The sequence below is a fragment of the Rhipicephalus microplus genome, chromosome 7, assembly GCF_043290135.1.
Source record: "Rhipicephalus microplus isolate Deutch F79 chromosome 7, USDA_Rmic, whole genome shotgun sequence".
Lineage (NCBI taxonomy): Eukaryota > Metazoa > Arthropoda > Arachnida > Ixodida > Ixodidae > Rhipicephalus > Rhipicephalus microplus.
In genome coordinates this window covers 123555062-123627150 of record NC_134706.1, presented here as the reverse complement: position 1 = coordinate 123627150, position 72089 = coordinate 123555062, and the positions used below count along the sequence as shown (strand labels likewise).

Sequence of the window (72089 nt, the reverse complement as noted above, 5' to 3'; positions counted from 1 at the left end):
TCTTCACTGCCGTAAATGCTCACGAACACGAAGCGTGACAACGTTGTCGTCACGTCCACGCCATGTGCACTTCTATGGCATCCGATTCATGCCTCATCCCCGCCCGACGTTATCGCACCATACAATCGCAGACGATAAAGACGGATTTCGGTCTTCAGGCCACTATAACATAAGCGAAAACACGTAGGGTGCGTTCACACTTTATAAGTAAAGAGAAAACGAAAACGCCACGAGCGAACGCACCAGCAGCGGCAGCGGCGCATTCAGCTAGCTGTACACAAACGCGAGGCACGTTGGGGCATGCCGACTCGCTGCTTCTGCCCCGTCTACTTATAGAGTTCTCGGCGATCATAATCCAAACCAGGCTTTCGATGAATACGTCCTCGTTAAGGCTGTGAAGCTTCATCGTGCTGCAGGGGTAGTTTGCGATTGGAACCGATGCAAGCAAGGTTCTGTTTGGCGTCTCATACCCCATTCGTCAGACATTGGGGTGGTTGTAAGTAAGCAGTAAGTGATGCAGTGCCATCTTACGGCTGGGGTGAAGTTGCGTAGCTCAGCTGCTTTTTGGCCCGAGGGACCACTCTTGTCATTTTTATGTTACTCTATGGTAGTGGGGGTAGGCGTACGCGCCAGCCCCTGCCACACTCAAGTCTAAAGAAAGGTACAGCTGGCACTGTACATATGGATGATCACCATTGTCTATTTTAGATGCGGAGCATCTTATACTCGCGCCTTGTAGTGCGCCGTCCGCGCCGTCCGCACCGCTTCTCGAACATTCGACAGCTGACGCGCGCGCATGCGCCGTCGCGCCGTCGCCCACTCTTCCACCATCTGTGCATCCCTTCCTCCTCTACACACCGCGCGCGCTTCACTCCTCCACCATCTGTGCACCCTTCCTCCTCTACACACCGCGTTCGACATCTACAATTCTCCTGATTCTCCAGTGGACGCGCATGTGGCGTCGCGCTTCGAGAACATTCAACAGCTGACAGTGCATGCGCCGTCGTGCTGTATATATACTCAAGGTCGGCGCTCGCTCGCTCAGTTGCCGCTCGTCGGTTGGTTTGTACGGCGCGTCGACGTCCAAGGTCGCGGTGAAATGAATTCCAACGAATCCACAAACACAATGATCGACGTCCCTTCGACCAGCGCCGCCCTTTCGCATACGTGTGTACGTGTTCACTCATTTAACACCCCCTCCTACAACCACGTTAACCAATTTAGCCATCGACCCAAGTAAGTCGCAATTTAACACCCCATTTCACAACCACGTTAACCAATTTAGCCATCGACCCAAGTAAGTCGCACTTTAACACCCCGTTAACCAATTATATGGTCCGCATCCTCCTCAGTGTTCCCCCGAGGGAAGCTGCGGGCAATTTTTTTTCTGTGTGCATATAAGCTATGTAAAATATATCTGGAAATAAAATTCTTCTAAACCAGGCAGGTTTACCGTACCGAGGCCTTCCCATGGGTGGGCTGCAGCACGCCACTACCCCAAACCAGGGTAGGTGGGGCATGCAATTTTTAGCAGTGGGGCTAGGCGTACGCCCGCCCCTGCCACACTCAAGTCTATAGAAAGGTGGAAGTGAACTATGCAGCGTGACTGATGCACGGACGCACGCATGGACGGGCTGGAGTGTACTCGAACCAAGCTAAAACGGGCAGATGGTCCCACGGATGGGCAGACACTTCACCCCCCTCATCGAAATTCACTCCGAGGATATGCTGTGATTTCTTTAAATGCGGACCATTTCTTGGTCGCACCATGTCATTAATCGTCGGCGTCCACATCCCCACTGCACATGCTTGTATTGTCTTCCCACCTTCTCTCACCCTCTTTCGTTTGACCTCACGCCTTGTTTGACTCGAGTAGATGCGATGGAAGCGACATATCGCAAACAGTACATTCAACCAGTACTGGGGCACTACCCAGCATCATCGTGCCACCACAAGTTCAAGGCAACGTTACCCCATCCTCACCATTTTCAGCGTCAACAACAGCAAGCAACACAGAAGACAAGGTTGCGAAGAGACGAGCATACGACGCTGACCGCAAGCGTTTGAAACGACTTGCGAATCCTTCACTCAGGGATCGAGAAGCAGCTGCGAAACGGCAACGCCGAGCCACGGATTCCGAACTTCGTGCACGAGAAGCAGCTGTGAAACGGCAACGCTGAGCAGTGGTTTCCGAACTTCGTGCACGAGAAGCAGCTGCGAAACGGCAACGCCAAGCTGCGTATTCCGACCTTCGTGCACGAGAAGCAGCAGCGAAATGGCAACGCCAAGCAATGGTTTCCGAACTTCGTGCACGAGAAGCAGCTGTGAAACAGCAACGCCGAGCAGTGGTTTCCGAACTTCGTGCATGAGAAGCAGCTGTGAAACAGCAACGCCGAGCAGTGGTTTCTGAATTTCGTGCACGAAAAGCAGCTGTGAAACGGCAACGCTGAGCAGTGGTTTCCGAACTTCGTGCACGAGAAGCAGCTGCGAAACGGCAACGCCGAGCTGCGTATTCCGACCTTCGTGCACGAGAAGCAGCAGCGAAATGGTAACGCCAAGCAATGGTTTCCGAACTTCGTGCACGAGAAGCAGCTGTGAAACAGCAACGCCGAGCAGTGGTTTCCGAACTTCGTGCACGAGAAGCAGCTGTGAAACAGCAACGCCGAGCAGTGGTTTCCGAACTTCGTGCATGAGAAGCAGCTGTGAAACAGCAACGCCGAGCAGTGGTTTCTGAACTTCGTGCACGAGAAGCAGCTGTGAAACGGCAACGCTGAGCAGCGGTTTCCGAACTTCGTGCACGAGAAGCAGCAGCGAAATGGCAACGCCAAGCAATGGTTTCCGAACTTCGTGCACGAGAAGGAGCTGTGAAACAGCAACGCCGAGCAGTGGTTTCCGAACTTCGTGCATGAGAAGCAGCTGTGAAACAGCAACGCCGAGCAGTGGTTTCTGAATTTTGTGCACGAGAAGCAGCTGTGAAACGACAACGCTGAGCAGTGGTTTCCGAACTTCGTGCACGAGAAGCAGCTGCGAAACGGCAACGCCGAGCTACGTATTCCGACCTTCGTGCACGAGAAGCAGCAGCGAAATGGCAACGCCAAGCAATGGTTTCCGAACTTCGTGCACGAGAAGCAGCTGTGAAACAGCAACGCCGAGCAGTGGTTTCCGAACTTCGTGCACGAGAAGCAGCTGTGAAACAGCAACGCCGAGCAGTGGTTTCCGAACTTCGTGCATGAGAAGCAGCTGTGAAACAGCAACGCCGAGCAGTGGTTCCCGAACTTCGTGCCCGAGAAGCAGCTGCGAAACGGCCATGCCGAGCTGCGGATTCAGATTGATTGATATGTGGGGTTTAACGTCCCAAAACCACCATATGATTATGAGAGACGCCGTAGTGGAGGGCTCCAGAAATTTCGACCACCTGGGGTTCTTTAAGGTGCGGATTCCGAACTTCGTGCACGAAAAGCAGCTGCGAAACGGCAACGCCGAGCTGCGGTTTCCGAACTTCGTGCACGAGAAGCAGCTGCGAAACGGCAACGCCAAGCTGCGTATTCCGACCTTCGTGCACGAGAAGCAGCAGCGAAATGGCAACGCCAAACAATGGTTTCCGAACTTCGTGCACGATAAGCAGCTGTGAAACAGCAACGCCGAGCAGTGGTTTCTGAACTTCGTGCACGAGAAGCAGCTGTGAAACGGCAACGCTGAGCAGTTGTTTCCGAACTTCGTGCACGAGAAGCAGCTGCGAAACGGCAACGCCGAGCTGCGGATTCCGAACTTCGTCCACGAAAAGCAGCTGCGAAACGGCAACGCCAAGCTGCGGATTCCGAACTTCGTGCACGAGAAGCAGCTGTTAAACAGCAACGCCGAGCAGTGGTTCCCGAACTTCGTGCCCGAGAAGCAGCTGCGAAACGGCCATGCCGAGCTGCGGATTCGGATTGATTGATATGTGGGGTTTAACGTCCCAAAACCACCATATGATTATGAGAGACGCCGTAGTGGAGGGCTCCAGAAATTTCGACCACCTGGGGTTCTTTAAGGTGCGGATTCTGAACTTCGTGCACGAAAAGCAGCTGCGAAACGGCAACGCCGAGCTGCGGATTCTGAACTTCATGCACGAGAAGCAGCTGCGAAACGGCAACGCCAAGCGGCGGTTTCCGAACTTCGTGCACAAGAAGCAGCTGTGAAACAGCAACGCCGAGCAGTGGTTTCCGAACTTCGTGCACGAGAAGCAGTTGCGAAACGGCAACGCCGAGCTGCGGATTCCGAACTTCATGCACGAGAAGCAGCTGCGGAACAGCAACGACGAGCTGTGCCCGAACTTTGTGCACGAGAAGCAGCTGCGAAACAGCAACGCCGAGCTGTTGATTGTGAACTACGTGCACTAGAAGCAGCGGCGAAACGTGAGCAGCGAGGTTTAAGACCAGCGGTACGTGAGTGAGCAGCGGCGTGCAAACGTCGTCAACGAAAGGCGGCTCTGGAAGCTGCTCGTGAACGCAAGCGCGCTGTGAAAGGGGCGGGGCGAGCGAAGCAGTTTGCACAGACACCCACTCGTTTCAGACGCGACTTCCAAGACCACAGCTTCGGATACAGCTGTAAGGTGTGTGACCAACTGCGCTTCGACAACGACCTTACGCTGATCGGAAGCATCAAGAACAAAGCGAAGCAGACCAACCCGCTACGGGTTCTTTGGAGCACGTTTGGCAACGTCGACTTGAAGGGCGGTGGCATCAATGACCACGTTAACAGCGACAACAATGACGACGAGAGACTGCTGGAGCCGTTCAAGTCGTACTTAAAGTGCGCATCGTGTAAGCACTTGTCGGAGCTATCACGGAAAAGATCCAGCCCTGACAGCGTTCAGTTTTCGAACTGATTTTTTTATTATCGCGCTGCACCCGCCGCGCGGCCCAAGTGCCAACTTCTTCTTCCTTGACGAGCGGCGCATTGAGGCGCTACAGGGCTCCCCCCCCGTAGAGCGAGAGCCGTAGGAATCACCAGAGGAGTCGCCCAGTGGACATGCTTGGATGTTGGCATCCAGACTTTAGATTGAAACCCCGTGGCCCCGAGAGCGGCTATATACGCAGGTTTCAGTCGATCAGCAGCCACGACGTCTTCACAGCCATTGATGTCCAGCGTGTACGTCTTAGGTGTACGATGGAGTACGCGGAATGGGCGATCATAGGCTGGTGTTAGTGGTGGCCGTATCTGGTCCCGCCGAACGAAGACGTGACTGCAGTCATGCAGATCCTGACTGACGAAGACAGACTGGGGGTGTCGGTCGGCAGGAATCACAGGAGCAAGGTCCCGAAACGTAGTGCGCAGCTCTCGAATGTACGTGGAGGCATCGTGAGTGGAGGGTGCCGATGATGGCTCGAAGAATTCTCCTGGAAGACGCAGGGAAACGCCATAGACTAGTTCGGCTGATGAGCAGCCGAGATCCACTTTCAATGCTGATCGGATGCCCAGAAGTACGAAGGGGAGGCGGTCGAGCCAACGTTCCCTTGGCTGGTGAGCAGTGAGGGCAGCTTTCAGTTGTCGATGAAGCCGTTCGACCATGCCATTGGCGGAAGGATGGTAGGCAGTTGTGCGGATTTGTCGAATGCCCAGGATATTGGCAAGTGTGGTGAAAAGGGCCGATTGAAACTGACGACCGCGATCAGTGGTGACGACAGAAGGGCATCCAAAGCGCGACACCCAGCCGTTTGTGAAAGCCTTGGCAACTGTTGGGGCTGTAATGTCGGAAATGGCAAACGCTTCCGGCCATCTGGTGAAGCGATCCACACATGTCAGCAGGTAACAGGCTCCTTGCGATGACGGAAGAGGACCGACGATGTCGAGATGGACGTGAGAAACCCTTGCGTCTGGAGGCCGAAACGGGGATGTTGCCGTGACAGTGTGACGGTGAACTTAAACGCACTGGCACTCAAGGCAGGTTCGCGCCCAGCGTCGAAAATCAGCATTGATGCTTGGCCAAAGGAAACGAGATGTGACTAGCTTCTGGGTCGCACGAATACCAGGATGGCTCATGTTGTGCAATTGATCAAAAATTGCACGATGAAAAGCTGAAGGCACGAAGGGCCGAGGGACACCAGTAGACGTGTCGCACGTTATTAGTGAGGTAGAAAATGAAAGCGGGCACTCCGTGAACGATAGAGACGTAGATGAAGAGCGAAGACGATGCAGCTCAGGATCGTTGCTTTGGGCAGCTGCTAGCTCTTCCATGTCTAGTGGTGACTGGGTCGACAAGGCATCGATGCGGGATAGTGCATCAGCAGCCGCATTTTCCGGCCCATGTACGTGTCTGAGATCCACAGTGAACTCGGAAATAAAGCATAGTTGACGGATCTCCCGTGCAGTATAATTGTTGTGATTGCGATGGAAGGCAGACGTCAGGGGCTTGTGGTCTGTAACGACGTAAAAGTCCAGGCCCTCCAATAAATGACGAAAATGTTTGATGGCCAGGTATACCGCGAAGAGTTCTCGGGCAAATGTACTGTATTTTGTCTCTGGTGGCTTCAGTTTTTGCGAGAAAAACCAATGGGGGTGCCAACCGGATACGTGCTGCTCGAGAACAGCGCCAACTGCCACGCTTGATGCATCGGTGATGAGACGAATCAGGGCATAAGGGACGGGATGTATGAGCATGGTAGCGTCTGCCAGAGCCTTCTTGGCAGTGTCGAAGGCAGATGCAGCGTCCTTGGGCCACTCCAGTGGCGCAGCCGGGTCTTTCTTTTTAGCCAATAGGTCGGTCAAGGGCTTTAGGAATGTGGCGCACTTTGGAATAAAGCGGCGATGGAAGTTTAGTAGGCCCAGAAATTCTTGGAGTCTCTTCAGTGAAGTCGGAGGTGGAAAGTCTTGAATAGCCTTCACTTTGCTGGCGAGTGGTTGGATACCCTTGGGAGTGACAAGGTGGCCTAGGAACTCTATTGTAGTGACGCCGAAGAGGCACTTATTGGAATTAATTACGAAGCCGTAATCATCCAGGCGGTGGAACAGGGTGCGCAGGTGGGCTTCATGCTCAGGGCCGGATGAGCTTGCTACAAGGAGGTGATCAAGGTAGGCAAATACGAAATCGAGACCTCGCATGACCTCGTTGATAGTGCGCTGAAAGGTCTGCGCAGAGTTGCGCAATCCAAAAGGCATCCTCACATATTCAAACAGACCGAATGGGGTGGTGATGGACGTCTTCAGAATGTCGGCGGGTTCTACAGGAATCTGATGGTAATTAAGCCTTCATTAAGCCAATCTTAGACAAGATTGTACACTCAGCCAAATTTGATGTGAAATCCTGTATGTGAGGAAGTAGGTAGCGGTCTGGTAAGGTGTGGGCATTGAGAGCGCGGTAATCCCACATGGTCTCCAGTCGCCAGGATCTTTCTTCGGCACCATGTGGAGTGGCAACGCCCAGTTGCTGGAGGAAGGCCGCACAATGCCGAGTTCAAGCATGTGTCAAACTCATGACGGGCGATGGCGAAGCGTTCTCCAGATAGTCGACGGGGTCGTGTAAAAACGGGAGGTCCAGTGGTCACAATGTGGTGAGTGATGGAATGCTTCACCTGTGACTCTCTGGTGTGCGGCTTCGTGATGCTGGGAAAGTCATCGAGTATTTTTGCATACGGCGAAGCAGGTGTAAGAGCTCGCAGTCCCGTTGGCGAGGAAGTACAGAGTACACTGTTGATGGAGAGGCGGGTGTTGAGATCAATGAGGCGATGAGCATGCATGTCCACAGCAAGGTTGAAAAAACTGAGGAAGTCAGCTCCAAGAACAGCTTGCGAGATGTCAGCGAGGATGAAAATCCAGCGGAACGTACGGCGTAGTCCAAGGTCAAGTGTAAGAGAGCATTGGCCGTATGTGCGAATGGTGGAATTGTTGATTGCTTGGAGTGGGCAGGTCTGCACACGAGGCCGGGATGACGCTAACCTGGGCTCCTGTGTCAACTAGGAAGCAAGCGCCAGTGATCTTATCAGAAACATAGAAAAGGCGGCATGACTTTCGACCAGTACCACTTGCCGCCGTCAGTGGCCGGTCGTCGCATTTCCCGACCAGGAGCACGGGCGAGTGCACTTGCGAGTAGAGGCACCGAATCGGCGGTGGTACCAGCACACGGTTGAGGATGAAGCATCCCGCGGCGCGTCGGGTGGCCGAAGTTCCGGAGAACGTGGGGGCGTCGAGGAGCGACGGTCTATCTGGAACCTGGATGACGGTGGACGATGCGCAGGTACAAAGTGATCGAGGCGCCTGATAAGGGCGTCCAAACGATTCTCGATGCTCGCGAGCGCCGGGTCTGCAGCGGTGTGGTAACGGCGTTGAGGCTATGTGCCCGCGAGTAGTCCGCCACTCGGTCAGCCATTCCAGCGAGTGTGTCTACTGGGACATCTCCTGCAGCTACGAGGACCGGGACCATGCTCTGGGGTAAGCGCTGAAGGAACAACTCACGTAACAGCTTCTCCTCTTGAGGGACGGAGGGGCCGCCAAGGAGCTGGCGCATGCGTCGCAGGAGCTGTGATGGGCGACGGTCACCGAGCTCTGTAGCCGTGATGAGCTGTTGGAGTCTGCTGTGTTCGGACTCAGACTTGCGGGAAATGATAGCGGCCTCAACATGTCGTAGGGATGGCTCGGGTGCGGCGACGCTAAAATATCAGCTAAGTCGTCGGCTACGTCCGGAGGTAAGCAGGATACCAGATATCAGTGCCTGGTCTGTTGGCTGGTGATTTGCCGAAGACGGAAGTGCGCCTCGACCTGCAGGAACCATGTGCTGGGGCTGTTGGGCCAAAATGGTGCCAGGTTGACATGTTGAATCGCAGCGACTGCAGCACCGCTAGGTCTGGCGTCTTCTTGGGCTTCAGGACCGGTAGGATTGGTGGCAGAGCCGGCGGGATCCATGCGGGATGATCGGGGCTGTGTGTTCTTTATCGGGTCACCATTAACTGTCGGAGCTAACACGGAAAAGATCCAGCCCTGACAGCGTTCACTTTCCGAACTGATTTTTCTTATTATCGCGCTGCACCCGCCGCGTGGCCCAAATGCCAACTTCTTCTTCCTTGACGAGCGGCGCATTGAGGCGCTACACACTCATTGGTACGGGCACGTACCGTCGATGAGCGTGATCTACGGTTACCGTTACCCGCCTCGGCCCGCACACCTACCCGCGATGAATTCTACCCGGTGAGTCTCAAAGCATAACCCACTACGCAACATTCATGAGATACCCCCATGGGTAGATACGGGCTGCTTTTACAGCGAAAGCTGTTATGAGATCACAACTTGGGTCACGCGTAGTTGTCCGCTGCTGCCGCTGCCTCCGCCGGTGCCGGTGTCAGTAAGCACATCACGCGAAATTAAAGAAAAAAAAACCTTGCACAAAATACACAGTGGGGCTCGGAACCCGGGTTTGTTGGGTGTGAGCCCAGTATTCAACCACTAAACTACGCCGGTGCTTGTAACTTGTTGGCAAACCTAGCACTTAAAGACACAGTGGGGCGCGAACCCGGGTCGGCTGGGTGCCAGCCCAGTATTCTGCCACTGAGCTACGCTGGTGCTTGTGACTTTTGGCCAACTTGACTTAGACAGGCTTGATGTCGCGAAAGCAATTGCATTATTACAACTTATAAAGCGTTTGAAAACAGTGCGAAAGAACAACCAGTCGTCGCAGAATGCGAATAGCGTAACGAGTGGGCCGTCCAATGCTCCAACACGCTACAAAAGCTTGTTCTTGTTCCCGTATAAAATATGGTGCATAGCCACTTCAGCCATTATTCCTCATCGTCGCCAGCCACTGCATGAACAATCGGCACGAAATTCTTTGCAAGTAATTAGTGGATAGCGCTTTTGTTAGAATGAAGAATGACGAAAAATAGCATAGCGAATGCTGGCCTACTACCCAGAAGTTTATTATCAATTTCCTAGTGGTTATCAAGCAAGTGTGCTTGTAGTGGTTAACCAATCAGTGTTCTGAAAATGCTTTGAAAAACCGCTCTTCTGGCTTTCGCTGCGACTGTGCGGCGCCTTCCGTGCAGGCCTGGCGTTTTTTTCACTCTTTCTTTCTCTAGATGGACATTGGATTCCTCCGACTCTGTGGCTGTGATTATCATTTGCTGGGAGCGTGGCGCTCCCCACCCTTGGCACAGTTCCAGCTATCACAGGATTGGTTGAACTGGATAAATTTTTATTAGGTACACCAAAACAGAAATCACTGTGTCGCGGGCCGTTCCAGCCTGGGGACTGAGATGCCGAGCTCCTAAGCAGCCTCACGGCCTTGGTGGACAGCCCAGAAATCATCTGCCAAGAACGACCCGCGCATCGCCTCCCATCTGGCAGAGGTGTCTTTCGGTAAATGAGCGAATTTGGTACACTGCCAGAGCATACGGTCTAATGAAGCTATTACCCCGCAATGTGGGTAATACTTATTTGGGTATAGCTCAGGGTACACGTCTAACATTTCCAAAATAGGGTACATTCGCGTTTGCAAAAGCTTTAATGGAAGTGCTCGGGGCTGAACTGGACTTTTGTGAGGTCGAGGGAAAATCCTTCTGGACAGGTAGAAATTGTTATAGAGCTTGTTATATATCACGGTATAGAGCTATATTACGAGCTATATAACGAGCGTTATAGAGCTATATAAATCGTTATAGAGCGCGTTATAATCGTCATAGAGTGCTTTATATGTAATGGGAATTTCCCAGCTATCCCCTTTCATTGGTAGAACGCATGCCCGAAGAGGTGCGGTTGGAGAGGTTTGTCTCGCACAGCCTCGTGTGATGCTTCATTGAGGTTGGAAGGGCAGTCTTTGATTTGTCCAAAACCAACTGCGAAGGTGATGCGTAATGTCTTCGCCATGTAGTACTCTCAGCGTGTGTCTGAGACTACTTCTTTTGCGAAGGCCCATAGTGCTGTCGTAGAATCACTGTAGATCACTTCAATGCTATTCATCTTTATTGCCAAGGTGATGGCCACCTGTTTCGCAGGCATTGAATGTTTCTTTCACAAAAGTAACGGGTGTAAGTGGAAGATACATCCGACTGAGCTCATCTACTGTGGTGTGAAAGCTGTGCTGAGTGCCCAGAGAAAGAACACCAGTGCTATAAAAATAATAAAAAATACACATATGGATTGTTTCATTGTAGCTGAACTCACGTATGGTAATTAAATCAGCTCCTTCGTTGGAACTTTTGCAAGTAAACAGCTTGTTAATGCTAAGCGTCGGTATAGCCCGTAATCAGCAGCCTTCACTTCAACAGTCCGTGCGAGTACTCATCAAATCACGCCAACGAGTCAGTCCACGAGGCTACTGGGTGCTATATCGAACACATTACCCCCGGAACGGGCGACTTTCCCCCTATATACCTGGGCGTTCCGACCAAGCAACGAGACGAATCGTCAACACCACCAGCCCTCTTTGATGGCTCTTCGCACGCCCACTGGGCTCGACCGAAGAGAAGCCACCCTTCTTCATCGCTTATGGCCAGGAGTGGCATTTACAAAATCGTATTTCTTTGTCATAGGAATGGCCGACAACACTCTCTGCGATGCCTGTCATTTGCGAAGAGACGCTACACTACATCCTGTGCGACTGTCCGTTGTATGGCATCCAGAGACAGTCACTGGCGTCCATTCTTGCGCGCATCGACAACAGCCAAATGTATGTGGACGCTATCCTGTAGAGTGCCCGAGAGAAGACATTGCAACAGAAGGCGACAAAAGCTCTGTTGAAATTCCTACGCGACACGGACTTGAACAAGAGGCTGTAACAGCAGTGTAACACTCCGCGAAAGACAAGACTTGACCCTGACTGAGTGTGTGCGCGTGTGCTGCCAAATGTGCTGTGTTTATATCTCTTCCCTCTCAGCTCTCTATCTGTCATCTGCCCCATCCCCCTCACATGCGCAGGGTAGCCAACCGGCTGCCTCTAGGCTGGTTAACCTCCCTGCCGATCCTTTCCTCCTATTTTCCTTCCTTCCGACCAGGCGCAACACTTACCCACATAACCGTTCCTCCCTGTCTTTCCTTCTTCTTTACTCCTGCTCACATAACCATTGAGGACCATGACGCGATTGCTCAACGATCAACGGAACCTTGTTGAGACCTACGACAAGCAGCAATTTTCGAGCCACGCCCACTTCACAATAAAAGTGCGGTGAAAAATCTGCTCACTGTTCTGGTTCTGCACGGAAATTTCCACGTTCGTGGGTTCACTGTGCCCCGTCATTTGCAGCTACTTTTCGCATCACGCTTTTTCGTTATTGGCACTTTGCAATTTGAGAGCGACGGCCTTGTCGCAGCTGACCGTATCACAAACACACAGTCAAAGTTACATCTTCTATGATTGTAAAAACACTTTTTTTCTTGCACTGGTAAAACATCCTGATTGATTGATTGATATGTGGGGTTTAACGTCCGAAAATCACCTTATGATTATGAGAGACACCGTAGTGGAAGACTCCGGAAATTTCGACGACCTGGGGTTCTTTTAGGTGCTACCAAATATAAGCGCACAGGCCCACAGCATTTGAGCCGCCGCAGCCAGGGTTCGATCCCACGTGCGGGTCAGCAGATGAGTACCTTAGCCACCAGACCGCCACGGCGAGGCGGTAAAACTTCCCGAAGTGGCGCAAACAATTCTAGTTCCTTGGTCGGCTTACGGGGATGCACAGTGTGTCGGCTGTTGAATTCTATCGCAAGCGGTTTCCACATTTTTTGTTTTCCCTGAAGGACTGTATTTCAACTTTTCAAGGCGCACTGCCCATCTTGGTACTTGATGGCAATATCGGCAAGGACGTATTCACTTCGTCGGGGAAGTTCGTTTCAGCGTATCGTTCCGCAATAAATGCAACATCGTGAAAATGCTGTAACGATGCTCGAACTATTAAATAAATGTAGTGAAATTTTAAATCAGAAAACACAAAACGGCAAACGCTGAAGGGAGCACGATAACAACACCGAACAAAGCCAAAACATACAAGACGTCGAAATAAGAAAAGTGATATGACGACGCCTCTGCGTCCAACAAAACGTTGCTGCGTTAACTGGAGCTGCAGAAAAGTGACCAGAGGAAAAAACATGTAATAAAGGCGAAGCTCCTTAAGCAGTGGGTCACGCGTCTGTGATGTACGTAGTAGTAGCAGCAGTAGTAGTAGTAGTAGTAGTGCTCATAGTAGTAGTAGGTAGCGAAGCTCCTTAAGCCGTAGGCTGTGCGTCTGCGATGTATGTATGTATGTTGTAGTAGTACTCGTAGTAGTAGTAGGTAGCCACCTCTCGTTTAGTCCTTGGAATGTCTGCTGAATGGCAGTGCTTGTATATAATTAATATATGAGGAAAAATGCGAGATGGTGGTACTCGGAATGTTCACTAGATTGATGGACGGACGCATGAATGCACTGATGGATATACAGACAAGTAGATGAACGGATGGTGGACGAACGCACAGACGGATGGACGCACGGACGTAAAGAAGGATGGACACAGCGAAGCCGGGCTTGACGAACGCACGGACGGATGAACGAATGGATGCAAGGACGGGCGGATGGATGGACGCACGCACGGATGGACGCAAGGATGAACAGATGGTCACATGGACGGACGCGCCGACGGACGGAAGCAAAAACGAATGGACGAACGGAAGCGCGGGCGGACTGACAGCTGCTTCGCCCCACTCATCATCATTCACTCCGTGGATATGCTGTGATTTTTTTTGGTGAACTTCGCGTCCATCCATTTCTATGCTTGTCTGTCTGTACGTCCATTCCTGCGTCTGTTGTCCATCTAGTGAACACTCCAAGCACCGCAATCTCGCAACTTTTCGCATATATTCATCATATTATAGGAGTACCGCCATCCAGCGGAGCTTCCAAGGACTAAACGAGAAGTGTGAGGCGTTGCGCGGCGTGAGGCGTTGCGCCCTCCGCCACATGCCCGCAATGCGGTCGCGTTGAAACGCTGAACTGTCTTCCATGATTGTATAGTAGCGCGCACCTTTTGGTGCATGGTTACCAGAGTGTTCCAAACAAGTATGCAGTGGAAGTCTAGCCACAGGGATAACTTCGGCGTACTCTTAATGGCTATCGGCGCCTTCGTCTTATGAAAACGAAGGGGACTGGCCTGCCTGAGGGGACGCTCCCAGAGAGCCATGTTTCCCCTACTACATCGGCTAAGAAACATAATGCTTTTGCATCTTAACACAGAACTAGTCATGCTGGGAGAGGAGGCTTTCCTCCGACGCTGGTCTATGTGATTTATTATTGTTAAAAACAACAGCATGTCCATGCTTTTCCTCCCCTATTGAGGAGGTAGGCTAGAGCCTGTACCACTGTGAAATTACAGTGAGTGTTTTCCTTTTTTTCCTTGGAAACATGTCCTTTTTGTTGTGGGGAGCGCCCCACGTTGAGATGTGGGGAGCAGGTGCGCCCAGCCTCCCTTTCCCTTTTAGGGCAGCGCACGCGCCTGGTTGCGGGGACCCCTTCCCCCACGGCCGGCGCGTGCGATTCCCCCCCCCTTTCCCGGCGCCAGGAACAGGTTCCCCTCTCCCTCAGCGAGGAAAGGTGCCATTCTCGTCAGGGAGAGGGAAATCGGGTCGGGGAACAAAACGAGCGGGCAAACGGGCGCTCGCCCTCTGACACCAGCGACCATCCCAGGAGGACGAGCCCGCAACCCCTCCTGCGAGCCGAGGACGTCCACGACCGAGGTGTAAGCGTCAACACCTTTGTTTTCTGTAGTATCTCCCCGCGACAGTGACGCGCGATTGCTAACGCTTAGCAATAAAGTGTTTGTTGTTGATCTGGCCAGTTGCCTTATTCGCCCGAACCCGTAGTAGTAGCTGCAATGAGGCAAGCTACGGTTGGGGGACGTTAACCGTGCACGGAACGACTGTGTGCGGCTGAAACATTAGCTATAGGCTTCTGCGTCAGCCGTACATAGGACGGTCCCCCAACATCTGGCGCCCAACGTGGGGCGCCAGATGTTGGGGGACCGTCCTATGTACGGCTGACGCAGAAGCCTATAGCTAATGTTTCAGCCGCACACAGTCGTTCCGTGCACGGTTAACGTCCCCCAACCGTAGCTTGCCTCATTGCAGCTACTACTACGGGTTCGGGCGAATAAGGCAACTGGCCAGATCAACAACAAACACTTTATTGCTAAGCGTTAGCAATCGCGCGTCACTGTCGCGGGGAGATACTACAGAAAACAAAGGTGTTGACGCTTACACCTCGGTCGTGGACGTCCTCGGCTCGCAGGAGGGGTTGCGGGCTCGTCCTCCTGGGATGGTCGCTGGTGTCAGAGGGCGAGCGCCCGTTTGCCCGCTCGTTTTGTTCCCCGACCCGATTTCCCTCTCCCTGACGAGAATGGCACCTTTCCTCGCTGAGGGAGAGGGGAACCTGTTCCTGGCGCCGGGAAAGGGGGGGGGAATCGCACGCGCCGGCCGTGGGGGAAGGGGTCCCCGCAACCAGGCGCGTGCGCTGCCCTAAAAGGGAAAGGGAGGCTGGGCGCACCTGCTCCCCACATTGTGAAATATTGTTCTTGAGCGTGAGAGCAAACTGTCCCCACAGGAGAATGCTAAACATCAGCCTACACTGTGAATGACCCCCCCCCCCTTGGTTATTCATATAGCCCTACTATTTAAGTTTAATCATCTTGATGTCATGGGTGTCCTGTCTTTGTTGTACAATTTTGCATTGTACGTCACTGCGTATGCAATAAGTTCTCTTCGCTGGATACAACAGCTTGCATTGTACATACGCATTGTTCACCATTGTCTATTTTTATGTGTGCACATAAGCTGTGTATGACATATCCGGAAATAAAATTCTCTTAAACGAGGCCTATTCATTGCACTGCGGTGGGCTGAAGCACACCATTACCCCGAACCGGGGCAGATGCGACATGTTTTTTGGGCTAGGCGTACGCGCGGGCCCTTGCCATACTTACACGAATAAAAAATCATACCAGAACATATATTATTGGGCGAGAATCCCAAGGTCTATTCTAATAGGTAGCTCAGGTTCGGGCGAAAAGCGGTTCAGAAGCCAGCGACATCAGCATGGGAAGTTATGGGAGCTGCGATTGAAGCGCGACTATGTGTGGAGGGAGCAAACGCTAAGAGTGAAAAGCAAAGTTTGACCCCAAGTTGAAGCAATCACTATGTTTTACAAATGACACACACACAACGCTGAATTTCCACTGGAAACGTGGTTTCAACGCTGTTCCTCAGATAACGATGACGACGATTGGGGCTTGTTACCTGAGAGTGGCAAGTGCAAGATCATGTAAGGCAGGTGGGCGCTGCAACAAACTACTACCTTCTTAGTCTAATGCTGTAGCCCCACTGATGGCCCCTAGAGTGAACACCGGTGTCGCTGTGGTTGCGGTGATGTGATGTCACGGCAAGGACACTATCTTCGCCGCTGCTTGTCTGTGATACGCCTGTGATTACTCCTCAATTGCTCCTCAAAGACGACACCATGGTGGCACCTACCCGTCGCCTTGCCTTCTACACCTTATCACATACGAGACGCATGCGCACAATGCCGCGCTTCATTTTCCAAAATAACTGCCAGATAGCGCTCATGTCTCACGTGCGACGTGACAAGATGCACTCGTTCGCTTTCGCTGTATGCTCGAGCCACTCTAACGCAGCGCTTCCATAATACCCCCAGAATACCATTCACCGATTTTCTTGCACGGAACATCAAATAAACGTTTTTTTTTCACTCTCTCCGGACGCAAGATTATCGTCTTTTTTTATAGGCCACCCTTTTGAAGAAACGTCTAGTTAAAAACTGGCATGCATTACTTTCTGTATTCGCCTAGGACGAGTTGAAGGCGAAAACCATAGGGTGCGGCTATTACGTGAATGCGCACGTTGTTTTTGATATGGTCGTAAAAATTTGTTTACTCATGCTCACGCAGCAAGGACGATGTGGACGCGCGCATTTGATAGTTCTTACCTCAATAGACAACACTGAAACACGCAGACGTGCGGTATTCACCTTAATACGGTCAGGCACAATATAGGTGTGCATTCAAGTTGCTATTTTACTCAAAAAATGTGAACTACAAGCATAAAAATAAATGAATAAACCCCTACAATCTTCCTTTACGGGACTAAGTTTGAACCCGCGTCCTTACGCTTCGAAGGCGAAGGAATTCGCTACGGGGTACTCGCTTCCTTTAACCACGAAGCTCTGTAGGCTAGCCTTAATTTGTGTGGTCTATTTCAAAACTATGTCTGCGGTTTTGTAGCGCAGAAATAGAGCTTATTCGAAGAACTTGTCGCTGGACCACAAAAAGCGAGGATTGCAACATTTAGACCAACAATAAATGGCTGCGAAGCGACGGTAAATCTCTGCAGCGAAGGCTTTCTGTACCGATCATGCCTTTCCACGGACTCTTTGATCGGTCCACTTTTGACCAAGCAATGACATTATGCGATGACGTTATGGGACGTCACAGTAACGTGGTGTTGACGGCCAAAAAACATTGCCGATCTGGCACGCCACGATGACGTCATATGTTGAGGCCTCACATTTTATTTCGCATCACTCGCGTTGACGACGACCCCACCGCCACCGCCAACGGTTGATTTTCGCGTTTGATCAGACACCTAGGGCTTTTGCCTTAATATCAATACGAAGCACGCCGCAGGGGCTGGCCCATGAAATTTCGAACACCCTGGGTTCTTCCACGTGCGCTGACATATGCATAGCGAATTGCATTGAGAGAACAAGAGTATAGGGTCAGGGCAGTGAGAAGTGGATGCAAAATACGGCGAGCAGGGCCACTCAACCTGCCACTGGAATGCGCCGTGCTCCCGGAGGGCAGGTGAGAAGGTAACAAGTAGGCAGACCATGCAACTAAAATATTCCAAGCCCTGGCATATTCTTTGTTGGCCAGCAGCAAAATACGCGGGAAATCGGTCAGCCACCAAGCCTTCAATATCCTAATACCAAGTATGCTTGTTCGATGACTCATTTGGCAAACGTCCAGTTCTCATCGTAGCCAACCGTACAAAACAGTGGTGTCTAACGACACGTGGTTGCTACCATTGCCGCCGCGCTCGCCGGCTTAAGAAAATTTTGAAGGCTGTGACGTTCAAGGACCACGTGACTCGTCGTACTACACTTATTCCACTTTTCAGGCGAGAGCACTGCAAACTGCTCCTGGCTGCTCTCGGTGCAGCAAAAGCATTCTCGCTCTACTAATGGATGACAGTGCTCCTACACATGTTCGGCCTTAATACGCCGGCTCCGAAGAGAGCTCTTCAAGCGTGCTTTTGAGTGCTTCTGCTCTCCCAATGAAATTCGCCGATAGACTAACACTCCGGCTTCATGAAAATGCGACACCCATGAATGGGATTGAACCCACGTGCTACGAAGGAATGGCCGAGCACTACAAGCACTGTACCAGCGAGGTCCACTAAAACGCAGCTGAAGTGTACAAACAGGGGAGGAGGCATGCTCTGGTTATGGCCAGGTGGCCACAAGTCTTTAGAACCTGGCGGCTGCCTCCAGCCGTTGCTTGAATCAGACGTGCCCACATGTACGGAAAGCGCAGCTGCTGAGGAGGGGTGATAGCGATTTCGGCACGTCCGAGAGCGAAGCAGCAAAAAAAGCACAGAGCGCTTCTATGGCGCAATAGTCACCAGAATGTTTTTCGCGTCTTGCTTTTTAAGCGCTAATCTCGGAGAACCTGCGCGAACTAGGATTACAAGTTTGTGTATTCAAACGGCTTCTGTGTTGCTTTAAGTTCTTCTGCAGTATTTCCTAGCTTAGCAGCGTTTTCCGTGGCACTTAAATTGATATTCATCACTCATGCCACATGGTGCGTCTCTCAGAGTGACCCGTTCTCTCGACGCACCTAAATGCATACTTACCTGGTGTCGGATTCCCGGTGGTCAATGGGGCCGGGAACCCGTGCGGAGGCCCATCCATTGCACTGAGGTGGGCTGAAGCACGCCACTACCCCAAAGCGGGGTAGGTGGGGCATGTAATTTTTGGTAGTGGGGCTAGGCGTACGCGCCAGCCCCTACCATATGTAAATCCAAGATGAGACTCGATCAGATGACATTTGGCAGTTCATCCAGACGACTATGGTAAATTGTGTACGACCATAATTTTTTCTGCAATACCGGTTCAATGACAGATAAAGAGATATTAAATTTAACTAGGTACTGCCAAGGAGTAATATAGTAAACGTTTACGATGTTACTCTATGGAAGGCTGTAGTCGCATCTGTCAAAGTATCGTACCACTTTTAACTGCTTGGGTGTTAGTTTGCGTAGCGAGTGACCACGTGTGTTTTATCTCGTTCACTTGGTGAGTGACCGCATCTATACAGCGTAATCATGACAACTCACCAGACAAACTTTCGTCGAACTCTCGACTACGGGAAACGCTTTCAATGAGTGCCGCACTAAAATGAAACTGAGAAATACTAGTATGTATGAGGCCCCTTGTGCCGAAGCCACAATATGATTATTTACTTATTTATCAGAATAACAGTACTCACAGGGCCTCTTCTGCATTCGCCCACTGGAGAAAACCGTATTATTCTTGCTTTTCTTCTCAGTCGATGCACTGATCCTTCTCTTATATCTGTAGCGAATGTTTTTGTGCCCTCCGTGATTGGTTCACCGATGAACAATTAATGACGTCATGTGAAGACGTGTGACGTCACAGTAACATCGTGATGATGGCACAAACATTGGCGATTTGAGACACGACGACGACGTGATATTATGTGGCCTCACATTATATTTCGCGTCACTCGTGTTGACGATGACGCTGACGACGACTACGGTGGATTTTCGCGTTGGATGAGGCACTGAAGGTTTCCCTTCCAATATTATTACGAAGCCCGCTGCAGTGGCTGGCCCATGAAATTTCGAACCTCCTAGGTTATTTAACATGCAGTCGTATCGAATAATACGCTGGCCACTGAAAATTCCAATCCATGAAATTGCAAACCCGCGACCTACGGGTGAGTTGTCGAGTACAATAACCACTGTACCAGCGAGATGCACTGAAACGCAACGGAAGTGCGCGAACAGCGGATGAGGCGTGCTCCGGTTATGGCCAGGCGGCCAGAACTCGTAGAACCTGGCGGCTGCCTCCAGCCGTTGCGTGACACAGACTTGCACACATAGACACCTGCTGGAAAACGCAGCAGCTGAGGAGGGATGATAGCGATTTTGTGTCGTACAAGAGCGAAACAGCAAAGAAACACGGGGCGCTTCACTGGCAGAATAGTCACCAGAATGTTTTTCACAGTTTTCATTTTTAAACACTTATATCAAAGAATCTCTGGGAACTAGGATTACAAGTTTGTGCAGTCAAAAGACTTCTGTGTTGTCCGTTCTTCTGCAAGATTTTCCAGCTTAGCAGCCTATTCCGTGGCACGTAAATTGATAATCGCCACTCGTGCCACATGGTGCGTCTTTCAGAGTGGCCCGTTGTCTTGACGCACACATGTGCATACTTACGTGGTGTCAGGTTCCCGGTGGTCACTGGGGCCGGGAACCCGTGCGGAGGCCCGTCCATTGCACTGCGGCGGGCGGAAGCACGCCACTACCCCAAAGCGGGGTAGGTGGGAGCATGTAAGTTCTGGTAGTGGGGCTAGGCGTACGCGCCAGCCCTTTCCATACTGGATTCTGAAGATTGGTGGAACCGAACCGTTAGAGCTGCGCTAAAAGGAGAGAAAACATGGTACGTAAAAACTGGCGACTGGAAAAAGTGACCCGTTGTCTCGATGCAGTCATGAGCGTGCTTACCTGGTGTCGGATTCATGGTGGTCACTTCGTGCCGAGACCTGTCCATTGCATTGTGGTGGGCTGAAGCAGGCCAATCAAAAATTAAGAATGACGGTTACTATTACTAGGTAATTTTCACAAGGTCTAAGGACATATGTAGCTCAAGTTCGGGCGAAAAGCGGTTCAGAAGCCAGTGACGTCTGCATGGAGAGTTATAGGAGCTATGATTGAAGCGCGACTATGTGTTGTTGAAACAAACGCTCAGAGTGAAAAACGGTTTGACCACAAGCTGAAGCAATCGCTGTTTTACAAATGACACACACACAACGCTGACTTTCCACTGAAAACGCTATTGCAACGCGGTTCCGCAGATGATGATAACAATCAATTTTATTTTTCGTCAGATGAAAAAAAATTGCCCGCAGCTTCCCTCGGGGGAACACTGAGGAGGATGCGGAGCATATAATTGTTTAACGGGGTGTTAAAGTGCGACTTACTTGGGTCGATGGCTAAATTGGTTAACGTGGTTGTGAAATGGGGTGTTAAATTGCGACTTACTTGGGTCGCTGGCTAAATTGGTTAACGTGGTTGAAGGAGGGGTGTTAAATGAGTGAACGCGTACGACACGTATGCGAAAGGGCGGTGTTTATTTATTGCGACGAACTTTGAGCACGATGGCTTTTAGATGCCACTTTGGCCGGTGCTGGTCGAAGGGACGTCGATCATTTGCGACCTCGGACGTCGACGCGCCGTACAAACCAACCGACGAGCGGCAACTGAGCGAGCGAGCACCGACCTTGAGTATATATACAGCGCGACGGCGCATGCACTGTCAGCTGTCGAATGTTCGAGAAAAGGGAGAAGCGCAACGGCGCATGCGCGCGTCAGCTGCCGATGTTCTCGAAGCGCGACGGCGCATGCGCGCGCGTCAGCTGCTGATGTTCTCGAAGCGTGACGGCGCATGCGCGCTACATTATACAGCTAGCGAATGTCCGTGAAGAGGAGAAGCGCACGCGGTGTGTAGAGGAGGAAGGGATGCACAGATGGTAGAAGAAGGAGGAGGAAGCTTGCGGATGGCGCCGCACTACAAGCCTCGAGTATTAGATGCTCTGCATCTAAAAAAAAAAAACGCCGGGCCTGCGCGGTAGGCGCAGCACATTCACAGCGAAAGCTAGAAGAGTGGCCTTTCAGAGCGTTTTCAAAACGCTAATTGAATAACCTTCAAGCGCACTTGCTTGGCACTCATTAGGGCATTATTATTAAACTTGTGGGTAGTAGGCCGGCATTGGCTATGCTATTTTTTGTCAGTTTTCTCAGAAGCGTGGTATCGAAAAAACACTTGCAAGGAATTTTGTGCCAATCGTCCATGTAGTGGCTGACGACAAGGAGGAATAATGGATGAAGAGTGTATGCCCCACAGTTAATAGGGGAACAAGAAGTAGCTTTTGTGATGTTTTGGAGAATTGGATGGCCCACTGGTTACGCTATTCACGTTGTGCGATGACTGGTTATTCCTTCGCTGTTGTAAAACATCAAGCTTGCCTAAGGCAAGTTTGACAACAATTCGAAATACCCGGTGTAGCTCAGTGGTAGAATAATGGACTGGCACCCTGTGGATCCGAGTTCAAGCGGCATGCACTGTGCTATTGGCGCTAGGTTTTTCTATCTGATTCGCGCGATGTGGTTACGGACACCAACGGTGGCCGCGGTAGTTTACAACAATTGGCGTGACCCGAAAAGTTATCGCGTAGCAGCTTACGCTCTAAAAGAGCCCTTAGTGGATCCCCCTCTGACTAGATGGCGTGGTGACTGATGGGGCCTACGGCCACAGCGAAACGTCGAGAATAAGGCCAAGGTGGCTCTCGCCGCAAAACGAAACCAAGGTATATGTAAACGGGTAACGTAAGATCCATATAAGCCTATGTATCCGGTTATTGGCGGCTTGTTGCAACCGTCGCCATCTACGTATAGAGCGGACAACAAACAAAGAATGAAATATGACATCACAGCTGGAAGTGGTAGCGACGTCGTGCATTCACGCTACATGGTGCCAAATTGAAATACTTTATTGAATGCTGACCTTTTACTGGATTTCATATATACGTCATTGCATTGCGCCTTATGGCTCACTAATTGTGTGCGCGAGAAAAAGGGAAGACCAAGGAAAAAGATTGAGGAAGCAAGGTCGTTTTATTCGCCAAATAGTGTTCATGCTATATACATTGAAAACTTTGCATCTGAAATTGTTACACAGCTCTTCAGGAGCACGATAGCATAATGGTTCCAAAACTCACGTGTTCCTATCATGGGAAATTGTTCTTCCAGCACCCGCTTAAAATCGTGGTTCCGCATTGACGCCCATTTCAATAAGGTTGAGGCCGCGCGCACCGCTACTGCTTCACATCCCATCAGGGTTACCTTCGGGAAGATGGTCCATAATTTCGTCCACTCTTGTTTCTTCACATTTACATTACAATTGCTTCTAAGAGCGCCCTCTATACTTTCGCTGGCTTTATTGTCTGTTAGTACTAATTATTATTGTCTCTTCAAAGAGGCACGTCAAGTCTTTTCGTGGTTAATTTGTACTCTCTCCAGAGAGTCGTGTTACTCAAAAGGTAGTTATCGTGCCTATAGACGTGGCTAGTCAGCGCTGTCCAGAAATAGTCGCACATACTTGTTTTTTATTATAGTGCAGACCCTGGACTAGTCATGTAATACTTGTGCTTCACTTGGATATGTTTTCCGTGTTGTTGCCTGCGAATATTTAATAACTGGCTATCAATGAGACGCTGTTACAGAGATGCAGTTATAATAGCGTACACTCTCGGCACTGTTTATGGGAGCTCAGTTGCGTTTCAATGCGCCGCAACCGCCTTCTTGTTCATCCTTTTTTTCTGGAGCTGTATTCAGTCAATTCTTTACAGCCTCCTTTTTTCATCACTTTGTGGCTTTGTTTTCTTCACTACAGCATGGTGCCACTTGACGCCTCTATGCTCTCAGCGTTGGACAAGCTTTTTCACAGCAGCTATTAAAGGCTGTGACATCGCATATACTTTAAAAAGCCTGCTGTTATTTTTCTTTCAAACCTGACCCTCTTTAATTACCGTGCTTGTTGTCTACTATATATGCATATCTGAGACTGACATCAAGTGAGCGCAACACATTTCCTCATGAGGAAGGAAGGAAGAAAGGATGGAAGGAAGGAAGGAAGGAAGGAAGGAAGGAAAGAAAATAACTTGATTTTGGTCCTGGGGAATGCGACCGAGTCACGCACCCGGCTCAGTCCCACGTAGGGACCGGCAAGCTGAGCCTGCCGGCCACCTCGCGGTCCTGCTGAACAGCCGTGAGGTGATCAGTGAGAGCGGGGCTGTGTAGAAGCATCTCCCACTCCTCCAGTGTGAAACTTGAATCTCAGCACGTGCTGAGTGTATGCTCTGATGTGGCTGTCTCACCACATGGCGAGCACAGGTCGTTCGGGAATACCTCAGGGTGTAAGTCGTGGAGAACCCAGGACTCTGAGTCCCGCGAAGTTGCGTATTTAAAAGCAAAGACACTGTTTCGAACGTATAGCTCCCTTTAACATTTCTATCATAACAAAAAAAGAAACATTGAATCGTGTTTACTTCCATATCAAGACATTCCAACGGTTTAAGAGAGTTAAACGCATAGTCATCGAGGAAAGGGAACCGAGCAGGCAAACTGTCAAAAAGCACACACACACACACCCACGTACGCACACGCTCGCAGACGCACACACACGTACACACGCACAAAAAACGAAGCATTGAAGAAATGATAAATTGGGAAAGACGGCCGTGCCCCGTAAATTGGGTTCATGGGTCAAAGTTGCTCTGACACTTTGGCGCATGTTTCCCGTCCAAGCGAATAATTGATCATCGCTAGCTCATACATCGCTCTAACTCGGCCTGTACAGCAAAGCGGATTATTGCATTATATGCTTCTGTACAAGCTTACGTTACACCGGGATGTCGAACACGTAGAACTTCTAACAAGTGTAGTCTCCCTCGATAACGCTTTTTAAAATGTGCATTATTGTGTGTTTAAAATACCGCATTTACCTAATTCCACTTGCCCTCCCCCCCTTTTGGGGGGGGGAGAAGAAGTGACCTTGAAATCGCATGCGCGTTAGATTCAAGTAGAAGCGTCTAAACTGCCCCACAGCTGTAATTTTAGTTTTGGAAAGTCAGATGTGCATAGGAAGCGAAGGTGCCTTGTAATTTGGTAAACACAGTATATTGTCCCGTTGTCTTGACGTTGAAGAAAATAGCAGTCAGCAGATTCAAGACAAAACTTGCTATCGGGGTGAACTCGTACCTGAGCAAAGAAGTCGAACAGCAGCAATTAACCCTGCATGTATGCACTGATAGCGGCGAGCACAGCATTGGCCGCCGATAAGGGGATCTCCGGTTAGGTGTGCCGGAATTCATATTTGCAGCATGGAACAATCAATCCCTATCGCTCACGTAGGCTCTAGAATGTAGCTAGCCGTTCGCGACCTGCATGTAATGTTGCCAGAACCAGCTCGAACAATCTTGAACTAAGGAAAATTAACCGGAGGAAAAGGATAGGTAGGGGCGTTGCCCAGTCTAGAAGGGCCTGTGTGCTACGTCAGCTGCGCTACATCGTGGAAAGGAATGATGGAGTTTTAGTGACTGAGAGAAAGAGGAGAGAGCAAGCACACACGAAGTCACACTCTGCAATCATCATAACACCATATTTCATTAACTTCAAGAAGTTGAGCACTGGGATTGCACTGCCATGTTTGGGTATCTTCAAGACTGCTCAAAGCGAACAGTCGTGAAGCTTCCCCGGCATGGCGGCGTGGTCAACGCCGAGCATCAATGAGAGATTTTGTGGGTGAAACACGAATACGTCGAAGTCAGATAATAAACGCGCTTTTCATTATGTTCCTGACCAAGCCGTGTAGTCAGTGACCACGTATAATGTGGGGAACATGAACAGGTTTCATTACTTTTAGTTGACAATGCTTATGCCTGTGCTCACGTGTGAACTCAACCGTATAACCTTCCCTGAGATTGATACCGACCACAATGCCACGTGGGGCGTGGCGCCCTCCGCCACAAGTCCGCTGTGCGGCCGCGTCGAGACGCTGAACCATGTCTTTTATGAGTGTATGTTAGCACGCACCTTTTTCGCATGGTTACCAATATGTTCCAAATTAGTATGCAGTGGAAATATCGCCACAGGAATAACTTTGTCGAACTCTTAATGGCTATCGGAGCCTTCACCTTATGAAAGCGGAGGGGACTGGCCCACCTGTGGGGATACCCTCAAAGAGCCATGTTTCCCCTGCTACATCGTTCAAGAAACGTAATGCTTATGCATCTATATGAAGAACTATTTACGCTGGAAGAGGAGCCTTTCCTCCAACGCTGGTCTACGCGATTCATTATTGTAAAGAATAACAAAGTGTCCATGCCTTTCCTCCCCTACTGAGGAGGTGGGCCAGAGCTTGTACCACTGGGAAATTACAGTGTGTAATTTTCTTCATTAAAACACGTCTTTTTTGTGCAATATTGTTCGTTACCAATAGAGCAAACTGTCCTCACAGGTGGATGCGAAAACATCACCTTACACTGTGAATGACCCCATTGTTTGGGCATATATAAGTTTAATTATCTCGATGATCATGAATGTCATGTCCTTGTTGTACAATTTTTGCATTTAGATCACTGCATACGCGAATGTTATTTTCGCTGTATAACAGGTTGCACTGTACATACACATGATCATCATTGTCCATTTTTCTGCGTGCACATAAGCTATGTAAGATATATCTGGAAAGAAAATTCTCCTAAAGGGACGGCTTTATGCTCTGCCATAGTAGAGTTGTGGCGTACTGAAGATCGAGGACCACTTTTTCTAAAAGCACACACACCTAGTGTATGGCACTGTAGGCTGGACTGTTTGTTATTAATGCGGTATAGTATAACATGCGAGTATAGTATGGTATCGCATGGTGTATTGAATATGGCAGGCTACACTGTGGTAGGCGGCACATTGCTCAAGCCTCCTCTTGCAGTATGTGTCGCGAAATACCAGCTTGTCATGCATATCACTCCGTTGGGTGGCATTGCGCGTGTGCTACAGCCGCGTTATGCCAACAGCGTGACATCTTGAGCAGTGTTATACCGTAGGACGGGGATCTCAGACACGTGGCCCTGGAGGCACTTGGTTACGTCCCACGTCCGTGACATCACTGTCTTGTCCCTACTCCTTTGTTATTGTGTTATTAAGTTCCTTCGTGAGGAAACCCTCACTCGCTTAAGGCATTGCTCTTTGAAGCATCCCATGTGCTCACTTTGTTTGGAAACGTGATCGTGTAACAAAAATTATAGTTCACAATGGGCACGCAGGTTTAAGCCATTAAAAATGCCAATGCATTTTACAGTCGGGCTATGTCAGGTGTCCGTCGGGATACGTCCACCACTCTCTCCCATAGATACAGCCACGGGCGCGCGCTTCCTTGCCAATGGAGCCCCCGCCATGCCAAGCTTCGGCGTCAGCAGCTGTCAGCAAGAGCTGCGGGTGCGCGCATATCCTCGCCACTAGCAACTGGAGCCCCCACCTCCTTGACACGAACGTCACTTGCCACCGCTGGAATGCCGTGCGTTTGAAACGCGTTTGAGGTCTTTGTGCCGCCAACGTTGGTGTAGCAATTGTGTTGATAAGACACTGACAATATGGCCGTCGGGTACAATGAAAGGTGCAGTGCTTCACCGTTCCTTCTCTCACCGTTCGCTCACTCTCCTCTTTGCGCCGCACTCTTCCATCTGATGGAGTGAAGCGTGCGCATTACTCTCAACCGTTCGCTGGATCGGCGCCTCTCAAGGCGATGGCAGTAGTCGGTGAAGGTGAACGTCTGACGGCAATGGTGTCTCTATCAAGTAGTGTAACACAATCCAACCCGAGCATTACAGCTCTCGCTGGACAACATGTCACTACAGTAGCTTCAAAGCCGTCACCAACCGGAGGCGAAATAAATCACAGCATATCCATGGAGTGCATGATGATGAGTGGGGCGAAGCGTCCGTCCGTCCATACGTTCTTGCTTCCATTCATCCGTGTGTTTGTTCGTGCATAAGTCTGTCGGTTTGTTCGCCCACCCTTCCACCCATCTTGTCAACACTTCCCACCATCTTGCATCTTTTCCTCACATTGTAATAAATAATAGCGTGTCTGCAGTGTCCAACTGCAGAAGTCACGTGGATGGAAGGATGGATGGATAAGGCTGTACCCTTTAAATTGGGCAGCGGCTAGCGCCACCAAGCCGTAATACTTAATGAACCCAAAACTATATATATATTTTTTTCCTTATGTGAGTTTGAGGATTCGTGCTTTGCAGTAAAGAGTTTATTTTCACTCGTGCCTTGACTTTAGCCACCAATCAGATAACCTCCTTCTAGTTAAGTCTACTTGCTTAAAGTCTATTTTGCCCTCCCGGCCCCTGAACCCCAGTGCTTTGAAAAACCCTGCGCCATCATCCTGAACTATAGGGTGAAGCCCTTTACAGAACATTATCAAGTGTTCGGCAGCTTCTTCTTCCTCTCCACACGCACGGCATACTGTGTCTACCCCTTCGTATTTGGCCCGATATGTCTTGGTTCGCAGTACTCCCGTCCTTGCCTCAAACAGTAGAGAACTACCCAGAGTATTATCATAGATCATTTCCTTGGCGATTTCCTGCTTAAAAGCTTGATAGATCTCTAGTGCGGACTTCTTAATCATGCCCATTTTCCACATGTCAGTCTCCGTTTCCTTCACTTTCTTCTTAACCGATAGTTCTTTTTGGTTTGGCCACCTGCTGTTTTCTAATATTTTCCAGTCAACTTCCTGGTTCGTTTCCTCCATTTTGTATCCAAATTCTTCATGTACAAGTAGCTGAAAACCTTCCTAGCCCAACGCTCCTCCTTAATTTCTTTCAATCGCTTCTCAAATTTTATCTTGCTGCTAGCTTCCTTGCCCTCAAATGATGTCCATCCCATATAACCTTGTACTCCCAGATTTGGTGTATTCCCGTGAGCTCCTAAAGCAAGTATACCCATTCCACGTTGCTTAATTTCTAATCTTGCTTGAACTTCTGATCTCATGCACAAGACCGCATTGCCGAACGTCAGCCCAGGAACCATGACCCCTTTCTATATTCCTCTCACAACATCATAGCTATTGTAATTCCACAGTGCCCTATTTTTCATCACTGCTGCATTCCTGTTACCTTTAGTCGTCACGTATATTTCGTGTTCCCTCAGGTACTCGGTCCCATTGCTTATCCATACGCCCAGATATTTGTATTTATCTGTTATCTCTAGCGTGACCTCCTGTATCCTAAGCTCACTACCTTCGTTGTCATTGAAAATCATGACTGCTGATTTTTTCTCACTGAATCTAATATCCAACCTATCTCCCTCATTACCGCAGATGTCCATCATTCTCTGCAAATATTCCTTGTTGTTGGCCATTAGCACTATATCATCTGCGTATATTATGCTGGTACTGCCTGATCAATAAGTTTTCCTTGTTTGACTAAAGAGAGGTTGAAGCCCAGCCCACTTCCCTCTAAGTTTGCCTCTAATCTTTGTAGGTACATCATGAAAAATAAGGGTGACAGGGGGCACCCCTGCCTAAGCCCCCGTTTTACCTCTGCAGGCTTGGATACCTGTTTTTCCTACTTTATAACTACTTTGTTACCTTTATAAATACCCTTTAAAAGATTAGTGACTACATGTTCCACGCCTAGTGTGTCCAGTATTCCCCACAATTCCTCTTGAATCACGCTATCGTACGCTCCCTTGATATCCAAGAATGCTAGCCACAGGGGCCTGTGTTCCTTTTCTGCTATTTCGATGCACTGCGTCAGTAAGAACAGATTGTCTTCCAACCTCCTGTGTTTCCGAAACCCATTCTGCAGTTCCCCCAGCACCCCCTCATCTCCTATCCATGCCTGCAGTCTTTCCTTTATAATCTGCATCGCTAGCCTGTAGACCACTGATGTCACTGTTATAGGACGGTAGTTGTTTATGTCAGCTTTGTCCCCCTTTCCTTTATAGATCATGCTCATCCTGCGAAGTTTACATCCATCGGGAACTTCACCATCGATTAATATATTGCTCACTGCCTCTCTCAAAGCCTGCTTAGACTTCGGACCTTATGTCTTCATCAGCCTAATTGGAATGCCATCTGGGCCTGTTGATGTACTACTAGGAGCCCTTTTCTCAGCCCTTTCCCACTCTCGTTGTGAAAATGGAGCCATTGCACCACTTGATTCGTTCTTGTCTATTGTAGTGCATAAAGTACTTCTTTGTTGAAATTTTTCTGTCACCCTTGTTCTTATATATTCAAAAGCTTCGTCCCCTTCTAGCCTGGCACCTCGGGCTGTAGGTATAAAACTCTGCTCTAGGCTCGTCTTATTTCTTAGGGAGTTTAGATGGTTCCAAAGTTTCGCAGCTACCTTTCCATCTTTTTTATGTACTTCTGCCAGCCACTGAGCTCCCTTTCTTCTAATCTTTTCATTGATCAGAAGGGATGCAGCCCTTCTACGGCTTAGAAAGGTTTCCCATTTTCTTTCAACATCATCTGTCGGTTCACCCAGCTGCTTAGCATGTCTGTGTTGCCTGGAGGCTTCCTGACGTTTTGCTATGGCTCTCTTAACTTCCTCATGCCACCAACTTTTGGGTTTGTGTCTTCTTTTCCGGGGTGACTTGTTACGCGTCTTAGCAACCTCTAGCTCAAAGAGTCTAATTAGATTCGTGTATGTCCACACTGTCTTATTATCCTCCGTGATTACTTTCTCAATTTGTTTAGTGGCTATTTCAATTTGCCTTTCTGAATAAAAATTTTTCTGTAGTTGCTGATCTTGTCTCCTTCCCACTTTCACTGCTCTTCCAAAACTTCGCTTGATACGTTTGTGATCACTACCCAGACTTCTGGAGCCACCTTCATTTATGTGCATTTCCTGAGCTTATCATACTTCCCATGTGACATCAGTGCATAATCTATCGTCGACTGCAGCCTTCCTACCTCCCATGTTATTTGCCCTTCACACTTCTCGGTACTGTTGCAAATGATCAAATCAAGCCTTTCACACATATCCATGATAATTCTGCCTGTCGGGTCGGTATACCCATCTATATCTTCTATGTGCGCATTCATGTCTCCTAGTATAATTATCTCGCACTCTCTTCCTAACTCCTGAATGTTATTTAATATACACTCTACCACTGCCTGGTTTTCCTTTCTGGCCTTTCCTCCCGTCCACAAGTACACGAAACCAAGGAGTGTCATTTGACCTGCCACTTTCTCTTTTAGCCATTAATGTTCCTTGCACTCCTGCTTGACCCTTTGCCGGTCTTTACTTTCATGAATGAATGCCCCAATACCACCCCCCTTTCTGCTGCCTTCTGTTCTATTACAATATTCCCACGCGTAGTGCGGATTGTTCGGAGGTTGTTCCATGTCCCTGAAATGTGTTTCTACAAAACCGTATACCATCGGCCTCTCTTCCCTTAGCTGTTCTTCTATTTCTTCCCACTTCAGCCTGTTCCTACCACCCTGCATGTTAATATATCCTATGTCTGAATGGGCTCGGCGCTCGTGGCTACGTCTATTTATGTCCCGGACTCTACCTATCTTAGACATTGGTGCCACTTTGGAATCGTATCTGCCCATAACACCTGTCGAAGAGTCTCCCTGATTGTTTTCCTCGTTACTAGCTATCCTGCACCCCGAAGGGCTCGCTTGCCCCCCAAAAAAGCTACTGCGCATCTTGCAAGTCACCAACCCACCTCATGACCTAGCCGCACATCGAAGTGAATTCTGTCTCGTCGAAAACTGCCCCACCTATATATGCACCTCTCTGTTCATTTCTACCACCTCAAAGCCTTTCTCTCGACTCATCTGCCATATCTCTTGGTTGGCGATGACAACCGCTCTTTGCAGGTTGCTATCACGCACCGGTACCTCCGGTATCGTGCATATCACTACCTGTACCTTAGGAGAAGTGGTGCGCATGTCATCGACGCCTTTCGCCAGTGTGGCTGCTAGTCCTGCTGTATCTTCATTTAAGACATCGTTTAAACCGCCTGAAATTAACACAAGGTTTCGTCTAGCAGCTGTAGTTTTTAGTTTTGCGCTCGCTTGCCTCATGACTGCTTCAAGCTTGCGTCCTGGGAACGCCCCTACTGCAACCCTCTTGTCACCTCTTACCCTCTCTTTTATGGCTTCTGTGCATCGATTTAAATTCGAGTCCCCGGCGATTATCACATGCTGTGACTTTTCAGCTGGAGCGTTCTGCACCTGGGGCTACTTGCACCTGTGACGCCGGCTGTTGTCCCCTCCCAGCCCCACCACTACCTCGCTGAAGCTGGGCCTTGCGACAGTTAAACTGGCTAAACGTGTTGTTTCCATACTTGCTTGCTCTTCCTTCTCCACCGTTCTGGTTGCCGGTTCTCTACTGTTCTCTCCGTAGGCCGCTTCTTTGTTCAGCTTCGCTAGTGCTTCCTCGGTGGACTTCAGTCTTTCTCCCATTGCCCTCGTTTTTTCTTGCTCTGTCGCCAACGCAGTCTCGAGCTCATCGATTCTCACCAGCAGTTCACTTTGGGCAACCATCATTTTCTCAATTTTTTCCTCGAGCTCACATTGCCTACACTTCGTGTCAGCCTCTTCTTCATCCGCTTCTACACTCTGGTCCACTTTTAAACCCACTTCGCATCCTGAACACTTTACAGTCTCTTTAACCATGTTTTTCTGACACCAATTGTCCCTATACTCGATAATTACTAAACTTGAGCCGTGAACTACGAAAAAAAAAAGGAAAGTCTAGGCTCTACTACAAAAATTTGCGTGTTCAATGTTCGCGGACCTCCCCCACGGGGTGGCGAAAGAAAAAAACAACAACAACAAAAAATTTCAAACACACACACTCGCACTAACTAATAAATACCTGGTGACTGGCCCCCGAAAAAGCCGTACCATAAAATAAGTGCTACGAAGATTTCAACCGCTGCCTTATAATTATAAAGACAAGCTCAAAACATGCAAAAACACTTATCTGCGCAGTCGATCCGGAGCGCTCGAAAAACACGTCCATCCACCGTGACAGCCCGCCGTGATATGAACCCGCTGGTACTTTCATACGTAGCGTATGAAAGTACCGCCATCTAGTGGACATTCCAAGGACTAAACGAGAGCTGGCACTCATGCACTTTCTTACGGTTTGTGCTTTGTGTCAAATTCCCACCTTTCATGGCCACTAGTTCATGGCTACATACTAGTTCACTATGTTCATGGCACTGCGGCCCAATACTCGCTAAACCTTGCTCAAATCAAGGTGGTTACGCCAAGCGAATTTAACATGGAAACCCCTTCTGGTCAAATGGTGCTCAAAGTGCGTCCCTCTGATACAAGTTTTTTTAGTAAGCATCAATTTTAAGGCAAACTTTATTGGAGATTTAGTCACCAATACAAGTCTCTGTAAGTTATTTCATCACAAACAACTATCTTTTAGTTATGATTAACGGGCGTGGGCTTTCTCCTCAACTGAAAGAGGTGTGCGCATGCCGCTCCTTTAGTTCGGCCGGGGAGGTGGCTACATACTACTACTACTACTACTACTACTACTACTACTACTACTACTACTACTACTACTACTACTACTACTACTACTACTACTACATTCAGGACGCGCGACCCACGGCTTAGGGAGCTTCGCCCACAAAAGCGGAAGACAAGGCCGCGAAGCGAAGAACGCGTGATGCTGAACGCAAGCGAAGCGAGCTGCCGATACCGAACTCCGTCTCAGCACGGCTATTACTACGCCGTGCACTCTCGGCGCAAGAAAATCCTTCGCATTTCCTCACTATTCTCTTCGGAGAGATAGGGCATCTTTTTAGAATTGTATGGAGATGATATTAAAATCCTGGCACCAAATCTCCTTCAAAAATGACATGTGTACGCTATGCAGGAGAGCTTTCTTTCAAAAGGCCTGCAGCTCGCACCCCTGGTCTACCTTCCTCGCTGCCCAGCATTTCCCGAAATAAAGTGCGTGTCTTCAGCCCACTGGCTGAGGTGAGTTTGAGAGCCCTACCGTCGGATGTATACTTTTTTGGTAGCAATGGAAGCACTTCCTTGGTAGCGATTCCTTAGCGGTAAGCGTTTCACGTCGGAAATATACATGTTAGCATTGCACTAGGGGTGCCAAGCATAGTCATGCACGTGAGGGGGGCATAAGAGCGACCACCCCCTATATCCACCTGGAAAGGGGACACAAGATGTGCGTCAGTTATAGCCCCACAAGAGGCCTCGACAGCTGGTGTGGCGGTGCGGCAGCGCTTGGACGATGTCGCGAAAGATTCAAGCGCACGACCACTACTGGTGGTGCTGATCGAGCATAAATTCGCAATAGGAGTAATTTAATTAGATAAAATTTTATTTGGTCCCCCAAAACAAAGATCACTGGGATGCGGTCCGCTCCCACGTGGAGACTGATTGCCTGCTAACATTTTCATTCTCACGCAAGAACATAATTAAGGGATTCCTTTTGTGACGGATAACGACGCCTCACTTTTTCGTTCCCCAGCGTGCAGCCAAGAGTGACCTATGTCGAAAATGGGGGGCTCCCGACCCCCTTGGCGCCCCCGGTTGATGCGCGTATGTGCTTAAGTCTACCCGAAACGGCCGAAGACCTTCAACCACCCCTGACAACCACAGCCACGACGGGGAGCGTGCTATCGTGAAGCTCTCCAATAAGATGGTCGCCATGGCCCTCTACCTGTAGCGCCAAACCCCTCCCTGGGGGACGTCACCACTTACATTGCGAAGACAATGCGTTGGTGCAGAACTGATGTCAAACACGGTCCATTCGTGCGCATTGGGCACCTCAACGTGGACATCATGGCGGTTGGCGACTGCTGGCTAGTCTCGCACATGATGTTCCTCTGGTGCAGCTCGCCCAACTACAAGCGTCCTACCAACACAAGAGAAACCTCGATGGGCATTACCTTCTCCAACGTTCAACTACAACCTCTCATCCAAGAATTTCTAGCCGCGTACTTCACCGACCGCGAAATTGTGTTCTTCAAAGAAAAACGTGTCCCGCTGCTTTCTTATGAGTAATATTGTTTTTGTATAGAATTTCACTGATATGTGAATAATTATTCTTGTGAGTAATAAGTCGATATATTTCCATCAATATGCACATAATAAACATTGTCTAAGTGTATAAACATCACACCTGTCACAGCGTGCCGAGTCTTTAATTGATGCGTCGGAGAATGTGTCAGATATTTAGGAATAACCATTGTAGATTTGCCCCACTCCTCAATATTCACTTCGTGGTGATGGCGGAATGAATGAAGAGAGAAAAGTGACTTAAGTTTGCTCCTGTGAGTTTTTTTGCACTCTTGCAAAAAAAAACACCTGTTAAAAACTCACATGAATTAATTTCGGCATTCGCCGAAAACAAATTGAAAGCTAAAGGCATAATGTGCGGCTATTGTACCACGCGAATGCGCCTGTTCTTACCCGCTGTGTGTGTAAAGAATTTGTTTACTCACGCACACGCTGCAAAGACAATGTGGACGCGCGTATTTGATATTTTTTACCCCACACGACCACCCTGCAGAGCAAACAGACGTGCGGTTTTCGCCTTAATATGGTAAGCCGCAATATAGTTCTGCATTCACAATACTATAATGCTCAGCAATATCTACTATAACTATAAGAAATAAACTAATAAACCAGTAGAAGTTTCCTTGACGGGACTATGTTTTTACCAGCGACCGTACGCTTCGAAGTTGAGGTATTTCACTACGGTCTACACGTTTCCTCTAACTTCGAACCTCTGTGAGCTAGCACTAATTTGTGCGGTCTATCGCAAAACCTTCATAAGCGGTTATGTGCCACTGACATCGGGCAAATCGCATAACCTCCCGACGGATTACTAAAAGCAAAGAATGCAACAGTTAGACGAAAAACAAATTGCTGCGAAGCGACGGTGGACATATGCAACGAAGGGTTTCTGTTCCGACCTTGCGTTTCCATGGACTCTGGGATCGGTCCACTTTTGACGAAGCAATCACATCATGCAATGATGTTAAGGGACGTCATAGTAACGTTGTTATGACGTCACAAATATTGCCTATGTGGGACGCCACGATAACGTCATATCTTACAATACCTTCAGCGTCACTCGTGTTGACAAAGATGACGCCAGCGCCGCCAACGGATGATTTTCGCGTTTGATGAGGCACTCCGCCATGGCCGGCCCATGAAATGTCGAACATACGGGGTTCTTTAACGTGGGCTTAGAATAGCACGCGGACTCCACGAAAATCCGACCCCCGGCGCCGGGATCGAACCCACGACCTGTGGCGTAGCCTAGCACTACAACCACTGTGCCAGCGAGGTGCACTAAAACGCAACTGAAGTCTGCGAAAAGAGAATGAGGTATGCTCTGGTTATGGCCACATGCCCAGAAGCCCTTAAAACCTGGCGACTGCCTCCGAGAGCCGTTGCGTCACTCAGATGCACACACATGTACACATGCTCGAAAGCGTAGCCGCTGAGGAGTGGTGATCTGCTAACACTGGTGACGGCGATTTTGGGACGTCCGAGAGTGAAGCAGCAAAAAGGTAGGATGTGCTCCACTGGCACAGTAGTCTCATGAATGTTTCTCGCAGTTTTGCTGTTTAATCAATAATATAAACTAATCTGCGCAAACTAGGATTACAAGTTTGTGTAGCAAAAGGCTTCTGTGTTGTTATAGGCTCTTCTGCACAATGACTTTGCGATAACCACTTTGCATTCCCTAAATAAATTGCCCTGTACGAGCAATAACTCGGAAGCGAATGGTTTCAATAGGCACTCGAGCTTTAGCATAAGTAGCCGATAACAGCTCAAAGCTCGGGATTGGCTGCAGTTTCTTTTGCTAGACGATCCATGGTCTTCTTGCTAATCTGGGGCATGCAAACTGATATTCACCACTCGTGCCATATGGTGCGTCCTTCGAAGTGGCCCGTTGTCTCGAAGCACTGATTTGCAAAATTACGTGGTGTCGGATGCTCGGTGGTCACTGGGGCAGGGGTCCAGTGCCGAGGCTTATTCATTGCACTACGGTGGGCTGAAGCACGCCACTACCCCAAAGCGCGGTCGCTGGGGCATGCAATTTTCGGTAGTGGGGCTAGGCGTACGCGCCGACCCCTGCCATACATGAATCAAAAGTAAGACCAGAACATGTATTATTGGGCGATAATCCCGTGGTGTATGCTAATAGGAAGCTCAGGTTTGGCGAAAAGCGGTTCAGAAGCCAGCGACATCAGAATGGGAAGTTATGGGAGCTGCGATTGAAGTGCGACTCTGTGTGGAGGAGGCAAACGCTAAGAGTGAAAAGCAATGTTTGACCCCAAGTTGAAGCAATCACTACGTTTTACAAATGACACACACACAGCGATGACTTTCCACTGGAAATGCGGTTTCAACGCGGTTCCACAGATGACGATGACGACGATTGGGGCTTGTTACCTGAGAGTGACAAGTGCAAGGTCATGTAAGGCAGGTGGGCGCTGCAACAAACTACTACCTTCTTAGTCTAATGCTGTAGCCCCACTGATGGCCCCTAGAGTGAACACCGGTGTCGCTGTGGTCGCGGTGATGTGACGTCACGGCAAGGACACTACTTCTTCGCCGCTGCTTGTCTCTTTTTCGGCGCCCGCCACGTACCTGCTGTTTAGCGATACGCTTGTGATTACTCCTCAATTGCTCCTCAAAGACGACTCCGGGGTGGCACCTACCCGTCGCCTTGCCTTCTATACCTTATCACATCCGAGACGCATGCGCACGACGCCGCGCTTCATTTTCCAAAATAACTGCCAGATAGCGCTCATGTCTCACGTGCGACGTGACAAGATGCACTCGTTCGCTTTCGCTGTATGCTCGAGCCACTCTAACGCAGCGCTTCCATAATACCCCCAGAATACCATTCACCGATTTTCTTGCACGGAACATCAAATAAACGTTTTTTTCACTCACTCCTGACGCAAAGTTATCGTCTTTTTTTCGTGGGACACCTTTTTAAAGAAACGTCTTGTTTAAAACTGGCATGCTATACTTCCTGTATTTGCCTAAGAGGAGATGAAGGCGAAAGGAATAAGATGCGGCTATTGTATGGCACGAATTCGTGCATCGTTACCTGAAGTGTGCGTAAAAAGTTTGTTTATTCACGCACACGCTGCAAAGACGATGTGGACGCATCATACTTCATACCTCACACGACCACTCTGCAGAGCACACAGACCTGCGGTCTTCGCCTAAATATGGTCAGCCGCAATATAGTTGTGCATTCAAGTTAGTATATTACTCAACAATGTCAACTTCAAGTATCGGAAATAAATAATAAACGAATAGAAGTTTCCTTGACGGGACTATGTTCGTACCAGCGTCCTTAAGCTTCGAAGACGAGGTGATTCACTACACGGTACTCGCTTTCTCTAAACACGAAGCTCCGTAGGCTAGCCCGAATTTGTGTGTTTTATCTCAAAACTATCATAAGCGGTTATGTAGTGCAGAAATTGAGCTTGCTTAATGAAACCACTAAAAGCAAAGATGGCAACAGTTAGGCCAACAACAAATGGCTGCGAAGCGATGGTGGATCTCTGCAGCGAAGGCTTTCTGTACCGAACGTGCCTTTTTATGGACTCCGTGATCAGTCCACTTTTGACCAAGCAATGACACGATGCGATGCCGTTATGGGACGTCACAGTAACGTTGTGGGGTCGGCAAAAACATTGCCGATCTGGGACGCCACGATGATGTCATATGTTGAGGCCTAAAAATTTATTTCCCATCACTCGCGTTGACGACGACGCCACCGCCACCGCAGACGGTTGATTTTTACGTTTAATGACACTCCTAGGGCTTTTGCCCTAATATCCATACGAAGCGCGCCGCAGGGGCCGGCTCATTTTATTTCGAACACCCTGGGTTCTTCAACGTGCGCTGACAAATAGCGAGTTCCATTGAGAAAACAGGAATATATGGGCAGGGCAGTGAGAAGTGGAGGGCATAACACTGTGAGCAGGGCCACTCAACCTGCCACAAGAATGCGCCGCTATCCCGGAGGGCAGGTGAAAAGCTGACGAGTAGGAAGACCATGTGACTGAAACAATCCAAGCCCCGGCATATTCTTTGTGCGGCAGCAGCAAAATGCGCGGGAAATCGGTCAGCCACATATTCTTCATTATCCTAATACCTAGTATGCTTGTTCAATGACTCAATTGCCAAACGTCCAGTTCTCATCGTAGCCATTCGTACAAAAGAGCGGTGTGAAACGACACGTGGTTGCTACCATTGCCGCCGCGCTCGCCGCCTTAAGAAAAATTTGAAGGCTGTGACGTTCAAGGATCACGTGACTCGTCGTACTACGTTTACTCCACTTTTCAGGCGAGAGCACTGCAAACTGCCCCTTGCTGCTCTCGGTGCAGCAAAAGCACTCTCACTCTACTAATGGATGACAGTGTTCCTGCACCTGTTTGACCAATGAAACACACCGGCTCCGAAGAGAGCATTTTAAGCGTGCTTTTGAGTGCTCCTGCTCTCCCAATGAAATTCGCCAATAGACTAACACTCTGGCTTCATAAAAATGCGACCCTAATGGCTGGGATTGAACCCACGACCTACGAAGGAATGGCAGAGCACTATGATTGATTGATCGATATGTGGGATTTAACGTCGCAAAACCACCCTATGCTAAGGCTGAAACTAGGATTACAAGTTTGTGTATTCAAACGGCTTCTGTGTTGCTGTAATTTCTTCTGCAGGATTTTTCAGCTTTGCAGCGTATTCCATGGCACTTAAATTGATATTCACCACTCGTGCCACATGGTGCGTCTTTCATAGTGGCCCGTTGTGTCGACGCTCTGTAATGGATACTTACCTGGTGTCGGATTTCCTGTGGTAAATATGGCTGGGAACTCGTGCGGAGGCCCGTCCATTGCACTGCGGTGGGTTGAAGCACGCCACTGCCCCAAAGCGGGGTAGGTGGGGCTTGTAATTTTTTGTAGTGGGGCTAGGCGTACGCGCCAGCCCCTACCATATATAAATCAAAAATGAGACTCCATCAGATGCCATATGGCAGTTCAGCCAGAAAACTATGGTAAATTGTGTATGACCATAATCCCTGCTGCAATACCGGTTCAAAGACAGATGAAGAGATATTAAATTTTACAAGGTACTGCTATAGAGTAACATAGTAAACGGTTACGATGTTATTCTATGGTACTGCGCGAAGGAGGCACGCACAAGTGAACGTGGTGGGCCGCAGACTCGTTGCACCACGTTAAGGCTGTAGTCGCATCTGTCAAAGTATTGCACCGCTTTTAACTGTTTGGATGTTCGTTTGCGTAGCGAGTGACCACGTGTGTTTTATCTCGTTCACTTGGTGAGTGACCGCATCTATACAGCGTAATCATGACAACTCACCAGACAAACTTTCGTGGAACTCTTGACTACAAGAAACACTTTCAATGAGTGCCGCATTAATATAAAACTGATAAATACTAGTATGTATGAGGCTCTTTGTGCCGAAGCCACAATAAAATTTTTTTCTTATTTATCAGAATAACGGTACTCACACGACCTCTTCTGCATTCGCCCACTGGAGAAAACTGTATTATTCTTGCTTTTCTTTTCAGTCGATGCACTGATCCTTCTCTTATATCTGTAGCGAATGTTTTTTGTGCCCTCCATGATTGGTTCACCGATGAACAATCAATGACGTCATGTGAAGACGTGTGACGTCACAGTAACATCGTGATGATGGCACAAACATTGGCGATTTGAGACACGACGACGACGTGATATTATGTGGCCTCACATTATATTTCGCGTCACTCGTGTTGACGATGACGCTGACGACGACTATGGTGGATTTTCGCGTTGGATGAGGCACTGAAGGTTTCCCTTCCAATATTATTACGAAGCCCGCTGCAGTGGCTGGCCCATGAAATTTTGAACCTCCTAGGTTATTTAACATGCAGTCGTATCGAATAACACGTTTGCAACTAAAAATTCCAGTTCATGAAGTTGCAGCCCGAAGAGCAGAAATCAAACCCGCGACCTACGGATGAGTTGCCGAGCACAATAACCACTGTGTCAGCGAGATGCACTGAAACGCAACTGAAGTGTGCGAACAGCGGACGAGGCGTGCTCCGGTTATGGCCAAGCGGCCAAAAGTCCATAGAGCCTGGCTGCTGCCTCCAGCCGTTGCGTGACTCAGACGTGCACACACATACACCTGTTGGAAAACGCAGAAGCTGAGGAGTGGTGATGGTGATTTTGCGTCGTACAAGAGCGAAACAGCAAAGAAGCACGGTGCACTTCTCTGGCAGAATAGTCACCGGAATGTTTCTCACAGTTTTGCTTTTTAAGCACTTATATCAAAGAACAGATGAGGCCTATATGGTGCTACAGAATGGGCACGTCATTTGCTATCGGGGCTTGGCAGACAGAAGAGAACTGGGAGTGGGGTTCCTAATTCACAGAAACATAGCTGGCAACATAGAGGAATACTATAGCATTAATGAAAGGGTGGTAGGTATTGTAATTAAACTGAATAAAATATACAAGATGAAGGTAGTACAGGCTTACGCGCCTACATCCAGCCATGATGACGCTTCAGTTGAAAGCTTCTATGAAGACGCAGAATCGGCAGTGAGTAAGGTAAAAACACAGTATACTATAGTGATGGGCGACTTTGATACAAAGGTAGGGAAGAAGCAGGCTGGAGACCAGGCAGTAGGAGATTATGGCATCGGCACTAGAAACGCCAGAGGAGAGCTACTAGTAGAATTCGCAGAACGCAATATATGCGGATTTTGAATACTTTCTACCGAAAACAAGAAACCCGCAAGTGGACATGAAGGAGCCCTAATGGCGAAAATAAGAACGAAATAGACTTTATAATGACTGCACACCCAGGAATCGTGCAGGATGTGGAAGTGGTTGGCAAGGTACGATGAAGTGACCATAGAGTGGTACGGTCTCGAATTCGCCTAGACTTGAAGAACGAACGACAGAAACTGATACGCAAGAAGCCAATCAATGAGCTATCACTGAGAGGGAAAGTACAGGAATTCAGAGTGTCGCTTCAGAACAGGTACTCGGCTGTTAGTGATTAAACGAACCTTAGCGTAGATACAATGAATGATAATCTAACGAGTATCATTACGGAGTGTGCAGTGGAAGTTGGAGGCAGATAGTAAGACAGGACACTGGCAAGCTTTCCCAGGAAACGAAGAACCTAATGAAGACGCGTCAAAGCATGAACGTGTCAAGTACAACAGACAAAATAGAACTGGCAGAGCTTTCGAAGTTGATTAAGAGGCGTAAAGTATGCGATATAAGAACGTAAAACATGGAGAGAATTGAACACGCTCTGAAAAACGCAGAAAGCGTCAAAGCAGTGAAGAGGAAACTTGGGATAGGCAAAAGTCGGATGTATGCACTAAGGGACAAAGAAGGCAAAATAACTACCAATATAGATAGGATAGTTAAAATAGCGGAGGAGTTTTACAGAGATCTGTTCAGTAGCCGAGACAACCACGACCTTAATACTATAAGAACTAGCAGTTACCCAGATGACACCCCACCAGTAATGATAGAAGAAGTCAGAAAAGCTTTGGAGAGCATGCAAAGAGGCAAAGCTGCTGGTGAGGATCAGTTAACGTCAGATCTGGTGAAAGATGGAGGACAGGTTGTGTTAGAAAAACTAGCCAACCTGTTTACGAGGTGTCTCCTGACGGGAAGGGTACCAGAGTCTTGGAAGAACGCTAACATCATCGTAATACATAAGAAAGGAGATGACAAGGACTTGAAGAATTACAGGCCGATCAGTTTGCTCTCTGTAGTATACAAGCTATTTACAAAGGTAATTGCTAACAGAGTAAAGAAAACATTAGAATTCAATCAACCAAAGGAACAAACAGGATTTCGAACAGACTACTCAACAATTGACCACATTCATACTATCAATCAGGTGATAGAGAAATGCTCAGAGTATAACCAACCACTATACATAGCCTTCATAGCTTACGAGAAAGCGTTTGATTCGGTAGAAATATCAGCCGTCATGCAGACACTGCGGACTCAGGGCGTAGATGAAGTATATATAAACATTCTGGAAGAAATCTACAGGGGATCAACTGCTACCATAGTGCTTCATAAAGAAAGCAACAAAATACCAATCAAGAAGGGTGTAAGGCAGGGGGACACAATCTCCCCAATGCTATTTACCACGTGCTTACAGGAGGTTTTCAGAAGCCTAGAATGGGAACAGTTAGGTATAAGAGTTAATGGAGAATACCTTAGTAACCTGCGCTTCGCCGATGACATTGCACTGCTGAGTAACTCAGGGGACGAATTGCAACTCATGATTACGGAGTTAGACAAGGAGAGCAGAAAGGTGGGTCTTAAAATTAATCTGCAGAAAACGAAAGTAATGTACAAAAACCTCGGAAAAGAGCAGCGCTTCGAGATAGGTAATACTGCACTTCAAGTTGTAAAAGACTATGTCTACTTAGGGCAGGTAATAACCGCAGAGCCTAACCACGAGATTGAAGTAACTACAAGAATAAGAATGGGGTGGAGTACATTCGGCAAGCACTCTCAAATTATGACAGGTAGATTGCCACTATCACTCAAGAGGAAGGTATGTAACAGCTGTATCTTGCCGGTACTTAGCTACGGAGCAGAAACCTGGAGACTTACAAAGAGGGTTCAGCTTAAATTGAGGACGACGCAGCGAGCAATGAAAAGAAAAATGGTAGGTGTAACCAACCTTATGAGACAAGAAGAGAGCAGAGTTGATTAGGGGACAAACGGGGGTTAAGGATATCATAGTTGAAATAAAGAAGAGGAAATTGACATGTGCCTTGCATGTAGCCCGTAGACAGGATAACGGCTGGTCATTAAGGGTAACTAACTGCATTCCCAGAGAAGGGAAGCGGGTTAGGGGGAGACAGAAGGTTAGGTGGGCAGACGAGATTAAGAAGGTTGCGTGTATAAATTGGCAGCAGCAAGCACAGGACCGGCTTAACCGGCGGAACATGGGAGAGGCCTTTGTACTGCAGTGGACGTAGTCAGGCTGATGATGATGATGATTATCAAAGAATCTCTGGGAACTAGGATTACAAGTTTTTGCAGTCAAATGACTTCTGTGTTGTACGTTCTTCCGGAGGATTTTCCAGCTTAGCAGCCTATTTCGTGGCACTTGAATCAATAATCACCACTCGTGCCACATGGTGCGTCTTTCAGAGTGGCCCGTTGTCTCGACGCACTGAAATGCATACTTACCTGGTGTCGGATTCCCGGTGGTCACTGGGCCGGGAACCCGTGGGGAGGCCCGTCTATTGCACTGCGGTGGGTTGAAGCACGCCACTACCCCAAAGCGGGGTAGGTGGGGCATGTAATTTTTGGTACTGGGACTAGGTGTACGCGCCAGCCCCTTCCATACTCAAATCCAAAGACAGGTGGAAGACGTAAAAAGTGTTCACTGGAAAAAGTGGCCCTTTGTCTCGACGCAGTCATTAGTGTGCTTACCTGGTGTCGGATTCCTGGTGGTCACTCCGTGCAGAGACCTGTCCATTGCATTGTGGTGGGCTGAAGCAGGCCATTAGAAAAATAAAGAATGACAGTTACTATTACTAGGTAATTTTCCCAAGGTCTAAGGACATATGTAGCTCAAGTTCGGGCGAAAAGCGGTTCAGAAGCCAGTGACATCCACATGGGGAGTTATAGGAGCTGCGATGGAAGCACGACTATGTGTTGTTGGAACAAATGCTAAGAGTGAAAAACAGTTTGACCACAAGCTGAAGCAATCGCTATGTTTTACAAATGACACACACACAACGCTGACTTTCCACTGAAAACACAATTGCAACGCAGTTCCGCAGATGATGATAACAATCAATTTTATTTTCCGTCAGATAAAAAAAAACGCCAGGCCTGCGCGGTAGACGCAGCACGGCCACAGTGAAAGCTAGAAGAGTGGAATTTAAGCGCCTTTTCAAAACACTCATTGAATAACTTGCAAGCACACTTGCTTGGCACCCATTAGGGCATTATTATTAAACGTTTGGGTTTTAGGCCGGCATTGACTATGCTAGTTTTTGTGATTCTTCTTAGAAGCGTGGTATCCATTAAACACTTGCATGGAATTTTCTGCCAATCGTCCATGCAGTGGCCGACGACAAGGAGGAATGATGGCTGAAGTGGCTATGCGCCACAGTTAATAGGAGAACAAGAACAAACTTTTGCGATGTTTTGGTGAAATCGATGGCTCACTCGTTACGCTATTCGCATTGTGCGATGACTGGTTGTTTTGTCGCTGTTGTAAAACATCAAGCTTGCCTAAGGCAAGTTTGACAGCAAGTAGGTAGCTCAGTGGTAGAAAAATGGACTGGAACCCAGTGGACCCGAGTTCGAGCGGCATGCACTGTGCTATTAGCGCTCGGTTTTCTTTTATCTAATTCGCGCGATGTGGTTACGAACACCAATGGCGGTGGAGGTGGTCTACAACAACTGCGCGTGACCCGAAAAGTGATCGCAAAGCAGCTTTCGCTGTAAAAGAGCCCTTAGTTGATCCCCATCTGACTAGATGGCGTGGTGACTGATGGGACCACCGGCCACAGCGAAACGTCGTGAATATGGCCAAGGTGGCTCTCGCCGCAAATCGAAACCGAGGTATATATAAACGGATAACGTAAGCTCCATAGAAGCCCATGTATCCATTTATTGGCGGCTTGTTGCCACCATCGCCATCTACGTATAGAGCGGACAACAAACAAAGAATGAAATATGTCATCACAGCTTGAAGTGGTAGCGACGTCGTGCATTCATTCTGCATGTCGCAAAATTGAAGTATTTTATTGAATGCTGATCCTTTACTTGTTTTTTATATACGCATTATATGCTTCTTATGACTCACTAATTGTGTGCGCGAGAGAGAGGGAGGACCAAGGAAAAGATTGAGGAAGAAAGGCTGTTTTATTCGCCAAATAGTGTACATGCTATATACAATGAAAGCTTTGCTTCTGAAATATATATACAATATATATACAATAAAATATATACAATGAAAACTTTGCTTCTGAAATCCCTGCCTTTCCTTGTATCTTTATCTCTCTCTATCTCTTGCTTCTGAAATTGTGACACAGCTCTTTCTGTCCAGAAAGAGTCGCACATGCTCCTTTTTTTGCTTACAGTATAGACACAGGACTAGCCCTGTAATACTTGTGCTTCCACTTGCATGTGCTTTTCGTGTTGTTGCCTGCGAATATTTAATAACTGGCTATCAATCAGACGCTGTTACAGAGATGCAGTTATAATAGCGAACAATTTCGGCACTGTTTATGGGAGCTCATTTACGTTTCAATGTGCCACAATCACCTTCTTGTTCATCCTTTTTTTCTGGAGCTGTGTTCAGTCAATTCTTTATAGCATCCTTTTTTCATCACTTTGTGGCTTTGTTTTCTTCACTACAGCATGGTGCCACTTGAGAGATTTATGCTCTCAGCGTTGAGGAAGCTTTTTCACAGTAGCTATTAAAGGCTGTGACATCACCTATACTTTAAAAAAAACCTGCTGTTCTTGTTTTTCATACCTCACGTTTTTTAATTACCGTGTTTGTCATCTGCTACATATGCATCTTTGAGACAGACGTCAAGTGAGCACAACACTTTTTCTAAGAAGGAAGGAAGAAGGAAGGAAGGGAGGAAGGAAAGAAAGAAGGAAGGAAGGAAGGAAGGAAGAAAGGAAGGAAGGAAGGAAGAAAGGAAGGAAGGAAGGAAGGAAGGAAGGAAGGAAGGAAGGAAGGAAGGAAGGAAGGAAGGAAGGAAGGAAGGAAGGAAGGAAGGAAGGAAGGAAGGAAAATAACTTTATTTTGGTCCTGGAGAACGCGACCGAGTCACGCACCCAGTTCAGTCCCAAGTAGGCACCGGCAAGCCGAGCCTGCGGCCACCTCGCGTCTCCACTGGACAGCTGTGAGCTGCTCAGTGATAGCGGGGCTGTGTAGAAGCATCTCCCAATGCCCCAGTGTGAAGCTTGAGTCTCAGCACGTGCTGAGTGCATGCTCTGATATGGCTGTCTCACCATCTGGCGAGCACAGGTCGTTCGGGAAGACGTCAGGGTATATGTCATGGAGAAACGCAGGAATTGGATAGGATTTTCTCGTGAAGTTGCTTATTTAAAAGCGAACACACTGTCTTGAACGTCTAGTTCCCTTCAACTGTTTCATTACAACAGAAAAAGAAACTAGAATGGCGTTTACTTTTATAGCAAGAGTGCCCAATGGTGTAATGGAGTGCAACGCATAGTTATCGAGTAAAGGGAACCGAGCAGGCAAACTGTCAGAAAGCACACACACACACACACCCACGCACGCACACGCTCGCAGATGCACACACACTCACACGCCTATGCACGCGCGCACACAAACATGCACAAATAAACGAAGCATTGAAGCTATGATAAATTGGTAAAGAGTGCCGTGCCCTGATGAACTGGGTACGCGTGTCAATGTCGCTACCTTGCTTTACCACTTCTGCGCATGTTTCCCGTTCAAGCGAATATTTGATCATCACTAGCTCGTATGATTCATTTGATTGAGTTGTGGGGTTTAAGGCCCCAAAACCATGATATGCATATCAAAGACTCTGTAGTAAAGGGCTTGGAAATTTCGGCCTCCAGGGTTGCTTTAACGTGCGCCCAAGTCTTAGCACACGGGCCTGCAGCATTTCCGCCTCCATTGTAAATGCAGCCGCCGCAGCTGGGATTCGCTCTCGCGACATGCGGGTCAACAGCCGAGTACCTTAGCCACTATACCACCATGGCGAGGCACAATAGCTCATACATCACTATAGCTCGACATGTACAGCAGAGCCGATTATCGCATTATATGCTTTTGCACAAGCCTACGTTAACACGGGATTTCTAACATGTAGAACTTCTAACAAGTGTAGTCTGCCTCGATAACGCTCTAACGTGTGCATTATTGTGTGTTTAAAATACCGCATTTACCTAATTCCACTTGCCCTCCCCCCTTTTTGTGGTGGGGGAGGAGAAGAGACCTTGAATTCGCATGCGCGTTAGATTCAGGTACAAACGTCTAAACTGCCCCAAAGCTGTAATTTTAGTTCTGGAAAGTCAAGTGAGCGTTGGAAGCGAGGGCGCGTTGTAATTGGATAAACACGGTATATTGTCACGTTGTCTTGACGTTGAAGAAAGTAGCAGTCAGCAGATTCAAGACAAAACTTGCTATCTGGGCGAACTTCTACCTGAGCAAAGAAGTGGAACTGCTGCGATTCACACTGCATGTATGCACTGACAGCGGCGAGCACAGCATTGGCTGTCAATAAGGTGATCTCCAGTTAGGTGCGCCGGAATTCATACTTAAAGCATGGAACAATCAATCCTTATCGCTCGCGTAGGCTCTAGAATGAAGCTAGCCGTTCGCGTCCTGCATGTAATGTTGCCAGAACCAGCTCGAACAATCTTGAAAGAAGAAAAACAAACCAGAGGAAAAGGGAAGGTAGGGGCGTTGCCCAGTCTAGAAGGGCCTGTCTGCTATGTCAGCTGCGCTACTTCTTGGAAAAGGATGATGGAGTTTTAGAGACTGAGAGAGAGAGAGAGAGAGAGAGAGGAGAGAGAGCATGAACGCACGAAGTCACACTCCGCAATCATCATAACACCATATTTCATTAACTTCTAGAAGTCGAGCACTGCGATCGCGCTGCCATGTTTGGGTATCTTCAGGACTGTTCAAAGCGAACAGTCGTGAAGCTTCCCAGGCATGGCAGCTTGGTGAACGCCGAGCATCGATAAGAGATTTTCACGGTGAAACACGAATACGTCGAAGTCAGATAAACGCGCTTTTCATTATGTTCCTGATAAGGTCGTGTAGTCAGTGGCCACGTATAACGCGGGGAATATGAAAAGGTTTCATTAGTTTTAGTTGACAACACTTATGCCTGTGCTCACGTGTGAACCCAACCGTAAAACCTTCCCTGAGATTGATTACCGACCGCCTTGCAACGTGGGGCGTGGCGCCCTCCTCCACAAGTCCGCTGTGCGGCCGCGTCGAGACGCTGCACCATTTCTTTCGTGAATGTATAGCAGCATGCACCTTTTAGCGCATGGTTACCAGTATGTTCCAGATAAGTATGCATGGAAGTCTCGCCACAGGGATAACTTTGTCGAACTCTTAATGGCTATCGGAGCCTTCGTCTTATGGAAGCGGAGGGGACTGGCCCACCTGAGGGGACGCCCTCAAAGAGCTACATCGTTTAAGAAACGTAATGCTTATGCATCTCAATGAAGAACTAGTTATGCAGGGAGAGGAGGCTTTCCTCCGACGCTGGGCTACACCATTTATTATTGTAAAAAACAACAGAGTGTCCATGCCGTTCCTCCCCTACTGAAAAGGTGGGCTAGAGCTTGTAACACTGTGAAATTACAGTGTGTATTCTCCTTTCATTCATTAGAAACATGTCCTTTTTGTGCAATATTGTTCTTGAGCACGAGAGCAAACTGTCCTCACAGGTGAATGCAAAAACATCACCTTACACTGTGAATGGCCCCATTGTTTTTGCATATAGCCTTACAGTTAATATAAGTTTGATCATCTCGAAGTTCATGAATGTCCTGTCCTTGTTGTACAATTTTTGCATTTACATCACTGCATACGTAAATAAGTTATTTTCGCCTTATATAACAGCTTGCACTGTACATACACATGATCATCATTGTCCATCTTTTTGTGTGCCCATAAGCCATGTCAGATATATCTGGAAATAAAATTCTCTTAAATGGGACAGATTTATGCTCTGCAAAGTAGAGTACCCACGTACTAAAGATTGATAACCACTGTTTCTGAAGGCACACACACCTCGTGTATGGCACTGTAGGCTGGACTGTTTGTTAATAATGTGGTATAGTATAACATGCTAGTATGGTATAATATCGCATCGTGTCGTCTACAATATGGCAGGCTACCCTGTGGTAGGCGGCACATTGTTCACGGCTCTACTTGCGGCATGTGTCGCGAAATACCAGCTTGTCATGCTTATCAATCTGTTCTGTTGCATTGCGCGTATGCTACAGCCGCGTGATGCCAACAGCGGGACATTTGAGCAGTGTCAAACCGTAGGATGGGGATCTCAAACACGCGGCCCTGGAGGCACTTGGTTACGTCCCACGACCATGACATCGTTGTCTTGTCCCCACTTCTTTGTTATTGTATTATTAAGTTCCTTCGTGAGCAAAGCTTCGCTCGCTTAAGGCATTGCTCTTTGAAACATCCCATGTGCTGACTTTGTTTGGAAACGTGACCGTGTACAAAAATTATAGTTCACAACGGGCACGCAGATTAGAGCCATTTTAAATGCGAATGCATTTCATAGTCGGGCTATGTCAGGTGTCCATCGGAATCTATCCACCACCCTCTCCCGTAGATACAGCTGCGGGCGCGCGCTTCCCTAGCAACTAGAGCCTCAACCAAGCCAAGCTTCGGCGTCAGCAGCTGTCAGCAACAGCTGCGGGCAAGTGCTTATCCTCGCCGCTAGCAACTGGAGCCCCCCCCCGCCCCACCTCCTTGACACGAACGTGACTTGCCACCACGGCAATGCAGAATGCAGTGCGTTTGAAACGCGTTTGAGGCGTTTTTGCTGCCAGCGTTGGTGTAGCGTTTGTGTGTATAAGACGCTGACATTATGGCCATCAGGCACAAAGAAAGGTGCAGTGCTTCGCCGTTCCTTTTGTTGCCGTTCGTTCTCTCTCCTATTTGCGCCGCACTCTTCCATCCGATGAAGTTAAGCGCGCGCATTACTCTCAACCGTTCGCTGGCTCGGCGCCTCTCAAGGCGATGGCAGAAGTCGGTGAAGGTGAACGTCTGACGGCAATGGTGTCTATCAAGAAGTGTAACACAATGACCTCGAAACCGTCTCGGCCCAATCGTCCCCGTCTATGCCATCCATCCCCCGTCAGTCCAAGATGAAGGCCACAACTTCCCGGTGCTTGCCGAAACTTTAAAGCGAAGTGAGCCCCCCCCCCCCTCCCAACCGCCTTCCAAACACCCGTCAATGTGTTGGCCCGAGTGTGCGCCCAGGACTTGGACGACGCTACCAATGACCCCGCCAGGGACAAATTGCCCATCGTGAGCCGCGGGTATTACGCGCTCCTTGGCGACCAAGACCATGCTCAACTAAACCAGCCCCTCTCCTTTGAGCCCCCCTCCGGTAAAGCGTCGCCCTACACAGACCGCCAACTTGACCCACTCGCGTCCCAGCGGGTGCCAGGCCGCGAGCTGAGAGCTCGTTCGCACTCGCGCCGACGCCAGGGAGAGGAGAACAGAAAAGAAACGAGAGGGAGAGCCACAAGCAGAGTGGTGCGACAACGCCGAATTGGGCCAGAAGCGACGGCAAGCGACAGTGATGCCCCACCGAAGGCGAAGACGCAGAAGCTCGGCCAAAGCGCCGCAGGCAAAGGGGAACCACCCCCTAAAGCCAGCGAGCCGATCTGATAACACCTTCGCTTCGTTACAGACGGCAGTGCCCGTGCGCGCCGGCGCCACCGTTTACCCTTTCCTGTTTCACTCCCCCATGCGCTGCCTCCCCTTGCCCCCACCCCTCCCTTCCACACACTCACGTACCCCCCTCGTTTCCACTCCACCATAGTGCGACTGATGGCTGACCGAATCTGTTTCGCCACTTGGAATGTTCGCGGTTTCCGCGACACGACGAAACAAACCGCGGTCGTTTCCTTTGCGAAAGCCCGCAGCATCGATTTGTTGTTCGTCCAAGAGACGAATTTCCGATCCCCCCTCGACGTCGCTCGTTTCCGCAGCCTCTGACACGTCGAAGCTTTCTTCTCATTGACGAGGACCAGGTCATGCGGGGTTGGGGTTGTGTTCGTTACCGGGAGGTTTAGGCAAAATTCCCATTGCGTGTTTGGCGCTGACGGCCGCACATTAATGCTTGACATTTTCATCGATGGGCAGAAAGTCCGGTTTGTGAACGTGTACGCGCCAGTAACTAGATCGGAGACGAACCCCTTTTTCAGGGAGCTTGGCGAGTACCTGCTGGCCCGCCTCCCACACGTAGTCCTTGGAGACTTTAACTGTGTGGTCGACACTGTGAGGGATATCCGGGAACCAGGTTGCGGAGGCTCAGCCTACCGTGCAAAAGAACTGATCAAAGTTCTCGAACGCCTCCGACTTTCAGACGCATGGGTCCGCCTCCACGACGACGACTTCGGCCCCACCCGCGTGTCGAGGGTCACCGCTAGCCGGCTAGACCGCGCGTACTTACCGGAGCTCCTACTTCCATCCCTAACAGCGTGCGAGGTGGTCCCGTTGCCACCCCCTCAGGCCGCTCTGTCTGATCACGCGCCACTGCTAACAACCCTCCGTGCAAAGCCTGGCCCCAAACCAGACGACGCATCGTGGCGCCTGGATTCTGCACTACTAAAGGATCGGGTGTCTGCACCACAGATCGAGACGCTCATAGAGGCCTCGATTAGAGCATCTCCCCACGTAACATCGACTACCTGGGACGACCTCAAGGAGGTCTGGAAGGTGCTCCTCCAAGACGAGGGCCGTAAAAAGAAAAAGCGCTTGACGTCCCAGATGAACGAGTTACTGCGCAGAATGCGTATTATTCAGAGTGCTGACACCCTCACCTCCTGTACACGAGATTACCTAGCCTCGCTCAAGGTGCAGTACGAACGGTTTCTTCGGGCAGCTAATGGTGAAAAGCGCGCGACTTGGGCCACCTCGAACGAGCGGCCAGAGGTAGTCTCGCGCGAAGTAAGGGGAAACGGCTTTGTGCGTATTGCAGAAGTAAAGCGCCCAGATGGTACCCTCGCGACAGACCCGGTCGAGATTGAGGCGACCTTCTTGCACCACTTCGAGACAGCCTTTCACGAGCCGGACGCCACGACGATCGCCTCGGAGCCAGCGTCCCTGTCGGAGCTGTGTAAATTCCTTAAGCGTCTGGAAGAGGATGAATGCCCGACTATGTGCGGCGCAGCGACGTTACCAGAATTGAGGGCCGCTATTCAGTCAATGCCACCAAACTCGGCTCCTGGTGCGGACGGCCTCACTGCGGGCTTCTACGCCACTTTTGTCGAGAGCCTATGTGAACCCCTCTTAGCCATAGTCAACACGGTTCTCGAGGAACACGCGAAACCTGCCCCCTTTGGCATGGGGCGTGTAGTCCTCATTCTTAAAGAAGGTGCACCGCCGAACGACCCTGCTTCTTGGCACCCGATCACGTTGTTAAATGTAGACTACAAGATCGTGGCGTCAATCTTGAACAGCCGACTAAAGACCTTTCTGCCGGATATTGCTTCACACCAGGCTTGCGCAGTCCCGGGCAGATCAATGTTCACCAACCTGACCATGACAAGGGACGTGTTCCAGTACGCTTCGGAGAAAAGAGTCACTGGAGCCTTTTTTTCACTTGATCAGGCCAAGGCTTTCGAAAGGGTCAGGCACACCTACCTGTTCGAAACCCTGCGAGAGTTTGGCCTACCGGCAAGCTTTGTACAAGTGATAAGGCTCCTGTACTCAGACCTCATGTGCCACGTAGTAGTAAATGGCTCCACGATGGACACCTTTCAGTACACGAGAGGGATCAGGCAGGGGTGCCTGCTTGGCCCAACCCTCTTTGCACTTGCGATAGAGCCGCTACTTACATCCCTGGCAAGCGATGCGCACATCCGTGGCCTTCCTCTCACAGGAACTGTGGACCTGAAAGTCCTCGCATACGCTGACGATATCTCCCTTTTTGTGCGAGATCCAAGCAGTCTCGAGCGTTTTCACTAGGTATTCGCGTCATACGCCCTAGCATCAGGTGCACAGCTAAATGAGAGGAAGTGTAAAGCCCTCCTATTCGGCCATTTCCCGGCGCACGTGATCGGAAACTTCGAGGTAGTCACCGCTGTTAAGGTCCTCGGTATATACTTTTCCAGCGAGGGAGTTACGGCCTCAACGTGGTCCCGAGTCGTGGACAGGGCTGCACAAGTGTCAGAGAGCGCTAGCCTACAAGGCCTGACGCTATACGAGAAAGCCGTAGCCGTCAAAAGAAGCGTTTGCGCCCTAGCCTCGCATGCGAGCCGAGTAGCGGTGATGCCCACAAGAACAGCAAGCCAGTTGACCAAACTCATTAACGCATACCTCTGGTATGGGAAACCGCCACCATTGAAGCAAAACTTGCTACAACTGGCAGTGTCAGAAGGGGGTCTCGACCTACCACATGTGTTGACCACGAGCAGAGTCCTGGCCCTGAAAACCGCCCGCATGCTCGCGCGCGCGAGCGATTACCTAGGGCGCAACCTACTCCTCTACTGGAGTGGAGTGAAGCACGACTGGCTGGATGCAAGCCGCCACTCCAGGCCCTTTGCTGAGGCACCCGCGCCCTTCTATAAAACGGCGTCGGCTACCTGGCGCATGTTGAGGCAAGAAGTGCCCGAAGGCGATGTGGATGAGGACCAGCCAGCGTGCATCGTTGAAGCCATCACGTGGAAGCAGCTGAGCGACACTGCACAAAAACGAGCCGAGCGCGCGAAGCGCGAATTACTCTCGCTCCGTTGCGGCACCCCCCGTGATGCACAGGATTTCCTCCTGAAAAAGGCCTGGACCGTCCTCCCCACCAGACAACGCCTGCATAAATTTGGAATAGTCCCGGATGAACGTTGTCCGAACTGTCACACAGTTGAATCGCAGGATCACGCGTTCTTCCAATGCGTGGCGGTGAAACCCGTGTGGCGGATGGTAGCCCACTCCTTTGGTATCCGCCCACCTCCGTACCACAAGCGCAACAAAGGTTCCTTCGGCCAACTTGTGCTGATCTTCACGATGCTAGCTATTTGGCAAAAGAGATCGCTAGCGGAGGCGCGTAGAAAGCCTGTCCGGACCGTGTTTCTGGTAGTCTCGCGTATCCGGCGGTTGCTATGGGCCCACCTATCCGGCGAACTCGAGGCCAGCGGTGAGGAAAACTTCCTTCGTCGCTGGCATACCAAATTCTTTTTTCTGAGGAATGGCAAGCTAGCCGCCCCAATCACTACCTGGTGACCCCCCTCCCGCTGTCTAGCACATGCAGAAGGGGACTTGTGTATATATATATATATATATATATATATATATATATATATGAGATATAACAGACAGTAATGCCAAGGAATGTACAGGGGAAGTTATTAAAATCAATAGAATATAAATAAGAAGAAAGAAAAGTGGATGAAAAAATTACCAACTGTGAGCAGGAATCGAACCTACGACCTTCGAATGTCGTAGGTTCGATTCCTGCTCACAGTTGGTAATTTTTTCATCCACTTTTCTTTCTACTTATTTATATTCTATTGATTTTAATAACTTCCCCTGTACATTCCTTGGCATTACTGTCTGTTATATCTCATTAATATTGTGTTAAAAACACGGAAAAACGTGCCCTTAGGTATACACTTCTTTCCCTTATATATATATATATATATATATATATATATATATATATATATATATATATATATATATATATATATATATATATATATATATATATATATATATATATATGTATGTATATCTGTATAACCCTTTTCATTTCATCACCCCATTGTCGTTGTTATTTGTAGTCGATTCGGGCAAAGTGTGCTGGTCGACACTTGAGCTAATTTTTGTATAGCGCCTTCTTCATTGATTGGCGCCCGCCTTCACTCAGTTTTTTTTGCGCGCAGATTGTTGCTGATGCCTTATTTAGGGGGAGACAAGACCCCTCCCCCCCCTCCCTTGTAACCCCCCCTGCCCCCCCCCCCCGGCCTCAAGGCCTCTTTTATACTTCCCGGCATGCACTTACCGTGTACGAAAGCAGCATTGTTTCAGGCGACAAAAAAGAAATAATACCTAGAGTTGTACAGCGCTAAGTCGCTACTTGTTCCAACCGCGTGTTGAGAAGACCTACCACAGTGCATAATTAAGCCTGCTGGAGCACCACGCGCTGTACAGTAAATAGAGGGGTACGTTCCCCCACATACATTGTACCTCGGTAGTGGTGCTTTCCTGATTGTACATGCACCCTTTGTAGTCGTGAAGCTCGTTGTTTTTGTCATGTACTTTATCCTTGGTTGGAAGTCAATAAACTTCTCCTTGCTGTAACACAATCCAACCCGAGCATTACAGCTCTCGCTGGAGGACATGTAACTACAGTCGCTTCAACGCCATCACCAACCGGAGGCGAAATAAATCACAGCATATCCATGGAGTGCATGGTGATGAGTGGGGCGAAGCGTCCGTCCGTCCATACGTTCTTGCTTCCATTCATCCGTGCGTTCTTTCGTGCATCTGTCTGTCTGTCTGTCTGTCTGTCCGCACAACCGTCCACCCATCTTGTCAACACTTCCCGCCATCTTGCATCTTTTCCTCATATTGTAATAATAGATAGCTTGCCTGCAGTGGCCAGCTGCAGATGTCACTTATGGTGCATTCAGACGACGGATCGAATCCCGATGTGGCGGGACGGACGGCGCGTCACGTGACCTCACATCAGCGATTCCCCTCGTCCGCGACTCGTCCGCGCGGCTCGCGGACGGATGAACCCAACCTGTTTCTCACATCGGGATTCTGGCGGGGGAGAGCCGGTACTTCAGCGGAATAGCTTGGGGTCGGTGGCAACCAGTACACTTTTCGTCTGCTCGCGGCATGTCCTCCACGGCTCGCGGACAGCTGCATGACTGGTCGGCATCATCTACGCTTGAGCATTGTTTACTTAGTTTCCGGAGACTTTGTTCTCAGGTGATTAAATATGCAGAAATCACTTTTGGTGGTTCGGGAAATGTCGCCGCCGTCGCTTAACCCGCGAGATTCGTAGCCGTCATGGTGGTGAAATATTCCAACCTCTGCAACCGGCGGCGTGCCGCTTCTAAAAAAAAAAAGGCGGGAGACACGTTTAGAAGTTCTACAAGTGGAGAATAATGTAGTTGAAAGAATATCCTGCTAGCAACTCCCTTTTCTCCTGAAAGAATAACACTACTCGTTCATTTGTCACAACACGACAGACATCGCAGCCAAGCTTTGCTTCTTGCGGGCATCCATGTTGAATACTCTCAAACCAGTCTGCTGCCAGCGGGCGCAGGTGAGCGCCGAATCTGCTGTCGAGGGTAATCCAGCTGTTTTCTCCTAGGACACCGTCCGTCGTGTGGATGCGCCTGCAGGCGGACCATCCGCGGATTAGCTGTCCGCGTCCACGACAAATCCGGATTCAGTCCGTCGTCTGAATGCACCATAAGCGTATGAAAGGACCCCCATCCAGCGGACATTCCAAGGACTAAACGAGAGCTGGCACCCACGCACTTTCTTACGCCCTGCGCTTCGTGTCAACTTCCCACCTTTAATGGCTCTTGTTCATGTCTACATACAGTTCACTATGTTCGTGGCACTGCACCCCTACCCTAGCTAAACCATGCTAAAACCAAGGAGATTTCGCCCAGCGAATTTAACATTGCACCCCCTTCTTTTTTTTATTGATATGATATATAAGGATATGTTGGCACGCCATTATGACACCGGCTACTCCTTAGCCGTTGATTGAAACCTGAACATGTATCTTGAAGCAAAACATACAAAGCAGTGCATGGAAAATAGAAAACTCGGGCACAGATATGCAAAGACACACTTATACGCACATATCACAATGGTAAGTAAATGTTCGAAAGTCAATGTAAGAAGTCTCTGGAAATGTCCCTCGTTAATATTCGGCCCACCAGCACAAAACAGCAAAGCACACGCCTGATCCTTATAAAGATGCATTCACTCGTATGTACATAATAGTCCACACGTCATTCATTTCACAACGCACACGTGATGGGTGTCACATGATACTGTATATAATAAGTACATGTGTTACAAATGAAAGCTTGTTCTTTGTTAATACTTGTCAGCAATCCCGCTGTCTTGTAAAAAACGTGTTAATGCTTGTAGAGCGTGGGACTGTAAAACTCCAGTTGCCCACGGGCCCAGAAGTTTTTTCATGCTAAATGGTCTGCGGTCCAATGCGAACAGTTCGCACTTAAGACGGCGTCTCGGCGTGTCATGATGTGGACAGTCTATGAGAAGGTGACAGACGTCTTCATCTCTAAATCCACATTCGCATTGGGGAGTTTCCGCTCTGCCGATTCTGTGCAAAAAATGTTTTGTGTATGCGGTGCCTAGCCTCAATCGGTGAATTAGAGTTTCCATCCTAGTCAGATGGTGCTCAAAGTGCATCTTTCTGGGACAAGTTTTTTTAGTAAGCATCAAATTTAACGCAGATTTTATTGGAGATTAAGTCACCAATACAAGTCTCTGTGAGTTATTTTTTCACAAACAACTATGTTTTATTTATAATTAACGGGCGTGGGTTTTCTCCTCAACTGAAAAAAGGTGCGCGTGTGCCGCTCCTTTTGTTCGGCCGTGCAGGTGGCTACCTACTACTACTACTACTACTACTACTACTACTACTACTACTACTACTACTACTACTACTACTACTACTACTGCTACTACTACATTCAGGACGCGCGACCCACGGCTAAGGGAGCTTCCACAACAAAAGCGGAAGACAAGGCCGCGAAGCGAAAAACGCGTGATGCTGAACGCAAGCGAAGCGAGCTGCCGATACCGAACTCCGTCTCAGCACGGCTATTCTTACGCCGTGCACTCTCGGCGCAGGAAAATCCTTCCCATTTCCTCACTATTCTCTTCGGAGAGATGGGGCATTTTTTTAGAATTGATGATTTTTAGAATTTGATGCCAGGATTTTAAAATCCTGGCATCAAATCTCCTTCAGAGATGACCTGTGTACGCTATGTAGGAAAGCTTTCTTTCAAAAGGCCTGGAGCTCGCACGCCTGGTCTACCTTCCTCGCTGCCCAGCATTTGCCGAAATAAAGTGCGTGACTTCAGCCCAATGGCCGAGGTGAGTTTGAGAGCCCTACCGTCGGAGGTATACTTTTTAGTATCAATTAAAGCACTTCCTTGGTAGCAATTCTTTAGCGGTAGGCGTTTCATGTCAGAAATATACATGTTAGCGTTTGACTAGGGGTGCCAAGCATAGTCATGCCCGTGAGAGGGGCAGAGGGGCGACCGCCCCCCTATATTCACCTAGGAAGGGGGCACAAGATATGCGTCAGTTATAGCCCCACAATAGGCCTCGAGAGCCGGTATGACGGCACGGCAGCACGGCGGCGCTTGGACGATGTCGCGAGATATTCAAGCGCACGGCCACTACTGGCAGTGCTTACCGAGCATAAATTCGCAATAGGAGTAATTGGATTGGATAAACTTTTCTTTGGTCATTCAAAACACAGATCACTGTGTTGTGGGCCGCTCCCACGTGGAGACTGATTGCCTGCTAACATTTTCATCCTCAAGCAAGAACATAATTGAGTGAATACTCGCTTGACGAAAAACTTCGCCTTAATTTTTGGCTCCTCAGCGTGCGGCCAAGAGTGACCAATGTCGAAAGTGGGGGGCTCCCACCCCTCTTGGCGCCCCTGGTTGATGCGCGTATGTGCTTAAGTCTACCCGAAACAGCCGAAGACCTTCAACCACCCCTGACAACCACAGCCATGACGGGGAGCGTGCTATCATGAAGCTCCCCAATAAGATGGTCGCCATGGCCGTCTACCTGTAGCGCCGAACCCCTACCTGGGGGAAGTCACCACTTACATTGCGAAGGCAATGCGTTGGTGCAGAACCGATGTCAAACAAGGTCCATTCGTGCGCATTGGGCACCTCAACGTGGACATCATGGCGGTTGGCGACTGCTGGCTAGTCTCGCACATGATGTTCCTCTGGTGCAGCTCGCCCAACTACAAGCGTCCTACCAACACAAGAGAAACCTCGATGGGCATTACCTTCTCCAACGTTCAACTACAACCTCTCATCCAAGACTTTCTATTCCCGTACTTCACCGACCGCGAAATTGTGTTCTTCAAAGAAAAACGTGTCCCGCTGCTTTCTTATGAGTAATATTGTTTTTGTATATAATTTCACTGATATATAAATAATTATTCTTGTGAGTAATAAGTCGATATATTACCATCAATATGCACATAATAAACATCGTGTAAGTGTATAAAAATTACCCCTGTGACAACGTGCCGAGTCTTTAATTGATGCATCGGAGAATGTGCCAGATTTTTAGGAATAATAATTGTAGATTTGCCCCCCTCCTCAATATTCACTTCGTCGTGATGGCAGAATGAATGAAGAGAGAAAAGTAACTTAATTTTGCTCCTCTGGGTTTTTTCGCACTCTTTCAAAAAAAAAAGCACCTGTTAAAAACTCACATGCATTAATTTCGGCATTCGCCTAAAACGGATTGAAAGCTAAACGCATAATGTGCGGCTATCGTACCACGAGAATGCGCCCGTTGTTGCCTGATGTGTGAGTAAAAAATTTGTTTACTCACGCACACGCTGCAAAGACGGTTCAGACGCGCGTATTTGATATTTCATACCTCACACGACCACCCTGCAGAGCACACAGACGTGCGGTTTTCGCCTTAATAAGGTCAGCCGCAATATAGTTGTGCATTCAAGTTACTGTTGTGCTCAGCAATATCAACTACAAGTATTACAAATAAGTTAATAAACCAACAGGAGTGTCCTTGACGGGACTATGTTTTTACCAGCGTCCGTACGCTTCGAAGTTGAGGTATTTCACTACGGTCTACACTCTTCTTCTAACTTCGAACATCTGTGAGCTAGCAATAATTTGTGCACTCTATCGCAAAACCTTCATAAGCGGTTATGTGCCACTGACGTCGGGCAAATCGCACAACCTCCCGACGGACCACTAAAAGCGAAGAATGCAACAGTTATACAAAAACCAAATTGCTGCGAAGCGACGGTGGACATATGCAGCGAAGGCTTTCTGTTCCGACCTTGCGTTTCCATGGACTCTGTGATCGGTCCACCTTTGACCAAGCAAACACATTATGCACTGATGTTAAGGGACGTCATAGTAACGTTGTTATGACGCCAAAAATATTGCCGATTTGGGACGCCACGATAACGTCATATCTTGCAATACTTTCAGCATCACTCGTGTTGACAAAGATGACGCCAGCGCCGCCAGCGGGTTGATTTTCGCGTTTGATGAGGCACTCCGCCGTGGTTGGCCCATGAAATGTCGAACATACGGGGTTCTTCAACGTGGGCTTAGAATAGCACGCGCACTCTATGAAAATCTGATCCCTGGCGCCGGGATCGAACCCAAGAACTGTGGCGTTGCCTAGCACTACAACCACTGTGCCAGCGAGGTGCACTAAAACATAACTGAAGTGTGCTTAAAGAGATAGAGGTAGCTCTGGTTAAGGCCGGAAGCAGTCGCCAGGCTTTAACCAGGCTCTGGTTAAAGCCTGGCGACTGCTTCCGAGAGCCGTTGCGCCACTCAGATGCGCACACATGTACACATGCTCGAAAGCGTAGCAGCTGAGGAGTGGTGATTTGCTAACCCTGGTGATGGCGATTTTGGGACGTCCGAGAGTCAAGCAGCAAAGAGGTAGGAAGTGCTCCACTGGCACAATAGTCTTAAGAATGTTTCTTGCAGTTTTGCTGTTTAATCAATAATATAAACTAATCTGCGTGAACTAGGATCACAAGTTTGTGTAGTCAAAAGGCTTCTGTGTTGTTATAGGCTCTTCTGCACAATGACTTTGCGATAACCACTTTGCATTCCTTAAATAAATTGCCCTGTACGAGCAATAACTCGGATGCGAATGGTTTCAATGGGCACTCGAGCTTTCCCTTGCAGCAAAAGGGGCCGATAACAGCTCAAAGCTCGGGATTGGCTGCAGTTTTTTTTGCTAGACGATCCATGGTCTTCTTGCTAATCTGGGGCATGCAAACTGATATTCACCACTCGTGCCATACGGTGAGTCCTTCGAAGTGGCCCGTTGTCTCGACGCACTGATTTGCATAATTACGTGGTGTAGGATTCCCGATGGTCACTGGGGCAGGGGTCCAGCGCCGAGGCTTATTCATTGCACTACGGTGGGCTGAAGCATGCCACTACCCCAAAGCACGGTAGCTGGGGCATGCAATTTTTGGTAGTGGGGCTAGGCGTATGCGCCAGCCCCTGCCATACATGAATCAAAAATAAGACCAGAACATGTATTATTGGGCGAGAATCCCAAGGTCTATTCTCATAGGTAGCTCAGGTTCGGGCGAAAAGCGGTTCAGAAGCCAGCGACATCAGCATGGGAAGTTATGGGAGCTGCGATTGAAGCGCGACTATGTGTGGAGGGAGCAAACGCTAAGAGTGAAAAGCAAAGCTTGACCACAAGTTGAAGCAATCACTATGTTTTACAAATGACACACACACAACGCTTAATTTCCACTGGAAACGTGGTTTCAACGCTGTTCCTCAGATGACGATGAGGACGATTGGGGCTTGTTACCCGAGAGTGGCAAGCGCATGGTCATGTAAGGCAGGTGGGCGCTGCAACAAACTACTACCTTGTTAGTCCCATGTTGTAGCCCCACTGATAGCCCCTAGAGTGAACACCGGCGTCGCTGTGGTTGAGGTGATGTGACGTCACGGCAAAGACACTGTTTCTTCGCCGCTGCTTGTCTCTTTTTCGGTGCCCACCGCGTACCTGCTGTTTAGCGATACGCCTGTGATTACTCCTCAATTGCTCCTCAAAGACGACACGGTGGTGGCACCTACCCGTCGCCTTGCCTTCTACACCTTATCACATCCGATAAGCATGCGCATGCCGTCACGCTTCACTTTCCAAAATAACTGCCAGATTGCGCTCATGTCTCACGTGCGACGTGACTTGATGCCCTCGTTCACCTTCCCTATACGCTCGGGACACTCTAACGCAGCGCCGCCAAAATACCGCCAGAATACCATTCACCGATTTTCTTGCGCGGAACATCAAATAAACGTTTTTTTCACTCTTTCCAGACGCAAGATTATCGTCTTATTTTCATAGGCCACCCTTTTAAAGAAACGTTTTGTTAAAACCTGGCATGCATTACTTTCTGTATACGTCTACGACGAGTTGAAGGTGAACATCATAGGGTGCGGCTATTGTATTACGTGAATGCGCACGTTGTTACGTGATATGGGCGTAAAAAATTGTTTACACATGCTCACGCTGCAAGGACGATGTGGACGCGAGCATTTAATATTTCATACCTCACTAGACAACACTGAAACACGCAGACGTGCGGTATTCACCTTAATACGGTCAGGCGCAATATAGTTGTGCAATCAAGTTGTTATTTTACTAAAAAAATGTGAACTACCACCACCCGTCTAACTACCCGCACCTCCACCAAATGTGAGGAGGTTTAATAGCCGTTAGAGACGGTGGCGAGACAGCGTGAAGAACCGTCCAGCGATCGGCACAGCAACGAACCGAAGCACGAGCCGAGAGAGCCGGGCGTTGGCGATGCTGCTTGTTGCCGGCACAACTTCTTCTTCACATCTGCTACATATGCATCTCTGAGACAGACGTCAAGTGAGCGCAACACTTTTTCTCAAGAAGGAAGGAAGGAAGGAAGGAAGGAAGGAAGGAAGGAAGGAAGGAAGGAAGGAAGGAAAGAAGGAAGGAAGGAAAATAACTTTATTTTGGTCCGTGGGAAGGCGACTGAGTCACGCACGCGGCTCAGTCCCAAGTAGGCACCGGCAAGCCGAGCCTGCCGGCCGCCTCGCGGGTCCGCTGGATAGCTGTGAGGTGATCAGTGAGAGCGGGGCTGTGTAGAAGCATCTCCAAATGCACCATTGTGAAGCTTGAGTCTAAGCACGTGCTGAGTGTATGCTCTGATGTGGCTGCTTCACCATCTGGCGAGCAGAGGTCGTTCGGGAAGACGTCAAGGTATATGTCGTGGAGAAACGCAGGGATTTGGAGAGGATTTTCTCGTGAAGTTGCGTATTTAAAAGCGAACACACTGTTTAGAACGTATACCTCCCTTAAACCGTTTCATTATAACAAAAACATTGAATCGTGTTTACTTTTATATCAAGAGTGCCCAATGGTTTAACAGAGTGGAACGCATAGTCATCGAGTAAAGGGAGCCGAGCAGGCAAACTGTGAAAAAGCACACACACACACCCACGCACGCACACGCTCGCAGACGCACACACACTCACAAGCCTACGCACGCGCACACACTAACTTGTAAAATAAACGAAGCATTGAAGATATGATATATTAATAAAGACTGCCGTGCCCCGATAAATTGAAAGTCGCTACCTTGCTCTGTCACTTCTGCGCATGTTTCCAGTGCAAGCGAATATTTGATCGTCACTAGCTGATGAATCATTCTAACTTGACCTGTATAGCAAAGCGGATGATTGCATTATATGCTACTGCACAAGCCTATGTTTCAGCGGGATGTCGAACACCTAGAACTTCTAACAAGTGTAGTCTCACTCAATAACGCTTGAACCTGTGCATTGTTGTGTGTTTGAAATACCGCATTTACCCTACTCCGCTTTCCCCCTCCCCTTTTCAGAGGGGGGGGGGGAGAGAAGAGACCTTGAAATCGCATGCGCGTTAGATTTGGGCACAAACGTCTAAACTGCCCCACAGCTGTAATTTTAGTTTTAGAAAGTCAGATGTGCATCGAATGCAAGGGTGCGTTGTAATTGGGTAAACACGATATATTGTCACGCGGTTTTGACGTTGAAGAAGGTAGCAGTCAGCAGATTCAAGACAAAATTCGCTATCTGGGTGAACTTGTACCTGAGCAAAGAAGTTGAACTGCAGCAATTCACGCTGCATGTATGCACTCATAGCGGCGAACACAGCATCGGCCGTCGATAAGGTGATCTCTAGTTAGGTGCACCGAAATTTATACTTGCAGTATGAAACAATCAATCCTTATCGCTCGCGTAGGCTCTAGAATGAAGCTAGCCGTTCACGTCCTGCAGCCAATGCTGCCAGAACCAGCTGGAAAAATCCCGAAAGAAGGAAAAGGAACCGGAGTAAAAGGAAAGGTAGAGGCGTTGCCCAGTCTAGAAGGGCCTGGTGCTACGTCAGCTGCGCTACATCGTGGAAAGGGATATTTGACTTCTAGAGACTGAGAGAGAAAGAGGAGAGAGCACGCACACACGAAGTCCCGCTCTGCAATCATCATAACACCCTATTTCATTGCCTTCAAGAAGTTGAGCACTGGGATCGCGCTGCCATGTTTGGGTGTCTTCAGGACTGTTCAAAGCGAAAAGTCGTGAAACTTCCCACGCATGGCAGTGTCATCAACGCCGAGCATCGATACACGAATGCACGAATGCGTCGAAGTCAGATAATAAACGCGCTTTGCATTATGTTCCTGACTAGGCCGTGTGGTCAGTGACCACGTATAACGCGGGGAACATGAAAAGGTTTCATCACTTTTAGTTGACAACGCTTATGCCTGTGCTCACGTGTGAACTCAACCGTATAACCTTCCCTGAGATTGATACCGACCGCCTTTCCACGTTGGCCATGGCCCCCTCCGCCACATGTCCACTATGCGTCCACGCCGAGACGCTCAACCATGTATTTCATGAATGTATAGTAGCATGCACCTTTTAGCGCGGAATCAGCGAGACATTGTGGAATCAAGGCGTCGATGAAGTATATATAAACATCCTGGAAGAGATCTACAGGGGATCAACTGCTACCATAGTGCTTCATATAGAAAGCAACAGAATACCAATCAAGAAGGGTGTAATGCAGGAGGACACAATCTCCCCAATTCTATTCACCGCATGCTTACAGAAGGTTTTCAGAAGCCTAGAATGAGAACAGTTAGGGATAAGAGTTAATGGAGAGTACCTTAGTAATCTGCGCTTCGCCGATGACATTGCATTGCTGAGTAACTCAGGGGACAAATTGCAACTCATGATTACGGAGTTAGACAAGGAGAGCAGAAAGGTAGGTCTTAAAATGAATCTGCAGAAAACGAAAGTAATGTAGAACAACCTCGGAAAAGAGCAGCGCTTCGAGATAGGTAATAGTGCACTTCAAGTTGTAAAAGACTATGTCTACTTAGGACAAGTGATAACCTGCGAGCCGAACCACGAGATTGAAGTAACTAGAAGATTAAGAATGGGGTGGAGTCCATTTGGAAAGCACTTTCAAATTATTACAGGTAGATTGCCACCATCCCCCAAGAGAAAGGTATATAACAGCTGTATCTTGCCGGTACTTAGCTACCGAGCAGAAACCTGGAGACTTACAAAGAGGGTTCAGCTTAAATTGAGGACGACGCAGCGAGCAATGAAAAGAAAAATGGTAGGTGTAACCTTAAGAGACTTGAAGAGAGCAGAATGGATTAGGGGACAAACGGGGGTTAAGGATATCATAGCTGAAATCAAGAAGAAGAAATGGACATGGGCCGGGCGTGTAGTGCGTAGACAGGACAACCACTGGTCGTTAAGGGTAACTAACTGGATTCCCAGAGAAGGAAAGCGGGTTAGAGTGAGACAGAAGGTTAGGTGGGCAGATGAGATTAAGAAGTTTGCGGGTATAAATTGGCAGCAGCAAGCACAGAACCGGGTTAACTGGCGGAACATGGGAGAGGCCTTTGTCCCGTTGTCGGCGGTGTCAGGCTGGTGATGATTATGGTGATGAACCAGTATGTTCAAGATAAGTATGCAGTGGAAGTCTCGCCACAGAGATAACTTTGTCGAACTCTTAATGGCTATCTGAGCCTTCGTCTTATGGAAGCGGAGGGGACTGGCCCACCTGAGGAGACGCTCTCAAAGAGCCATGTTTCCCCTGCTACATCATTAAAGAAACCTAATGCTTATGCATCTCAATGAAGAACTAGTTATGCTGGGAGAGGAGGCTTTCCTGCGACGCTGGTCTACGCGATTCATTATTGTAAAAAAACATCAGATTGTCGATGCCTTTCCCCTACTGAGGAGGTGGGCTAGAGCTTGTACCACTGTGAAATTACAGTGTGTATTCTCATTTTCTTCATTAAAAACATGGTTTTTTTGTGCAATATTGTTCTTGAGCACGAGAGAAAAGTGTCCTCACAGGTGAATGCAAAAACATCACCTTACACAGTGAATGACCCGATTGTTTGTGCATATAGCCTTACTGTTTATATGAGTTTAATCATCTCGAAGTTCATGAATGTCGTGTCCTTGTTGTACAATTTTTGCATTTACATCACTGCATACGCAAATAAGTTATTTTCGCTGTATATAACAGCTTGCACTGTACATACAGATGACGATCATTGTCCATCTTTCTGTGTGCACATAAGCCATGTCAGATATCTCTGGAAATAAAATTCTCTTAAATGGGACGGCTCTATGCTCTGCCATAGTAGAGTACCCAAGTACTAATGATCGATAACCACTTTTTCTAAACGCACACACACCTATTGTATGGCACTGTAGGCTGGACTGTTCGTTAGTAGTGCGGTATAGTATAGCATGCTAGTATTGTATGCAGAGCACACAACGACCTTTCAGAGCCTTTTCTAAACACTCATTGGATAACTGCTGCAAGCACACTTGCTTGATACCCACTGCAGCGCAATTATTAAGAAATTTCGGGAAGTAGGCTGGCATTATCTATACTATTTTTCGTCATTCATCTGAGAAGCGTGGTATCCGCTAAACTATTGTGAGGAATTTTGTGACAATCGTTCATGCAGTGGCTGACGACGATGAGGAATGATGCGTGAAGTGGATATGCGGCTCAGTTAATAGGTGATTAAGAACAAGCTCTTGTAGTGGATTGGAGCTTTGGGTGACCCATTTGTTACACTATTCGCATTGTGTGGCGACTGGCTATTCTTTGTCTGTTCTAAAACGCTTGATGAGTCGTAATAACGCGATTGCTTTCCCGACATTAAGCCTGCCTATGGAAAGTATGCCAACAACTCGCAAACACCAGCGTGGCTCAGTGGTAAAATACTGGGTTGGCATCGAGCAGACGTGGGCTCGAGCCCCACTGTGTCATTGCTACAAAGTTTTCTTTTCTAATTTCGTGCCATGTGTTCACGGACACCGGCGGCTGTGGTGGACAACTACGGCGCTCCGCGTGACCCAAGTTGAGATCTCAAAACAACTTTCGCTGTAAAAGAAGGGTGTAAGTTAGGAAGACACGATCTCTCCGGAGGTCTTCACCGCGTGTCTACTGGCCCGATACAATTGTTTATTGTTTACAAAAGTTTTTCAGGACCCTATATAGGGATGAGTTAGGGGAAGAGTTAATAGAAAATATCTTAATAGAGTAGCCTGCGATTCGTTGATGACATTGCCTTGGGGACGAATTACATCTCATGATTGCTGAACTTAACAAGCGAGTAGGTCTGAAAATTAATATGCGTGAAACTAATGTACAGCAGTATGGGCAGAGAACAGCACTTCGTGATAGGTGGAGAGACACTGGAAGTTGTAAAAGAATATGTCCACTGAGAACATGTTGTAACCGCGGAGCCAAACCACAAGAGTGAAATAACCAGAAGATTAAGGTTGGAATAGATTACATTCGGCAAGCATTATCGAAGCATGAATGATAATATGCCTTTAGCCCTCAAGATAAATGTATATAACAGCCAGTATTTTTACCTACGGAGCAGGAAAGTGGAGGCTTACAGAGAGGGTTCAGCGTAATTCGAGGACTAAGCAGTGACCGATGGAAAGGAAACTGATAGATATAACCTGTTGAGATAGGAAGAGAGCAGAGTGGGTCAGGAAACAAACCAGGGTTAAGGATATCATAGTTGAAACCGAGAAGAAGGAATGGACATGGACCGGGCACGTACAACGTAGGCAGAATAACCATTGGTTATTAGGGGAACTCAATGGAATCTCAGAGAAGGGTAACGCACGACGGGGAGACAGAAAGTTAGGCGGACTGGTGAGAATGAAGGGGCCCCGAAACACTTTTTCAACTAACTGTGAAATTAATGCACTGGAAGAGCTTATTGCCTCACGAATTCAATGCGGCAAAAATTTTAAGAATCCGTCCAATGCGAGTGGAGTTACAATGATTTGCCGCATGCTGCAGATGCATTCTCTCTTCCTTCGTCCCGAGGAAAACACTGAAAGGCAAGCAGGGAGGGATGGCGTCGGCAAATAAAATAAGTCATGCGTGGCTCGCGACCTTGAGTACTTTTTTTTCTTCGAATGCGTGGCTTTTTTAGTGTGCGTACGAGTGGACAAGTAGCGGCCTCCCGCGGCGATCTCTGTAACGACCAAGGTGTAAAGGTGGGCATGTTGGTATTCCATGTTTAAGAAGGGTAAGAGCGCACTGAACACGAATACACAAAGAAACACAAATATAAACTGTTGAAAGTAGCGCTATGTGTGTGTGTGTGTGTGTGTGTGTGTGTGTGTGTGTGTGTGTGTGTGTGTGTGTGTGTGTGTGTGTGTGTGTGTGTGTGTGTGGTGTGTGTGTGTGTGTGTGTGTGTGTGTCCTTTTTTGTGTATTCGTATTCAGTGCGCTCTTACCCTTCTTAAAAATCTGTAACGACCGAGCGAGACATGTTCAAATCAGCCAATGGCTGACAGATGGTTTTTTACTAGAGATTTTTGAACATCTTTCGTCGTTTGTCGAGAGGAAAGGATACAATTTTCAGCTGAGTTTGATAATTTATTGTGCATTCGGGGCTGCATGCTGCCCTATATTATTTTGCTCGCGTGTTCTTGGCAGCCTCTTCTACCGATCGGCGAAGTTTTCTGACCATGCTCAAAAAGTGTTGCAGGGCCCCTTTAAAATGTTCGCAGGTATTACGTGGCAACAGAAAGCACAAGGCGGGCTTCATTGGCAATCGTGGGAGAGGGCGTTGCCCTGCAGTGGGCGTAGTCAGGCTGATGATGATGACACAGAATTCGTGAGTAATTTTTGAAGCCCTCTGTTTTCCCAGAGGTTCAAACAATATTCTTTGCGTTGCAATCGACAAGTGATTGAAATAATGCTGTACTCTGTATACCTCAACAACACGAAAGCGTCAAAGACATTACACTATTTCCACGGAGTCAAGGGGAATGAGTCGGTAGGTCGATCGGTCCGTTCATCCGTCCGTCTGTCCATCTGACCCCCACTATATTAATCAATTATAAGAATACCCTAGTGACATCTAGTGATATTATACACAATTTTACTTCGAGACACACACCCCATGTAAGTGAGCAATCCATAAAGTATAGCTGCCTACGTACTATGTACTATTGATGGAAAAGGGAACAACGTACACCCTGAGTGAGTCTACCACCAAGTTGGTATTCCCGATGAAAGAGTTCGTGCCCTCACCCGTTTACCCATTTAACCTGTTTTCTATTGTGTCAGTGGTGAGTTATATGCATTTGTTATTATTTGATTTTCGCTGTTGCTCTACATGAAAATGTTAGTTTTTGTGATGTAAAAGTGTGAAAATGTAAATAGAACCCGGAACACTGATCTTTCGCGCATAATTAATGCTTTGTACATAAACAAAATAACTTTTTTAAAACAAAGTCACGAATATTGGCCGTCCTAGAAGGGATCAGGACAGGCTAATTTTCTTCCTTAGCCGAGTGCGTGTTGGGCTCTAAAGCGTGCACAATTTCTTATGAACACAACGTAATTCCGAAAAGGACGGCATATTGCTCTAAATAGTTCGTCAACTGGTTTAAAAAGGCAGAAACACGCTTTGATGACAAGTGAAATAAAAGAGCATGGTGCTTGAAGCCCCGTATGTGCTCATTTGAGGAGCTACCATGCGTATTCAGAACATGCTAGACTAAATATGCAGGAACAGTTGGCAAATGATTTAAGTTTACGCTTGCAAAATTCGCCCAGTTGTGCGTGCGTGTCTCTCACATTTACAACCATGTTTGCCGCTTGGTACGGTGATAGTTACCCACGCTTGTGTGTGTCTAAATTGTTTGCGTTAATGATCAACGTGAATACTGTAACGCAAAGAATTTAAACAGACACACACAAGCGTGGGTAACTATCTAAATTGTTTGCGTTAATGATCAACGTGAATACTGTAACGCAAACAATTTAAACAAACACACACAAGCGTGGGTGATTATAACCATACCATACGGCAAACACGGTCGTAAATGTGAGAGGCACGCACGCGTGCACAAGTGCGCAAATGTTGTTGACGCCCTTCAAAAGCGCAAGTACACACATTTGGACTGTTTAAGCTGGTTGCTATGCAGGACGAAAAACGGCATAAACAACCACACCGAGCACTATCGTAACGGTAGTCTTGCTTGTTTCCTCTCAACTCGACTGCATTTTCTTTTCTGTCTCACGCAGGCTCTACGTGCCTTTGAGCCCGTTTCTCCTGCAGATATATGGCCTCCAACGCAGCTAAGCGGCGCATAGATACGACCCGAAACTCAGTAGACTAAAACTTCACGACGTTTTCGTGGAATTGGAAGTTACCGTGGGTGCACCCCATGGCCGCTTTTGGACTGAAGGGTTTTCCATTCATTATGCTCGACATTCTGCTAGACATCACCATCAACTGGGGAGTGAGCCTATGGTTCGACATCAGGGTCTCGTCGTCCTGCAGACGTAATGGGGACCTTATCATCATCGTCGGTACAGTCAGGAGACGTTTCCGTGCAACGCAAACAAAAGATAGCGGAGTTCAACAACATCTGTGATCTCTCACAACGACGCTGCTAGCAGGGTGACTGTGCGTTCCTTAGCACCGGACCAGTTACTGGACACCGTGACGCTCAAAGAACTGTGTCGAGATGAAATGGCCCTCAGGAAGGAAGGAGGAAGGAACCAGCTAATAGGAGAAGGCAGGGAGGTTAACCAGAAAGACATCCAATGGGCTATCCTACACTGGGGGATTAGGGAAGGGGACAAGAAAGATGAAAAATAGGGAAGAGAAGGGAAAGAAAAAAGAGAGACAGTAATTTCACTGCAACGTGCAGAAGTTCACGAGAAGTCAGAGGCATTCACACAAACCGCAGGCACGGCACCGTGCTCTCGACCAGGTTGCAGAAATTAGGTGCATTTTCTCATCTTCTGACCACTACCACCATCACCACACAAACCCGTGTTTCTCAAGAAACACAGCAGGGCTTTCACTGCCTTGTGGGCTGTCGAGGAATGTGGACGCTGCCTTAATAGCACCTGCACAGAAAGACGCCGATCATCCAGTCGTCGCATTGCGTTGGCAAGTACTTGTCTGTCTGAGACCTATCGAGGACAGTGGCACAGCAGGTGTTCGATATTTTCATCGGTGCCGCTAACATCGCATGCCCCACTGTCAGTCATTCCGATTAACGTGCTATAAGCTTTCGTGAAACAACTCCCAGCCAA

General features: G+C 48.5%; 6 non-coding genes across 6 annotated transcripts; all 6 read left to right on the top strand.

Moving 5' to 3' along the window:
• The first annotated feature begins 18848 nt into the window (after window positions 1–18848).
• LOC119180465 (U1 spliceosomal RNA) lies at window positions 18849–19011 on the top strand. Its single transcript, XR_005111053.2, has one exon. It is a non-coding gene; the product is annotated as a U1 spliceosomal RNA (small nuclear RNA).
• A 1445-nt stretch (window positions 19012–20456) lies between these two features.
• On the top strand, window positions 20457–20620 carry LOC142767962 (U1 spliceosomal RNA). The gene has a single exon (XR_012885175.1). It is a non-coding gene; the product is annotated as a U1 spliceosomal RNA (small nuclear RNA).
• A 16187-nt stretch (window positions 20621–36807) lies between these two features.
• On the top strand, window positions 36808–36970 carry LOC142767965 (U1 spliceosomal RNA). Its single transcript, XR_012885178.1, has one exon. It is a non-coding gene; the product is annotated as a U1 spliceosomal RNA (small nuclear RNA).
• Window positions 36971–39690: 2720 nt separating this feature from the next.
• LOC142767960 (U1 spliceosomal RNA) lies at window positions 39691–39853 on the top strand. Its single transcript, XR_012885173.1, has one exon. It is a non-coding gene; the product is annotated as a U1 spliceosomal RNA (small nuclear RNA).
• Window positions 39854–44105: 4252 nt separating this feature from the next.
• On the top strand, window positions 44106–44267 carry LOC119180461 (U1 spliceosomal RNA). Its single transcript, XR_005111050.2, has one exon. It is a non-coding gene; the product is annotated as a U1 spliceosomal RNA (small nuclear RNA).
• Window positions 44268–61770: 17503 nt separating this feature from the next.
• LOC119180476 (U1 spliceosomal RNA) lies at window positions 61771–61933 on the top strand. The gene has a single exon (XR_012885179.1). It is a non-coding gene; the product is annotated as a U1 spliceosomal RNA (small nuclear RNA).
• Window positions 61934–72089: the final 10156 nt, after the last annotated feature.